General features: G+C 40.9%; 1 protein-coding gene across 2 annotated transcripts; it reads left to right on the plus strand.

Moving 5' to 3' along the window:
* Positions 1–6,639: 6,639 nt before the first annotated feature.
* Ido2 (indoleamine 2,3-dioxygenase 2) lies at positions 6,640–59,256 on the plus strand. 2 transcript variants are annotated; one of them, XM_042679461.1, is made up of 10 exons: positions 6,640–6,783; positions 20,533–20,628; positions 31,069–31,188; positions 31,632–31,750; positions 33,882–33,896; positions 35,793–35,892; positions 37,486–37,603; positions 48,336–48,387; positions 57,498–57,646; positions 58,857–59,256. In XM_042679461.1, the coding sequence occupies exons 1-10, from the start codon at positions 6,685–6,687 to the stop codon at positions 59,228–59,230; spliced, it is 1,242 nt and encodes a 413-aa protein (XP_042535395.1). In that variant the 5' UTR covers positions 6,640–6,684; the 3' UTR covers positions 59,231–59,256. The 2 variants fall into 2 exon arrangements, with proteins under 2 accessions (XP_042535395.1, XP_042535396.1); XM_042679462.1 differs by lacking the exon at positions 20,533–20,628.
* The last annotated feature ends 12,833 nt before the right edge of the window (positions 59,257–72,089 follow it).

The following is a 72,089-nucleotide window of genomic DNA, read 5'->3' on the forward strand; positions in this document are numbered from 1 at the left end:
GTATAATGATTTTATCTCATGCCCACAGAATATGTTGATTTTTTAAAAATCTCAGTACAGGGAGAAGTTGGAGAAAAGCTATAACATAGATTTAGTTCACAGAGGGAAGACACAGGAGATTGAACAAAAAAAGAGTTGCTCATCTCATGCTCTGGAGATTCATGGGTTACCTCTGGCCCAGAAACCCTGGATTGGACTAAATATTTTCTCTCTGGATTTTGAATGCATCAGGGAGGGCTCTACCACTGGGATTAAGCAATATTGTTTGAAAAAGGAGTAGACTTCAGGACATTGGGATCTCAGGAATCCATTGTCTGACAGATACTATTTTCATTAGAGGTGCTCCAGACAGTTCTCTATCCATTCCTTGAAACTTTCATAGTCAATGTTTCCTTCCTAAAAGAACACATTTGATTTAGGTTATAGAGGGGTAGGGATTGGACAAGCAAGCCTGTCACCCATGTCTTTAAGACCAGTAGTCACACTATTTACACTCAACTGCATCAAGTCCTTTGTGTCTATGGCCTCAAAGACTGAGTCCACAGACACCAAGTGAAAAAATATCAAAGATTCATTGAAGAAGATCAGCAAAGTTCCTGCTGGATGAGAGAGGTGCCAAGAGAAAGCACAACCTGGGGGATACTGTGTAGGGGTTAATAAGGTGTCTCTAGGTGAGAGCTATGTGACTCTCTAGATCTTTGTACAGCCTGTGTGCAGTATCAGTCCCTAGACCCAATCAACCCACACGAGCTCTTCATGAATTGTTTAGCCCTTGTGACTAAGTGCCCATTTCACAGCACACTTTTGAGGTCCATCAGTCCATTATTCACTTGCAAGTCTTCCCAAGGCAATGGGCCATGAAGTGATACCCAGAGGCCCACATGTACAACTGCCCAAGGCTTTGGTGAGGGAGTGGAGAACTTTGGTGGGACCTGATTGTCTGGTCAGGCTATTTTTCTGCTGTCAGTATCATATCCCAACAGTGAATGGCAAAAGATATAAAGCATAATGGAGGATTGGCTGGCTCTTTCAGGCAGAAGTTTTGCTTTACGCTCTTCTGTGCCTTAAAATTCTTATAATGTTGCAGAAGGGTGCTTACATTTTATATTTTTATTGTCTTTAGTGGTACAATCATCATCAAGCTCCTCCTATGATATTCCTAGTTTCGTTTAGTTTTGGTGCCTCTATCTTGAAGCCCAAGACAAGTATTTTGTTTAAAATAGACCACTTACCCCCAATCCTCCTTCCAGCTGTTACCCAAATAGGACACTATCTGGATCCACAACTAACAGAAGTAGTTTCTGCACCCTAATACCTCTCCTGATACTTCCTACTAACCCACTGGAAATGTCATCAGTTTATAAGTGGGAGTGGAGTTCCAGTTTCTGCTGAAGACTTCTTTCTACAGATTTGTTCCTGAAAACCTGTGCTGGTGTTGAGTCATGTCTTAGCCAAATTTCCTTTGAATCTAATAGTTCTGAGAGATATCAGTCACTACTAGATAGAATAAAAGGAAAATGAGGTTTATTCTTGCTTTGTGAGTAAGTGATTGTGAGTTTAGATCTCTCAATAGGCCATGGGCCTTCTGCTCAAGACTTTCAACTAGCCATAGCTACTAAATGTAGATTGAATATATTTGCCCTGCCTTACTGGAAGGCACCTAGTAAATGTTTTATGTGCTAAGATATTGTATATGCAACTTCTACAGAACATCCAAATGAAGATACCAAGCAGAGGGCAGGTCTGGCATTCAGAATGAAGTAAGAAGACTGGTTCTAAGCAATATGACTTGTCAATATAGCCCTTCTGGTACCTTGTTGGGTGGAGAGGGCTTTCCACTTAGCTCTGAAAAGCTTAGAGGTAAGAAAAACCATTCACTGAATTGCAGATGTCATGCTGTTTAGCTGTAGGAAATCTTTGCTATAGAGAATGTGCTGATTCTGCCTTGATTATCTCCCTAAATGGTTTTGAGGTATATACCCCTATATGGAAAGTTTAAGCTGATATTTGAGATACTTCCTTAGATGGAAAGTTCTGCTTGCACATGAGTATTCCCATATAAAGTTTGTTTTTGGTAAGGCTTGGTCTCCACCCCAAGCATGTGTTTTTTGTCTTTAAAAGCTCTGTTCAAACTCAATTCTGGGCTCCAGGTCTTTGAGACAGGAGTCCACCTCCAGTTGCTGGCTCTCCAATAAAGATTCCCAATTCAACCTCTCAAAATGTGGCTTCTCTGTTTTCTTACAACGGAATTCCCATACAACAAGAAAATACCTGACATTGTCAGTTACCAGCCAAGAGAAGGCTGCAGTCTTTGGATGAGACCATCCAGGCAGAGGGAATATCAGGAGAAAAGAGAAGAATATAAGATGACCAATAAAAAAACTAAAACTAGAAAAGTAGAGAATAACCAAGAAAGGAAAGCCTTTTCTCTACTCCAGTGGTTGAGAATTATAGTTTTAAATCAGATTTTGTGTATTGCAATAAGCTTTTATGACTTATGAGCAGCATGATAATGACATTTGGCTTTAATGTCATTGTTCTGAGCTGCAGGGTCATTGCCTGAATTACTGGAATAACATAGTGCACGCAGGCCTATGGTGAAAGAAAACTGTGGTCCTCCGAACATAGTAGGTACTTACTTAGGGCTCAACAGAAGAAACTCAGTTGTTGTTAGCTATAATTCTCACCACTGCAATTATTTTTGCAACTCAAAAATTTCCTGTTATACTTTTCATGAGTATAGATTTTATTATATTTAATTTTATTATCATTATATCATATCGTTATCTTTATATCATTTTCTCTTTATATCTTCTTATGTTGCATTATCTTTAAATAGTTGTACAAACTGCTATTTTTAAGTGCACTAAAATGAGGGGCAATAAATGTCAAGGAGAGGTTAAGAAAACAAAACAGAAACAAAACCATAGGCAGATGTCTAAACAGCAGATCAAGGAGAGATAAGGAAGTCTCCATTACCAAAGGAACAAAGATGCAATTAAGAAGATGGCAAGAACTCTCAGTACTGTTTGGCTGTTGGCTTTTGGCCATTTAAATTGAATAATCATCAATTTAGAAACTGAAACCATACATATTTGATGTTATCAGCAAACATATGAATAATGTCCTAAAATTTCTAATTGTCTTCATTTTGTAAATACTCAGTCCATTTGCAAAAGGTCAAGATAGTCAGTCTAAAAGAATGAAACCCTTGTGTACTGGCACTACTCTGATTCATGGGAAAGCTGATTATGGAAAGCCAGGACTAAAACTCCCAGTCCTGAGGTCAGGAGGGAAGTGTGTGAGTATAGCTATTCAACTCAGTTTCTCTTGGTAAACAAGAAGTGTTCTAGCCACAGGGTGTGGTCCTATGTTCCCCACTGCAGGGTAACTTTCTGGGGCTGTCTACAAAGTTAGATCATAGTCTATTACAAAGTTCTACCTAATATCAAGACCCTACTTATAAAAACATAAGTTTCACACTATGACTGAGACATAGTTCATTCAACAAGTATTTCTTGGGCTTGAGGCTGAAGCAAAATATAAACCTTGATAGATATAGTTCTTCCTTTAAAGAATTTCTGATCTGAAGGAACAAATGAAGTGAAAACAATAATAACTAAACTAGATAGAATTGACATAGGAGATGAAAAAGAAACAACTGGCTATAGAATTTTCCAATAATTTGGCAAAATGTTCACAAAAGTATTATTTGAAAGGTTATTATCTTGAAAGGTTAGTGGCATTCAGAGATGGAGACAGAAAGTTTTGGGGAACCTGGAGATACTGTGAGTAATGAGACAGAGGAGGGTAGCCAAGCACTGTTTATTTCAGGGAAAGCAAATGCGTTTTGACAGCATAACACTTAGATCTGTGCGCAGCTAGAATGGTATTAGGGAGAAAGAAACTGTATATTGGGGTATCCTTGAATACTAGGTCTAGAAATTTTGAAGGTATCTCAAGAAGGTATCTCTGGACCTGAGATAGTCATAGACTTCCAAGTAACACTGGTTTGGATTTTGGGAGAAGGTCAAGACAAAACGTGTGGGAGGAAAGAAGAGGATATTTTTTATGGAAATGTATTAGAACATTAAGGTAGAGAAAGGTTTATAAAGATGCAAATCGGGCTGGGAAGGTGGCTCAGTGGAAGAGTGCTTGCCTTGCATGCATGAGGCCCTTGGTTCGATTCCTCAGCACAACATAAGCAGAAAAAGCCAGAAGTGGCACTATGGTTCTAGTGATAGAGAGCTAGCCTTGAGCTGAAGAGCTGAGGGACAGCGCTCAGGCCCAGAGTTCAGGCCCCACGACCAACCAAAAAAAAAAAGATGCAAATATCTTTATGTTCAGAATGCAAATACAAAAGTCTATTAATAACTAAGACAGCACAATAAGGGAGAAACCAGAAATAATACAATATTATTAATATTTACAGTACAAAGTATGAGCAGTATAACATTGACTATTTTCTGTTAGGACTTTCATATATGGTTTCTCATTTATTCATAACCCAATGTCTCTGGGATAAACATTGCTATTTGTCTATATGTAAACACAAAGGTTTACAATCATATGGCACTTTTTAAAATGCCACACAGACAAAAGCTAGGACAGAGGTGACTGCTCAGACATTTTGCCTGACCCTAGGAAGATTGTAAGTCATGAGGCAGCAAGTCAGGAATATACCGAAATTCTGATGTCAGCAACCTGGATAACAGTTGATATATCAGGTTCCATAAATCCAAATTATTTCTCATAAATCATGAGCTACTCCTATATTTATTAAACCATGCCCCTTATATTATCATGTCCTTTATATTTTTCATATTTTATGAATTTATTGTTTTATAGTAAATTCTTGACTGGGTACAGACAGAATGATGAAGATAACATGACTAGCATAAAAAGATAATGGGATTATCTTTTCTTTTCTGGGTTTTTTTTTTTTTTTGGCCGTGGCACTTGAACTCTGGGATTGGGCGTTGTCCTTGAGCTCTTCAGCTCTCATAGAGGTTCACAGAGGTGTGCTCTGACTCTCTTGTGCTGGAATTCCAAAACTTGTTATTGACAAATAGTCACCTTGTCTATGTGCTGTCATGTATGTGTGTGTGTGTGAGAGAGAGAGAGGAAAGAAGGGGGCAGGGATAGAGAGACAGACAGAGAGAGAGAGAGAGAAGAGAGAGTGTGTACACAGTTGGAATTATCTTTTCATCTGAGATCAAAGGGGAAGTCAAGAGGATAACTAAGATGACTGAGAAAGGAAGATTGAGAAACTGCATTTAGAAGGCCTGAGAAACTGAACTTGGAAGTGGCTTGGGTATTCGATTGAGAGTTGCTGGATAGTTGAGAAAGGCTCATAATGAGACATAAATATCTCAGACTGCTTCTGGTGCATAGCCTCCAGGACAGAAATCTCCATGGGTATTATTAAATACATTATCATAGCACTCTCTTCTTAGATTCCATTTCAATTTAGAGAAAAGGAAGACGAGAGAGGTGAGTGGGTAAATTAGCTTCCAAAGTTTATAAGTTAAGAGTCAATTTGTCCTGGGGAAATAAGGTGAAGGTCAATCTTTCAGGAAGTACATGAAGGAATATCTCCTGTATTTGCTTTCAGCTTACCAGTCCTCATTTTTCCCTAGCCTATCCAGCTTCAAAAGGAGTAGCCCTGAGCAACCAAAAAAAGGATAACTTGCTCTGGCCCCCTTCCCATTCTTCTACACACTTTTACTTTGTAATAAACTTCTCTTTTAGTTGTTCTTTAATTTTATGTTATTGTAAAGATACTGTACAGAGGGGTTACAGTTATATGAGTAAGGTAAGGAGTACATTTTTTGTTGAGCATTGTTACCGCCTCCTTTGTTTTTCTCCTACTATCCCTTCCCTCCCCCAAGTTTTTTTTAATTGCTGATTCTGGCCTTATTTCTATCCTGTCCAGAGACCAAGAGCCCATCATACTTGTGTATCATGACCACTCTTTATCCAGCACCAGTGTAACTTCTACTTTTAAGGTTTTACCTATTTTGAGCTGGGTGTGGCCCATGCTTGTAATCCTAGCATTTCAGAAGCGACACAGGAGAGTGTCAAGTTCAAAGACAGCCTGGGCTGCACAATAAGCTCTGTCACTTTTATGCCTGTCATGTTATTTTTTCCATTCTCTCTGTATCCACTCAAGAATGTTACTGCAACACTGTCAAACCATAAAAATTATGAAATTATAAAATTAAATTTTAAAAGACAGTGGCAGAATATTTATGAGCAAGACTTCTAGTCCCATCCCTAGTACTAAAAAAATACATTTACTCCTTTGTAGTAATTTTGATCCCGTTGTCCAAATTTATCATGGACCAGATTTCTGCCATATGGGTTTGATCAGCTAGAAGCAAAAACTTGGTTCTCTTTTCCCTTTTCTAAAGCTGTACATACTTGTCTTTGAGTTTAAAACCCACACTTAGAAAATGGCATGAGTGAGAGAAGAAAGGAGGTATTTTCTTGGAGTGGATTGTGTTTGCCTGTTTGTTTTAACCAGCTGTGCTCAACTGTTTACTCAGTCTTGTCTCCAATAAGTTTGGAGCAGTGTGGAATTCAACCACAGGGCAAGGGTCTCTTCTGCCTCTGAGATACCTCGCAACCAAACAGGTTTGAAATTCCCATAACCAGGATCTTCAGTTCCTGTGGAATCAAATTATGGAGCCTCAAAGACAGAATCCAAAGACCACACTACAATTTTCTTTAGGAAGATACCACATTTCTGAAGAATATGGCTTTCTTCTTCCAAATCCACTGGTAAGGATAGAACCTTGGGCTAGGTCAAAAATGGTGTGTTGAGGTTCTGGTTTGTGGGTTTGTTCTGTAGATTTATGTGGTTAATGAGAGAGCTATAATACAAACAAACAGTCATCAGCCAGATGAAGATGTTACTAAAAACATAGTGAGATCACAAACAAGGAATGTCAGCTTCAGCCGAGAGTGGTTCCAATAGAACAAACATCCCTGCTGCTGTTTTGTTAAGCATGCCGAAGTAAATCTGGGAAATTATAAGCAAGTCTGTAGTCGGCAAGAAAAAGGCCAAGATAAACATATGGCACTCAGGAATAAGGTACCTTCTACCATCTGATGCAAGGTTTCCAGGAACAGAGAATAAATGGAATTTCTACACTACACATTTGCTCACTGGATCTGTGTGTGTGTGTGTGTGTGTGTGTGTGTGTGTGTGTGTGTGTGTGTGTGTGTTTAGTAAGCCTTTCTGGGAGAGCTTATTCCTAAACAGCTCCTGGTCACTACTGCTGACATGTTAACGGAAACTGGTTTAACTTACTTGTTAGAGGAAGAAAAGAGAACAAGAGGGACTTTAGGTGCTTTTGGGGCTGGTTAAAGAGATTAATTTGATGGCTTTGGGAACTTTTGAGAAAAGGAAGGGACTTTTGGAAACAAACAGCATCTGTTTCACAATTCCATTTAGCAAGCAACCTGCAATGCAATTCTGTTTTTCCCACTGAGCTCGTGTTAGACTGTAGTTCTTATTACATGTAGTCAGATTCATAAAATACTAAACTTAGGGGCCCCTAAAAACCACCCTAAACTAAATCTAGGGATCCCTAGAAACTACCCATTTCCAACCTCTTTTTTCTGCTGTGGCTGGCTGAAGAACAGAGAATGTGACAACAAAAGTCTTACTAGTGGCAAACTAATGCTTAAGACTCTTGACATCCCTTTGTTATGACATCATAAACACCAAAGCCACTCAGTTAAAAATGTAGGCATCTGACATTGCAGATGCCTACTTTTTTTTTTTTTTGTCGGTCATGGGGCTTGAACTCGGGGCCTGGGTGCTGGTTGTCCCTGAGCAATTTTTACTCAAGTCCATGAGATTCTTATCTTCAATTAACCACCAGAAATCTGGAAGTGGCACTGTGGTTCAAAGAGGTAGGGTTCTAGCCTTGAGTAAAAAGAGCTCATGATCTTCAGATTTCAGCCTCCTGAATAGATAGTATTACAAGCATGAGCCACCAGTACCCAGTTCATTGTAATTATTTATTAGAACAAATACCCCACCCCAGCCTAATTTGCCACCTGATTAAGAAATGAATTGAATACCTATGCTGGCTTTTATTTTGTTATGGTTAGATGGGTCTCTTGCTATATATCTCTTGCTGACCCAGAACTTATTACTTAGCACAGGCTAGAAATGAATTCATGATCTTCCTGCCTCAGCCTCCTGAGGAAGGAAGGGCTTAATTGAAGATAATTCTCGAGGCTGGGAAGGTGGCTCAGTGCTTGCCCTGGGTTCGATTCCTCAGCACCACGTAAACAGAAAAAGCAGGAAATGGCACTGTGGCTCAAGTGGTAGAGCATTAGCCTTGAGTTGAAGAGCTGAGGGACAGTGCCCAGACCCAGAGTTCAAGCCTTATGACCTCCACCACCACCCCTACCACCACCACCAACAACAAAAGAATTAGGTTTTCTCACAGCCCTCAGCTGTGAGAACAGCTTACAGATCTGTCAATTGCTTTGATATTGGCAACAGTGGTGTAGGGAGGTTGTGAGGTAGAGTGGGGATATGGTCCTGTGTCTTGGACCATATCTTCTGTCACTGGATAACCAGTGTTGCCAATTGCTATGTGCTGACCTAAGAGCAGCACTTTCAGTGCATCCAGATGAATGCGAGGAACCAGCCATCCTGACGTCACTTGGCAGCTCCTGTGACCTTGAGTGAGCCACCAACAGAGCCTTACTCTCAGTTTTCACATCAATGGATGAAGGTGTGGTGCCTTGTCTACAGCTGCTAGGAATATAGAGGTGAATGCCTGATAAGAAGGTAAAACCAGTCTTCTTGACCCTTAATCCAGTGCTCAATTAGAAATTCTATTCTGGAGACTGTAAAAAGTCCTTCTCTTATTTCTGCTGATGTTTTCACCACTCTGTTATTAGGATGATTATTATGTCTAACAGTTATCTCCAGTAGATATTTTTTCTAGATATGAACTTACGTGTTTTAATACAAGATCTGGATGTGATAACTGCTCTCCTTGGCCTGTTCTTTATGACTTTCACTTTCTAGAGGCACAGGTGAGAATGACAATCGCACATGCTTAGCTGGTCCACAACCTTTCCGTGCACCCCTGCCAGTCTTAAACATCCAGTCTGAAGTTCATGGGACCCCCTTAACTCTTCCTCTGTCTACCAAGTTCTAAGGATGTGATACTTGGCATGCCAACCAGTTTCCTCACAGCTCATATCATGGCGGTGCCAGGAGGCTCCGAGTAAACACTAGGACAATTGAATTCCACTAGGCTTGGTCAGGAGGAGTCTTTCATCTGTTTGGGGATGACAGGTATAGCTGGCTTCCTTCTGACCAGAGTGCAGCACAATGCTGAAGCCAAGGATCTTCTGGCTTGTTTGTAAAAGTCACTCAGGAAACCGATCCCTTCAGAGTGCCCTTTCATTCCAGTGTCACTGCAGATCTGCAGCTCATGGAGCTTGTTCACATTTAAAACTGGCAGTTCCCATGAAGGGGTCCTGTTGTTTACTTGGCCTTTTGCTTCATTAACACGTAGGAAGAAAAAATCTGAGACGATTCTGGACCAAAAAGGTGAGGTTGTCTAAAAAGAAATCCAGGGTCTTGATACTTTAATGAGATCCACAACAATAAACACAGATTAAGACAACATTCCCAGCTGCCCAATATGTTTTGTGAACTTGAAGTTCTGGTGTTTTTTACATGATTTTTTATTGTTAATATAAGGATGGTATACAGAGGGGTTACAGTTACACAAGTCAGATAATGAGTACATTTCTCTTGGACAATGTCACCCCACCTTGCGGTCTACACCCCCCCACCCCACTGTAGCCAATTTTTTAAGAGACAGGAGAGCGCATTACCTTTTCTGGCCAGATGGCCTTGAATTCGAATTTTCCTAATCTCAGCCTCCCAAGTGCTAGGATTACAGAAGTGAGCTACTGACACCCACCTGGGAAAATTGTTTTGATTAATTAATTAATTAATTTTGTCGGTCGTGGGGCCTGAACTCTGGGCCTGGGCACTGTCCCTCAGCTCTTCAGCTCAAGACTAGTGCTCTACCACTTGAGCCACAGAGCCACTTCAAGCTTTTTCTGCTTATGTGGTGCTGAGGAATCAAACCCAGGACCTCATGCATGCAAGGCAAGCACTGTACCACTGAGCCACCTTCCTAGCCCTGATTAAATTTTCAAAGAATGTTTTTGGTCCTTTAAGCATAATTGTTTTAACTGGCATGGAGAAACTATAGTTCCATATTTAGTCCAAAACACAATGCTTGATAAGAAATGTACTCATTACCTCAGTCATGTAACTGTAACCCCTCCTCTGTACAGCATTTTCACAATAAAAAACTTATTTTTAAAAAAGTTAAAAAAAAAGAAAAAAAGAAATTCTATTCTGGGAGTGTTAAAAGAATAAGCAGTTGAGAGCCAGCGACTCACACCTGCAATCCTACTCAGGGGGTGGAAATCTGAAGATCACAGTTTGAAGCCAGTCTGGGAAGGAAAGTCTATGAGACTCTTATATTCAATTAACCTCTAAAAATCTGGAAGTGGAACTGTGGCTCAAATGGTGGGATACCTTAAAGCTAAGGGACAGTGCCCAGGCCCTGAGTTCAAGCTCCAGTACTGGCATAAAAGCCAACTACTCCTACTCCATAACTTGGCTCAGGAGTCTTCCATCCTCTCTAGTTCACAGGGAAGAAATGACAAGGAAGCCATGCTCTTATTGACATTAGACATGTACACTGAACAGAGGCAAAGCAATATTATGAAGTAGATAAGTACTGGGCTGGGTCACAATTATGGAGTATCCTTTGTTTCCTTTTTTAAAAAAATGAAGCAGAAGTAGATGAGAGGCCAGAAGAATGGTTTGGTTGATGAATAGCTTGTAGAAGAAATTCCTAGTCCTGAGCTGATAAAAATAAATATAAACTCTGATTCACTTTATAGTCATATTTTCCAGATCTCATAAATATAATTCTTTCAGTTTCAATTTTCTTTCATGGATGTGAGGACTTTTACACATCTTTCTAGGAAGAGGAGAAAGAAGGAACTTATCATCAGAATGTCCCCCAAATTCTCAACCAAATCAGGGAGACTCAGTCACCAGCCTTACAGACAACATTACAGGAACCCATCTCTGAGCAAGAGACAACCACCAGCTCAGAGCCTCACCTGCCCCCCCCCCCCCCCCAGGAGCACAGCCAGGCTTCGCTCTCCTTCAGCTCAAACACACATGTTAGGGGCTCTGTCCCTTCTGTTAATTGGCCTCAGAGGTGGTCTGTTATCACCTCTTCCAGATAGCCTTTGGGTTTCTTACTATAAACACTTCATAATCTTCCTGAAGAAAACATGATCAAGATAATGAATAAGACAATGTTCCAGTTTGGAGGCATGCTACTGGGGTGAAGGAAAAGAACTGATATAAATAGCCATGACAATGTTGGAGTTTTATTGTGTTTTAGCAACCGGTCAGGAAAAATAAACACATACATATTCTCCTGCAGAAAGGCAAAGCACTTGATAGAAACATTGGCATCTAGTTGTCTCGACTAAAGGGAAGAAATTAATTGCCACAGTAGGCTATAATTTTCAGATCAGAGACCCAGACAGGAAGACTTCAAGTCCTTCACTGAAAACCAATTGCATCTTCAGTATGGTTGATGGTATCTCTGATGGTGCTGGATGGGAAGAGAGATAATCATGGTACCATAGGAGAGACAGATCAAGAGGTCCGATTGCACAATAGTATAGATCAAACCTCCAAGTGCTTTTCGGGAGAATGTAATGGATGAAGTATGGCTTTTTTGGTGTCACTATTAAGGAACCAAAGTGTGCAGAGAAAAGGCAAAGAGGCAGATGACATAAGAAAGTGGGTCAGGGCTGGCTAAGACAAATCTCCAGAATTCTTAAACAATGAAGAAACTTAAACTTTTCTCACCTCATAAAATATCTAAGCTGGAGAGGCTAGAGACCAACAAGAGAAGGGGTGACCTGATTCTAGGAATCAGGATGAAGATGTCAGGCACAGGATAATACAAATGCCAGACTTACAGTATATATTGGTTTCTAGGGCAACTGTAGCTAATTACAACCATAATGACTTAAAAACAACAGAAACTTGTTCTTGAAGAATTCTGGAGATCAGATGTCACAAATCAAGCTGTCCCAGGAGCATAATTCCTGCAAAGACTCTAGAGGGGGTCTTTTCTCACCTTCTTAGAGTCTGGCCACCTGAGTGGCTTCTTGGCGCATGGCAGCTATCTTCCTTTCTTCCACTACCTCTATGGTCCCTTCTCTTCCTCTGCCTTTCTACCTCTCCTCTTGTCTGCCTCTCTTCTGTCTTTCTCCTCCTCTTGTCTCTCTTTTCCTGTCTCAATTCCTCTCTGTCTTTCTCCTCTCCCTATTCTGTCTCTCCTCTCTCTTGTTTCTGTCCTGTATTTCTCTTGTCCTTCCTAGTCTATCTTCTCTCCTCTCTTTCCTCTCTCCATCTAGCTCTCCTTTTTCCTGTCTCTTTATCTCATCTCTTCTCTTTTCCTGTCTAACATTTCTTCTCCTTTTTGTCTCTCTTCTCTCCTGTCTCTTTCACTTCTGTCTCTCTGTATCTCTTCCTTTCCTGTCTACATTTTTGTTTTTAAGGACATTACTGGATTTAAGATACGAACTAATCCAAGGCAACGTCATCCTTTTCTAAATAAGTTCTCATTACATTTTCTAAGTGAGTGTATCTTTTCTTATAAAGGGGAAGTGAGAGTTAGGCACCATTCCACTTGTTACAGGAAGTTGGGAGGGAAGTGAAAAGGTGAGAAGAATGGAGCAGCCTCATTAATAACCAAAAGTACTTGTGCTGATTCCCAGACCTAACCTCACAGGCAGGAGTGAGAGAAAAAGACGATGAAAAGTGAGAATGCAAAGTATCAAGGTGGGGCTGAGTGTGTGTCTCAGTGGTAGAGCACTTGCCTAGCATGTGTGAAGCTTGGCTTATAGGTGTGGACCACCAGTGCCCAGTTTGAGGACTGACATTAAAATGGAAACCAACCCCTGACCTTCTGCTCTAAAGCTTTACAAATGGAAATGCTTTATTACCCCTCCTGCTGCTTTCTCTCTCTTCCTAAGAGCCTGGCTCTTTCATCCAGTACTTTGCTGGGGTGCCAGGCCATGCCCTCTCGATTACCCAGGTTTCCTGTTTGAACTTTGTGTGGTTTGTTTTGGCTTAGACTTATTTTTAACCTTCCCTATGCTGTTCTTAGCTTGAGTTTTAGGCAAGCTAAGCAAATGTCAGTCTAGTTTCTTTAAGACATGTTAAACATTTAGATTATAAATCTGTTAAGAAAAATTCCTCCAAATAAAACAAAAGGATGGCTCTATATCTGTCACTGGATGCAGGTGAGGGGTTGTGACATTTTACTCTAAAAGTAAGGACGTTTTACTTAGGATCCTTGACTTTGAGTGCAGAATAAAAATTTCTAGACAAGTCATAATGGAAAGAGAACTTGGCAAAACTAACTTTATTGAGTAAGTAAACAGGCAGGCAAGCAAGACAGACAAAAAGTAGACAGACAACCAGAAAGGCAGAGGCACACTCAGACTCTGCATGCTCTCAAAGGGAGAAAGCAGAGCTGTTTGGCATCAGGGATATTTATTCGATAAAGGCAGAGTCTGACTTAAGCAATGTGAAGATATGTATGTATCTTTGCTTTCAATCACTGTTGGTGTTGTTACACTTTCTAAGTTTCTGACTCTTGGTTACCATTCTGGTTATGTTTTGGGTCCACCATTTAATTGGGCGGGGGGCATTTCTCTCAGAAAGAGATGCATCTTGCCACTGAACAGTGCTACTTCTTGAGATAAGGAACTCATCGCATCCTGTTGTTTCTTTTAGAAGGAAAGATATCTTGTAGTTCATTTTGATTAGCATCATTTTATATGATCATATGTACATAGCTATTGAGCTATTGTGATCCTCTGCTAGAACTATCCTAGATATATACTAATTATTACAAATGAGGGAAACCAGGAAGCCTATGTTTCTTTGGGTCTGGCTTACTTCACTTAATACGATTTTTTCCGAGTCTCTCCAATGGGCACTATATCATTCTTTCTGATGGAAGCATCAGTGTACTGTATGCAGTTACTGTTTTTCCCCCCTTTGGTTTACCTCCTGTTCTCATTGCTTTCGATATTAGTACCTTTTGATTTTTATGTAAGTTCTCAAATTTGGGGAATGGAAGGGGAATCACAGAAATGGTGAGGCAAAGGGCAAAGGATGAACAAATGCAACAACAATACTCACAAGACATTATGTTGGAAATGAACTTTCCATCTGCGGGGGGGAGTCGGGGAGAAGGATAGTGGGAGGAAATGAGGGAGGGGTAACAATGTTCAACAAGAATTGTACTCATTTCCTTATGTGACTGTAACCCCTCTGTACATCACCTTTACTATAAAAAAAATAATTAAAAAAAAGAAATATAGTGCTTCTATGCTTCTGAATACCTTGTTTCTGAGTTGCCTTCACCAGGCCTCATTTTCCCTAATTCATTCTATCTCATTTCCCCCTAAAATAACCTTGGTCCCTTAATCTTAAGGGAAGTAGAAGGATAGGTATTTCTATTTGTTTTAAGCTTGCATTTTTTATTTTTTATAATTCCTGGCAACTGTTTGCTGTGCTCGATTTTTCACCCCTTCCCTTCCCTTCCAGTTTTACCCTCCCGTCCCCACCAACATTTTGTAAAGTTCATTTTCTACGTAGTGTCCACTGAGTATCACTGCTGCATTTGTTGTTGTTTTATTTTGAAATAAGAAAAGGAATGTTAGGCTGTTAGTAGTAGCATACAGTTTTTATCCTAGCATTGGGCAGGCAAGGCAAGATCACAACTTCCAGGTCAGCCTGGGCTACATAGAAAGACTGTCTCAGGGGGAAAAAGTGGGGGAGGGGAGTTATTTAATGCTTTTTAGGATTTCCTATCTTCTTTCAACAACCTTCTATGCTTCATCCCCAAGCTGCTCTGGGTAGTTTCCTGAAGAACTATTGTATAGGGCACTAAACTTAGAGTCATAAGAGGCTTGACCTGCCGTGAACCAGAGTTATCTAAACTTGCTGGGCTTTAACTTCCTCTATTTCAGTATGGAACCAATAAAACAGAATATCTTAAATTACAACATATAAAACTCAAAGGCAGATGGATTAAATATTTAAATATCAACAGTAAAATGGAAAAGGAACAGGGTTGGCATGAGATGAACTTTGTAAGCATGATTAAAAACGCAACAGAATGAATGAAATACTGGTTCATCTGACCATTCCATTAGGAATAGTTTTCTTCCTTCCTTCCTTCCTTCCTTCCCTCCTTTCTTCCTTCTTTAATCTCTCTCTTTCTCTCTCTCTTTCTCTCTTCCTCTCTTTCTTTCTTTCTCTCCTTCCTTCCTTCCTTCCTTCCTTCCTTCCTTCCTTCCTTCCTTCCTTCCTTCCTTCCTTCCTTCCTTCCTTCCTTCCTTCCTTCCTTCCTTCCTTCCTTCCTTCCTTCCTTCCGTCTATGCTGGTAGTGGGGCTTGAACTCAATAGCTGTAAACTTCTGGTGAGACAACTTCAGAGACAGCTGAACGCAAGCTGCAGTTCTCCACTCAGTTGTAAAGCTCAGTGTCTTGGTGAATATGTGTGGCTGGCATTTTCTCCTGAGGTGCTGACCCTACTGGACAGGGTGCCACACCTGGAGAGTCCCTGGTAGTCTTTTATGTTGTTGCTTTACATAGGAGTTCCCACATCAGACTTTGGACAGGGAGAGGATGAAAAGGAGGAGGAAGGCCCATATCCTTTTAAGGATCCACTATGAAAGAAAAAGTAGATTTAGAGTACAGTACCAATTTTTGACAGATGAATTGAGAATTACCATAAAAACCAGGAACTCCAAATTCAGGAGGCTTCAGAACTTGATTTGTGAGCCAGACACTAAAGAGGAGAAAGTTAAATGATACTTTCTTTTTCTGGGGGAGTGCAGTCTTAATTCACAGCCTAGGCTGGCCTTGAACTCTTTGTCCAGCCTGCTCAGTGCTGGAATTACTAAACCTGACTGCTTCTTTTCTGAATTCTCACTTTGAGGGGCCTCCTGAATCCTGGGACTCTGTGCCTTTGACTTTGTGTTACTTTCGGATGCGCAACTCCATTGTCCCTGTCATTACCCTTAAGTTTCGTTTGTAAGCATATACATCAGAAAGATAAGCTGAAAATTAATTGGCTAGTTCAGTTAACATATCAAAAATATCCTTTTTTCATTGTTTTTCTCTTTTGGAGGAGTGCTACTGGTGATGTGCTAGATGAGAACTCTACCACAAGCTACACCTCCAGCCTCTGCCTTTATGTTTGCTGGCATTCTCAGCTATACTACTCTGTATATGGCCAAACCTGTATACAGTCAATAGCTTTCTCTGATTCTGTACCAACAGCTATGTTGAGTTTACCTAGGTCATTATTAATTAGGAGCTTAGACTCAGGGCTACCTTAGATTTGGAGGGATATAGATTCCCCCAACCAGTGATGCATGGGTAACTTGTAATCTCCTCCCCAAATGTCTAGTTTGAACTTTCCTGGCTCCTCAAGTCACCTCCTATATTACCACACTGATGGTTTATGTTTGTCTCCTAGTCCTCCTGACTCCCTCTCTCTGCAGTACTGGGGTTTGAACTCAGGATCTTGTGCTTGCTTGCTTGCTTGCTCTGCTGGCTCTGTACCAGTTTAGCCATGTTTCCAGCCCTCTCCTTAATTTTTAACTTAATGCCTGCCCCTCTCCTCAAATCACACATCCAGATTTTCCTTTGGCTGTGCTGAAAAATTGAATCTACAGGAAGTGAACTTCAGACTCCATATTGTCCCCTTCTACAAGTCCAAGGCCAGATTCTACTCAGGCTCTAGTTCTCTTTCTTTTCCTCTGTGACCTTCTACCTTTACTATATGACCCTCTCTGCTTTCCCTCCTATCTCTTCCCCTGGCAGACTATAAAATGCCCACCTATCTAACCTCCTTTTAGGAAGGAGCTCTCTCTTTTTTTTATTGTGAGAATACTGTACAGAGGAGTTACAATTACACGGGCAAGATAACGAGTACATTTCTTATCAAGCATTGTTGCCTCCTCATTGTTTCCCCTTCCTATCCTTTCCCATACTCCTCTCCTCCCCCACCCGATCCTCCCCCGACCCCCGACCAAAGTTATTAAGTTCGTTTTTCAACACAAGGACTTGTACATCTCATTGTTGCAATGGGTCCACCTGTAGGAGCTCTCTCTTAAACACAGATTTCTCCTTTGCTGACATTTCTTCTACAAAAAAATAGCTGTATTTTCTCTATTCCTCACTTCATCAATACATTCACATTTGAGTCCTGACCTTGATTCCTACACCACATAACTGGAGAAACGAATAGGTGCTTCCTTGTTCTGTTTTATTTTTCATAGCGTACCAATCTTACTTGAACTTTCTAAGGACCCATTGGATCTATAATTATTGTGTACTTCTATAAAATCTTCTACCCTCTTGACTTCAATGTGGTCTGCCCCTTAATTAATGTCTAGAATATTCTTTCTGATTTGAATCAATGGATTCAATTCCTCTTTCTGTCTTGTGTATATTCCCCAATGTGGTAACTAGACCATCTTCTCCTTTTCATTTGCAAAATCTCCAGTAAAACTTTGCATGCTTTTGTGGTCTTAACCACAACGTGAAGGGTTTATTGCAATTCTATTTCTAATATCACTTTTCTCCTTAATTTCAAACTTCTCAGGACAGTTCTGTCTTTTCCACAGATATTCTAAATTTAATAAATGTAAAATAGCCTGGTACTAGTGGCCCATACCTACAATCCTAGCTACTTAAGAGGCTTTGAGATCTGAGAATTGCTGTTCAAGGCCAGCCTAGGCAGAAAAGTTTGTGAGACTCTTCTCTATAATTGACTACTAAAGAAAGCTGGAAATGGAGCTGTGGCTCAAGTTACAGTGCCAGCCTTGAACAAAACAGTTAAGGGACAGTTCTCATGCCCAAAGTTTAAGCTCCAGGACTGGCACAAAAATAAAAATAAATATATTCCCTATTTTTATGCCCACTCTTTGATCAACTACATTTTTATCTCAATTTGTGCCCCCCATCCCCATTCATATGGATTCTTGATTTACAGACACATAATTCACCTCCATTTGGGTTTATAGGATGTTGATTGAGGAGATTAGGGGTTGGATACTGGCTCAGGGGCTAAATAATCCTTTAACGCTACAAATCAGGTTATTTTTCTTGTAATTATTTAACTCTCCTCTCCTCCACTCTTCTCAAAAGCAGCCATGAACAAGCCACAATAGTTGAGTTCCAACATGACACTATGGTTGGAAATGAACTTTATAATTTCAGGAGGGGGAGGAAGTGAAGGAGATAGGGGAGGGAAGGAATAGTTGGAGAAAACAAGGGAGGGAGTAACAATGCTTAACAAGAGGGCTGGGAAGGTGGCTCAGTGATAGAGCGCTTGCCTTGCATGCTTGAGGCCCTGGGTTCGATTCCTCAGCAACATATAAGCAAAAAGAAAAAAGCCAGAAGTGGCGCTGTGGCTCAAGTGGTAGAGTGCTAGCCTTGAGCTGAAGAGCTGAGGGACAGCGCCCAGGCCCAGAGTTCAAGCCCCAGAGTTCAAGCCCCACGACCGAACCCCCCAAAAAAACACAAAACAACAAAACCAAACAAAAAACAATGCTTAACAAGAAATGTACTCATTGCCTTACTCATGTAGCTGTAGCCCCTCTGTACAGCATCTTTACAATAAAATAAAATTTTAAAAATTGATTCACAGAAAAGGTGTGATGAACAGAGAACTGGTGGCTCACGCCTGTAATCCCAGCTACTCAGGAGGCTGAGATCAGATGACCTCAATCCGAAGCCAGCCCATGGCAGGAAAGTTTAAGGGACTCTTAACTCCTATTAACAACAACAAAAAGCTAGAAGTAGAAATATGATTCAAGTGGTAGAGCACCAGCCTTGATCAAAAAAGCTAAGGGAGCGTGCTGAAGCCCTGAGCTCAAGCCTTAGTACCAGAAAAAAAAAGGAAAAAAGAAAAAAAAGTTAGCTATCTGCTGGGTTAGAGTTGGGGTCATGAAGTCCAGGCTCTGTTCTTCTTGGTAAAGCATGGTCTGAGTGTCATGTCACGGTCATGGTGCATGGACATGGTGCCGTTGGGCTTGCAATCTTCTTGCCTTCAGCCTCTACTCTCCAAATGTAAACATCACATTACTTTAATGTGATATGTCTAGTAGACCTGGTCTTTGCTCTCTAGAGATAGTCCTTCCTTTCCAAATCCACTTCCATTGCTTAAGCAATGAGTATTGAAGAGTATTTCAAAGGCTTCCTAATCTAACTCCACATGATAAGAATCCTACAAACAAAACTGTCTTTCTAAAATTCAAACCAAATTGTAATATCCACTTGTATAAAGGACACACTCTTGTATTGTCTACATATAACATATTAATCTAACTTTTTAGGTCATCTTCCATTAATCCTGTCTCTTTAACTTTGTACTTTAGCATTATTGAGTAGTTTGTGATCCCTCAAATCACAGATATCTGTTTATCTGCTCTTCCTTCTGCCTTTATTAATTTCCTTTATTCAAATTTATACCTAGAAATGCCACCTACCTACACCCTCCAAAAACAGGCTCAACACTTGTGTTTCTGTGAACAATTCTCTTTCATTCCCCCAAGCAGTTAACAGAATTAACTATGTCTACTTCCTTACAGTATGCTGCATTTGAAACTGAGTTTATAGTTCCCAGGCCCAAAATTCACTAGACCCAACTTAGGTGCAGCTACTTACTCCTATATAAAAAAACATGGTGAAAGACAGAGAAAGAAGATTTATTACATGGCAGCCATGGGAAGACCACAGTACATCTTCAGCCCAGCCATCTTCCCATGTACAAACACTGGTTTCAAGTTTAACAGGGAGAGGAGATGAGAAAGGTCTACATAATTATAAACAGTCCCAAATCCTAAGTGTGGCCATGGTCAATGTTGGCTCAGCCTTCCTTCTGGGAGTTCTGGAGAATTGTTACTTTATTACTAAGAAGTGATCTCCTGAGTTTGCCTTCCTCTCAAGAGGATTATCCAGTGAATCTTTTTGTTCTTGGGTCCCAAGGTGATTGATTGCATAGGGACAATAGCAGAGAATAATTGAGGCAGAAGGCACAGATGCAAAGTTAGTTAATTCACAGGGCCCTGCAAAAGCATTTTTAAAGTTGCCTCATACACATTAGAAGCTCTCTGAGCACATTGTTTTCTCCCTGACTGGATCCTGTATGTATAAGAACTGCATTCCTATCACTTAGGGATCTGCACTAATGGAAGGTCTAATGTACTTGATTTCATTTCTCAGTGTTTGGTGAACTGAATTGATTGAATTCACTTGAAAACTGGAATATGAAAGGAATTACTTCCTTAGGTACTTCCCAGACAGGTCTAAAATCCTGAGATGTTTCTCTATTTAATGCAGAAAGAGCTTCCGGATCATTACAGGCCTTGGATGGAAATTGCCAGCAACCTCCCTCATTTGATTCAGAGTCATCAGCTTCGTGCTCATGTGAACAAGGTATATCCTTTCTACTCTTTGGGATCTTCTCTTTGTTTATCACCATCTGGTTTTCATGTGACACTCCCATCATAGCTACTGGGCTTGTCAACACTTTTCTCTCATCCTTCCTAAAGGAAGAAATGACTCTTTCCTGATCCTGAAATCAGAGATTTTAGCCAGATGTTGCTGGCACTTGCCCATAAGACAAACTAGAGACTAGGATCTGAGAATCACATATGAAACAAGCCTGGGCAGGAAAGACTGTGAGACTCTTATCTCCAATTAACCACCAAAAAGCTACAAGTGGAGCTATGGCTCAAGTGGTAGAGCCCTGGACTTCAGCACTAAAGCTTAGGGATAGAACCCAAACCCTAGTTCAAGCCCCAGGACTGGCATATACAGACAAAAATGGAGGGTTTGTTCAAATGGAGTTCCTTACTGTACAGCCTTGATATCAATCATTTATTTTTCACATCGATCTTTTAAAAGTTGACTAGGTTCTAAAGGCTCTCCCTGGAGTCTATGTCCATGTAGAGTTAACAAAATTTATTTTATTAGGAAACCGGTTGTTTGCAGATCTAATCGAGTTAAGATGAGGTCATGGTACTCTCTAAATCCGATTTGACTGGTGTCTTTATAAAATAGAGAAATGTGGACATAGTGCCATTTGTAACTAGGAGAGATGCTATGCGAACATAGAAGCAGACACTGGAGTGGTGCATCTCCATTCTAATATATTCTGACAACCACCAGATGCTGGAATAGATGCTTGGGGTGGGGTCTCCCTCTGTGCCAGAAGAAATTAGCTCATCTGATAGTCTATGTTTGGACTATTTTCTATAACTGAGAAAGTCACTCATTAATAATACGTAAATTTCACTATCTCCTCAATTTTCTTAGAAAATACCCAACTAAATAGCACTACTTATCTTTTTTTGATGTTAGTAGTGGGGCTTGAACTTGGTGCTGTCCCTTAACTTTTCTTTTCTTTTTTTTTTGAAAAGATGGATGTGGCCAACAGGGACTTCAGAGGCTATGGCCTCCAGGAAGTAAATAAGGACAAGTTAGTCCTTCTAAAATATTAGTTTCCATTATCTTGTGTTCACAAGTTGAACAAAAGGTCATATGCAAAAGGAGCTATTAGAAATCCAAAAAATAACACAAAACACTATAAGCCCATAAATTCATATATGTAAAAATGTCATAACATACAAATCACAAAATCAAAGAAATAAAAACTATTAGGAAAGTGAATACAAAAAATAGAAATAGAGATATTCTTGGTTCATGTAACAGAAATCCCACAAGAAAGTTAACACAAGTGGAGGAAAAGTGAAATTTCTTTTTTTTTTTTTTTAAATTAATTTTATTTGAGAATATACTGTACAGAGGGGTTACAATTACATGGGCAGGATAATGCATACATATCTTACCAAGCATTGCAGCCTCCTCCTTTGTTTACCCTTCACCTCCCTTCCCAGCCTCCCCCCTCCCCCCCACCTAATCCTTCCCCCCTCCCCCCCCCACCGACATTGTAAAGCTCGTTTTTGACATGACATTTTGTACTTCTCATTGTTGCAACAGGTCCACCTGTATCCTTAAACGACTTGTTTGTCCCCATCTCCTCCACAAGTTATACCGACATCAAATATAGTGAAAGCGGGGGTTACACTGTGGGGGAGGGACATACAAAGCAACAAAGAAATAATCTTATAAATGCGTTAGAAACACATGCATGAAAGAAAAAAAAATTAAAATACATATTTGAGGTTTCGTTTTCCTAACATCACATAATCTGACCTTTTCCTCTTGACTCATACATATACTAGATATTACAAATAAGGGAAACCATGGGACCTATGTTTCTTTGGGCCTGGCTTACTTCACTTAATATAATTTTTTCCAAGCCTTTCCGTTTCCTAACAAATGGGGAAATGTCATTCTTTCTGATGGAGGCATAGAATTCAATTGTGTATATATACCACATTTTCTTGATCCATTCATCTACTGAGGGGCATCTGGGTTGGTTCCATATCTTAGCTATGGTGAATAATGCTGCAATAAACATAGTTGTGCTGGTAGCTTTAGTGTGGTCTTGTTTGTAAACATTTTGGTAAATGCCCAAAAGTGGGATTGCTGGGTCGTAGGGGAGTTCTATGTGTAGTCTTTTGAGGAACCTCCATACTGCTTTCCAAAGTGGTTGAAGAAATTTCTAACAGCTAAAAAAATGAAAATTTCAAGTCTTAAGAAACATTTGATTTTTTTTTATTGTGAGAATACGTACAGAGGAGTTACAATTACATGGGCAAGATAACAAGTACGTTTCTTATCAAGCATTGTTGCCTCCTCTTTGTTTCCCCTTCCCATTCCTTCTCATACTCCCCCTCCCCCCGACCTGATCCCTCCCCCCCACTAAAGTTGTAAAGTTCGTTTTTCGACATAACAACTTGTACATCTCATTGTTGCAATGAGTCCACCTGTATCCCTAGTTAAACGATTTGTTTTTTCCCTTCCCTCCACAAATTATACAAACATCAAATACAGTGATAGCATGGGTTATACCGTGGGGGAGGGACATACAAAGCAGCATAGAAATCATCTCATAAATATGTTAGAAACAATTGCATGAAAGGAAAAAAAAACATTTGAATACTTATCTTGGGGCTCATTCTCCTAACATCCACATATCTGACCTTTTCTGGTTGACTCAGACATATACTAGTTATTGCAAATAAGGGAAACCATGGGACCTATGTTTCTTTGGGCCTGGCTTACTTCACTTAATATAATTTTTTTCCAAGTGAAACATTTGATAGAGAAAATTTGGAAGTTGGTGAGAGATATATAATAATAAATTGGTAAAATTTCAAACCTCTTATCATAGTAAGAAAATTTTACAAATTATAGACAAGAAACAACAAAAATGAAAACTAATTTAGTAACTGAAAAACCACATAGAACTCTCTATATAATGCTAAATATCAAAGGAGAATTTAGTAGCTACTTGAATGGCTGTATATACCCTGAATCCCAGCACTCAGGAAACTGAGGCAGGAAAAGCATTAGTTCAGGGTCAGCCTTGTCTAAACAGTGAGATTCTGCGCCAAACAAAATAAAAGAGAAACAAAAACTTCTGGACAGGATATGTGACAATGGAAATTTTTATAGTCATAGCTGATAAGAATGTTAAGGGAAGATCAGGAGCTGTTGGCTCATGTCTGTAATCCAAGCTACTCAGGAGGCTGAGATCTGAGGATTAAGGTTCAAAGCTAGCCCCAGCAGTACAGAAAAGTCTGTGAGACTCTTATCTCCAATTAACCACTCAAAAATGTGAAGTGGGGCTATACCTGAAATTGGTAGAGCACTAGCTTCGAGCAAAAGAAGCTCAGGGACAGTGTCCAGGCCCTAAGATCAAGCTCTACTAACCTGCTTAAAAGAAAAATAAAAAGGGGGCTGGGAAGTTGGCTCAGTGGTAGAGCGCTTGCCTTGCATGCATGACGCCCTGGGTTCGATTCCTCAGCACTACATAAGCAGAAAAAAGCAGGAAGTGGTGGTGTGGCTCAAGTGGTAAGGCACTAGCCTTGAGCTGAAGAGGTGAGGGACAGTGCCCAGCCACAGAATTCAGCCCCCACAACTGAGTAAATAAATAAATAAATTTAAATAAAAGAATGCAAAGATAAGAGCCACTTAGGAAGATAGCTTGGCAAATTTTTGTGAAGTGAAACATAGACAGCGCAGTTCTATCACTTAGTGATAAAAATTCACACACACACACATATATGTATATATAAAAAATACACACACACACACACACACACACACACACACACATATATATATATCCAGGAAAATTAAAACTTTATGCTCACAGAAAATCCTATATGTGAACTTTATTAGAGCTTTATTTAGAAGCATACAAACACAAAAGATCTGAAGCAACCAAGGTTTTTCTCAACAGAATGAATAAACTGAGTTAAAGTCATCTTGTATAATAGAATGTATAATGGAATATTATACAGTGGTAAAAGTAAATGAGTTATTTTCTGAGTTATGTAACAGAATGACTAAACATATATTTAGGATTTAAATGAAATATGCCAGATCCCCAATGCTATATACTGTATAATTCTACACATGACATTCTGGAAAAGACAAAAATACCAATAAGCACAGAAAACAGATTAGCAGTTGGCAAGATTGGCCAGGACAGGGGGTTTGCTACTAAGAGATTTAAAGAGATATATCAGGGCTGAAAACTCTGTGTGTGTGTGTGTGTGTGTGTGTGTGTGTGTGTGTGTGTTCCTTAGAGGGTCAGTATATGACTCTAATGAAAGCCTATAGAATTATATTTCATAAAGTATGAATTTTCATGTATATAATTAAAAAATGACAATTTGAGGAGATCCCTGGATGGAATGTGGACTATGTCAAATGAGTCTCAGAGAATGAGAGATGGGTGGTAAATTCTCAGTGAAGACAACAGGGAAATGGGAGTTGACCTTGGCCATTTTGGAAAATAGCATTTGACTGAAAAGCCAAAGGCAAAAGAAAAAATGAACTACATACCATTACTGTCCTCTAGTGGGCAGATTTTGTCTTTCATGAAGTACAGGCTAACAATTGTAAATTTGCTTTTCCTGTATACTTTGGGTGAAGAAATAGGTAAATGGATTGTGGATGGTGTTTCATCATAAGAGAGGGAAGTTACAGATTAACAAGGAGGGAAGGAAGCTGGACTTAACCTGTGGTACTGAATTAGTTAGTAGCCTGGGAATGAAGGATTGCCTAATACACATATAACTAGGGGTTTTAAAGTAAACTTGTTATCAGTAAAGTAGAACCTCTGTTTATTAAAATCAGATAAAAGAGCATGAAAAACAAGCCAGGAATAGAAGATGTTATATATGTAAGTGAAAAAATATTATTTGTAGCCTAGAAATCAACAAGAAAGAAAATCAAGGCTGAGTGTTTAGCTCAGTGGTAGATACTTGTCCATACTGTGTAAGGTCTTGGGTTCTAGAAACACACACACACACACACACACACACACACACACACACACACACACACACACACACACACAGCAGTGTTCAATTAGCCATTAACAGAATTTGGGAGGATAGGAAACATAAATGACTAAAAGATATATGAAAGATACTTCTGAACTAGCCAAATGAAAATTAAATCTACACAGGAGTAACATTTTGAAACCACACAATTAGGAAATGTTTGAAATTTTACCTTACTAGGCATTAGGGTAAAATAGGTACCTGACTATCTTATGCCTCACAAGTGGGTCCACTCCTTCCAGTAACTATTTTACTATTATCTAGAAATTCTGAAGATATATTTCCCTTTGTTTATGAGCATACCTTGAGAGATGTAACATATTATTAATCACAGTAAGAAAAAAAAAAGCTCCATGGAAGAACTGTGAAAATGTATGACTTGTATCTGTATGCAATTATACAGAGGAATTTCAAAATCAAAATGTTAAATAAGAAGAGCAAATCATAGAATTTATTCAGTATGATTCTATTAAGTTCAAAGACATTCCAACTAGATGATCATATGTATTTTGTATAATATACGAGCAGCTAGGAAATAACAAGAATATTCGGCAGATAAGCATTCTTCATGAGCATATAGGTCAATGCTACAAGTAAGAGGCAGGTAGAGGGCTGGGGTGGTGTCAGCCAAACTCTACTTCTTAAGCAGGGTTTAAGTTATTTCTCTGTATCTATTCCTATAGTGATTATGTATTTTTACTTTACATGTATGTGATATAAATGATACTTTGGGGGAGGTGGATCTGGGGCTTCAACTCAGGGCTTGTGCTTTCTCTTTGCTTTCATGGTCACAACTGATAGTACCACTTGAGCCTTGCCTCAGGCCCAACTTTTCTCTAGTTAAGTGAAGATGGAGTCTTGTGGACTTTTGGTCCACATGCTGGCTTTGAACCTCCATCTTCTAGGTGTCAGCCTCCTGAGTAGCTAGGATTACAAGTGTGTGGCACTGGGTAGACATTATAAAATATTTCTATTATGGAAAAAACTATGAGATTCCCTTCAAAATGGTCAGTGGGAAGGTATGGTATAGCCAAGTTCCCCTGAGTTAAGCTGCAGATTCTAAAGAAATCTTTCCACTATTTCTCGAAAACTCCTTGCACAGTGTTTTAGCTCTATCAGGGAAAACTACATGTGTTGGGGCAAGTTAAGTTGCTGTCAGATTAACTGATCATCAATCAAAGAAACTACTGCTTTGATTGGTAGACCAATCAGTATTTCAGATTTTAGTAGACTCTCATTTGCACTAATTAATCAGTTTTCAGTGCACTGTCACAGGGAAGAATAAATATGTGCTTATGTTCCCAGAGTTATGAACAATTCACAACAAACTAGCTTAAGAATAAACAAAATAGGATTAATATTTTTATTCCACGTGGAAAATAAGTGTTAGTAATAACACTATAGCCAATTGCTGGTGGCTCATGCCTGTAATCCTAGCTGATCTCAGGAGGCTGAGATCTGAGAATCATGGCTTGAACACAGTCTAGGCAGACAAAAAAGACTCTTATCTCCAATTAGCCAACCGTAAGCTGGAAGTAGAGGTGTGGCTCAAGTGGTACAGCACTAGTTTTGAGCAAAAAAGACAAGCTTGAGTTCAATCCCCTTAACTGGTGCCTACACAAAAAATACATGTTTAAGGTACCATTCTACAGAAGCTCAATGTAATCGAAGAGTCAGTTCTGCTCATGGAAAAGGCAAATAATAGTCCTCCCTAAATGCATTATGGTTAGCGCCTAAAACAGAGCTGGTGAGTAAAAGAAGCAGTCAGGCACTGGTGGCGCACACCTGTAATCCTAGCTACTCAGGAGGCTGGTATGTGAAGATCTGGATGGCAATTAGAAAGCACTCTGGGTGGAAAAGTCTGTGAGGCTCTTAACTCCAACCACCATACAAGCAGAATGGAGGTGTGGCTCACGCAATAGCTTGCTAGCTGTGAGAGAAAAAAGCTACAGGTGTTGAAGAACAAGACCTAGAGGCATCTCAGATCCCTTACTACCTTTCTGCCCTATTTCCTCGAACATGACAAACAACACAGCAGACACCACAAAAACAAGACAGAGACAATTGCAGACCCAGCGGCTCCCTCTCCTCAGCAGAAAATTAAGCCCAAGAACAAACAAGATGTAATCCTGCTGGTGGGGCCTTGGGGGACTCTAACCCCCTTGGTCTCCTGATGGACTTGGGGACTCGAACCCCTTCCTGGCGACCTGCAGATGGAGGGATGGGACGTCTCTGCATCCACTCCAGCCCTGGGGAGCAATACTGCGTCCAGTTTCTTCCCAGTGGGCCTCCCCTGGAGCTCCACAAACGCAGAAACAGTAGGGGGGACTCGAACCCCCTCCTACCTCCAGAGGTTTTTCTCAGAAATTCTGATGCTGGCTCAGTCCTCGTCGTTTGATACTGGATGAGCCCCCAAGATATTAGGGTGCCCCCTCCAATATTGGGGTCCGTGATCAAAGGATCAAGATTGAAACAAAGCGAAAGTCAGACGAAGCTATATTTTGTGCCAAGCATCTAGAAACAGACTGAGCGGTCAGCGCCGCCTGGGCAGAGAGCGAACCCCGCCCAGCTGCACAGGCTTTTATAGGGAACAGGCCATGCAGTTTAGCCAAGAGCGTTGCAACAGTCGCACAAAATTGTACGGTTAGGTGGAGCCACACCCAGGTGACCAAGGAGGTTACAACTTGTCCCTAAGCAGTTGCTTAAACCAGCCTTCCACTTTGGCCAGTTTTGGCATGCGGGTTTGGGGTGCAAAAGGAGGGTTTGCATTCCATGGGGGGGGGGTGGTTACATATGTGCTCTTTACTGATTGGATGTGTCCACCTTGCCTCTTGTCTTTTGTTCTCTAGGCTCTGTTATCAGAGCCTAGAGAACATTTTTCCTAGGCTTGTAAACAACAAAATGGCTGTTTAACCAGTGTGGAGTCACGTATGCTCACTGGGTCCTAACATTAAACTGGGGTCCCAACAACAGGTAATGCCCAGGCCTTGAGTTCCAGACCAGATACTGGCACAAGCTCACTTTCTCCCCATTCCCCGCCCGCCCCCCACACACACTAAATAAAGAAGCATCCATCCATAAGCAAATGCTGGCCAAGAGGAGTAAAGCATGCCCTTGCTCCAGCCTTGCAGTAAAGGCCCTTCATCGGGCCTACCATCCTATCAGCATGGAAAGAATACAACACACACTGACACAATTGAAACTACCTCAGTTCACTGTTGTGAGAAGAACAGAATGACAATTACGAGCGAAATCAAGCTAACCTATTTCTGGGAAGCACAGAGTTTCCATTTATAATGAAATAAAAATATGATTCAAGTAAAAACCTTTGAATTCTCATTCTCTCCCCAACCACTTCCCCTTGTTTTTGTATGAGGGAACAAAAGGCTTCAATTTAGACATCCACTCCTCTTCCCCTGCCCTTCTCCCCCTCCTCTCCTGCTGCTTCTCTCTCCTTCTTTCTTTCCTTCTCTCCTCCCTCTCCATCTCTCTTCTCTCTTAACACCTGCTTCGTCTCTCTTTTGCTCTATTCTCTTCCCTTCTGACCTCATCCCTTTAACCTCCACCCTACCCCTATCTCTCTAGCTGTTATTGAATTTTATAATTGTATATTGTTTGTGGGGGCAGTCAGGGCTCTGGAATGTGCCCCATTTCCTTATAACAGCCAGAATAGATCACCTTGGATTTTATTCCTTCACCCTGGCTCCCTTGGGATAACTAAATCCTAGCTTGCTTAGCATTGGACACTTGGCTGGGGCAAAATAAAGTACATCATGAAAATGAATATCATTTCCTTCCTTCCTTCCTTCCTTCCTTCCTTCCTTCCTTCCTTCCTTCCTTCCTTCCTTCCTTCCTTCCTTCCTTCCTTCCCTCCTCCCTTCCTTCCCTCTTCCTTCCCTTTGTTCCCTCCCTCCCTGTCTTCCTTCCCTCTCTCCCTCCCTTCTTTTCCTCTCTTCAATCTTTTCCTCCATCCCTTCATTCTTTTCCTCCCTCCCTCCCTCCTTTCCTTTCTTCCTTCCTTCCTTCTTTCCTTCCTTCCAACCCTCCTTCCTCCCTTCCTTCCCTCCTCCCTCCCTTTGTTCCCTTCCTGGCTGCCTTCCCTCCCTCCCTTCTTTTCATCTCTTCAATCTTTTCCTCCCTTCCTTCATTTTTTCCCTCCCTCCCTCCCTCCCTCCCTCCCTTCCTTCCTTCCTTCCTTCCTTCCTTCCTTCCTTCCTTCCTTCCTTCCTTCCCTCCCTCCCTTCCTTTCCTCCCTTCAATCTTTTCCTCCCTTATTTCATTCTTTTCCTCCCTCTCTCCCTCCCTCTCTCCCTCTCTCCCTTCCTTCCCTTCCTTCCTTCCTTCCTTCCTATCTTTCTTTCTTTCTTTCTTTCTTTCTTTCTTTCTTTCTTTCTTTCTTTCTTTCTTTCTTTCTTTCTTTCTTTCTTTCTTTCTTTCTTTCTTCCTTCCTTCCTTCCTTCCTTTCTTCCCTCCCTCCATCCCTCCCTCCTTCCCTCCATTCCCTCCCTCCCTTTCCTCCCTCCATTTCCTTCCTCCCTTCCTTTCCTTCCCTCCCTCTCCTCCCTCCCTTCCTTCCCTCCCTCCCTTTTCTTCTCTTTTCTTTTCTTTTGTTTTCTTTTCCTTCCTTTTTTTCTTTCTTTGAAAATATGACTCAAAAAAGCAGGACTCCTGACACAGAGCCCAACAAGACACTATTCCTTAACCTCCAAAGAAACCCAAACCACCCCAGCCCCTTCTGTGGTGGGGCTCAGGGCAGGGACTCAGGACTCCTGAGATCAGGCAGTGGTGTCTGGGGCCTGGGAAGGAAGGGCAGGGGAGCTCACCACAGGCACAGGACGCATGGTGGCATTTGTTTTGGCAGGGCTGTCACCAATGCCTAACTTCAGGACAGGATGCTGCTTTCAAAGCTGACACTACATGTTAGTGTCACAGTGATGCCTTGAGGAAAGGGGAGGGCAGGAAGATCCCGCTACAGTTCCTGGGAGTTTTCAAACAAGGAATGAAGAACCATTTGGCTCAGCGTAGCTATTTCTCTGTGGCAAGTGCAGTCAGATTTCTAACTCCATTGGAACTACATTCAAGGATGATTTAGGGTTGGATGATACTAAGCAAGCAGGAAGCTTTGATAAACAGGGAGACTTTATGAACTAAATTGTCTCCCTGGGAGCTAATTGATTCTCAACACTTTAACCCAACCGTAGTTTCTATGTTGGGGACAAGTGCTTGACAGGATTGTACTATGTCACTACAGTGCCCCAGGATCTGGGGATGCATGACACATGCATTGAATTATAACTAGCTCCTTACACCCGAAAGCTCCTTCAAGTCACACACCCTTGGTCGCAGTAGCATCCGTTGAGGTGCTAATGTTGACGGTTCTCTTCTACAGATGCCCCTCCTAGATGTTCAGTTCCTAAAGGGCTACAAGGAACTACGCTTGGCCCACTTTGTTCTTAGTGCCATCACCATGGGGTATGTCTGGCAGGAAGGAGAGACTCAGCCCAAAGAGGTAAGGGGCACCGGGACCTGTCCTGTAACCTCCCAGTTTTGCTGTTTCTGGAACACCACACCCTGCTCAGTGCTAGGCTGTTGAATAGGTGCTGCCTTGTTTTCCTTCCCATCTGTTAGTTGAAGGGGAGGTGAAAAGCTCACTGAAACGAAGGGATTCCCCCCACCCCCCACACCCCACACACACTAATTTTCTTTTAGACTGATGGCCATTTCACTCTTTGATCAGTTTTGAAACTATTGATGTGCACACATCCAGCTACGTAATTTCCATGTATATTGCTGTGTGTTCCATGGACTGTTGTTCACAAAAAACTGTGTGAAGTGTATAGATTTGAGTGATTCATACTTATTCCCCAGGGTGGGTCTCTATCACAGCTGAAGTAATTTCCTGGGTCATGTCCAATCTCAAATATGCTAATCATCTGGATTCCTATGTAAAAGGTTCTGCCAAGAAATCTTGCCCTTCCATTTGTGGAAGTCTCCAGGACTTTGGGGCTGCCTCCTATCCTGGTCCATGCTGATTTAGTGCTGACGAACTGGACCAAAAGGAACTCAGAAGGGTAAGGAAGAGGGGAAATGCTTCAAATTTTAACAGATTGGAATTCAGTATGGCAGTCTTGTGATCCTGGCTCTTCCAACCAGAGAAGTAATTAGGAAAGTTCATACGTATCACACGGCTTATGATTCTGCAGGAATGGTGAAGTAGATCATGCATCCAGCATTCTTGGTCGCAGAGTACCTTCTCCATCCATTCAGCATACATGGGGTTGGATCACTGTTGCTTGCTGCTTCCGCATCCCACTGGATTCCTCCACTGAACCATCAAGCTCCACTGTAGTCATATCTCATTTATTCTTTCTCATCCATTCAAGTCCAGTTAGGACTCAGTGGATGGTTATGATTTGTGAGTGGGAGTTCAAGTATGCTGGATTGAGAATTTGACTAACAATATGATTGTTCCCACTTGGCTTCCAGTACTTTTTGATAATGGTGCTGGTTGTAAAAGCATTGTCTATTGAAATGACATGGGATTGTTTTGTTTTCATGGGTTTTGTTGTTGTTTTGTTTTGTCTTATTTTGTAAGAATGTGGCTTGAGCTCAGGGCCTTGCAACTGCTTGGTTGGTGCTCTACCACTTGAACCCAACTTTCTGCTGGTTATTTCAGAGATGGAGTTTCATCAATTTTTTTCCCCAAACTGGCTTTGAACCTTGTTGATCCAGATCTTAGTCTCTTAGGTAGCTAGGGTTACAGATATGAGCCACTGGCACCTGGCTTAGCGTGAGGTATTTAAAAAAAAAGTAAATGTTTAGTTTAACTTTTTATCAAGTAGTTTTATAAGGGGATTTTGTTTTTAACAAGTCCAATTATGAGTACAGTACTTCTTGATTATAATCACGCTTCTACCATGAGTTTTTAACCATCAAGAAATCCGGTCATCAGAATGATGTGGAAGAATTGCAAGTATTACATTTTTTTTGAACTTCATATTCACAGCAAAATTCCCAACTGTAGATATGGCATTTTTCTTTCAGCAATTAAAACATCATCGAGGTATTGAGGTTGGATTTGAAAGAGAACTTTCTCTGAGGAATGGCTGTGGGTAGCCAGGGGTTGCTGAGTAGATTATTGGAAACTATTACAAAGGAATTTCAAATAAGTATAGCTTAGCTTTTGGGGCTAACTTCTATACCTCTGGGAGAGAATGCAATATTGCATAAGCCTTGGGATTTGATGTGTTCTATAGTTATTAATCATGCACCTTGACCAATTTATGCTTCAATAAAAATATCAAATATTGACAGCTATTACATGTGGCTTAGCATTTGGGTGGGATCAAATAATAAGCTTACATGCATGAATTTTTGTGGTCAGTGCATTGAATGTTTAGTATATAACTCACAGGAATAGGGAGAACGTGGGAAAGTTGGAGGGAAAGTGGCTGGGATGGGCAAGGAAAAGTTGGAAAATACAATAGCAATCCAGTGTTTTAGGACATGGGAGTTGAGAGTTTGCAGCCTAAGGCGCAGATTCAGTCCTGGGCCCCCAGTCCTTCTGGGTAATCAGTTCTTGGAATCTGAAGATGCCTACCACTTAGAGTAAGTGCTATGAAAAACAAAAGACCCTCATTACTCAAGAGGCTGAGATCTGAGGATCATGTTTCAAAGCCAGCCTGTTCTGGAAAGTCCTGGAGACTCTTATTTGCAATTAACCACCCAAAAAGCCAGAAATGGAGCTGTGGCTCAAATGGTAGAGCAGTAACCTTGAACAAAAAAGCTTAGGAACAACACCCAGGCCCTGAGTTCATACCTCAAGACTGGAACAAATAAAACAAAAAGAAAAGAAATGGAAGCAAAGCCCTCCCACCATGTTGAAATATTCACCCAAACATCAATGAGTAGAGAAAACAGTAGGTTCTTGGTAAATATTGAAGAATGAGAGGAACAAAATCACTTATACAGAGAGACCATGTGCTCTGGGCTGAGCAGTGAGTGGGATTTGATTTGCTGATTCTTTATCTCCCAGTGGCCCAGTCATACCCTGTGACTGCTAAAATGCATGTGCATGTCTGTGTCTATATGTGCATTGCACAATAGTGTGCAAATGTGTGGCCCCAGAAGGTATATTTGTTTTACAAACCAAACTTCTCATTTTCTTCTCTTTGTGGTTGCCAATAACTGAACATTGAGAAGACCCATGGAAATCGGGTAAGTTGTTAGAAATGAAATGTTTACTCTTTTTTAAAACCCATGCTAACTTTAAAAAGTTACAGAAAGACCAAAAGAAGGAGTACTAAGTTGCATGTATAGTATGTACCTACACAAATATAGTATGTACCTACACAAATATCATGAAAAAAAAACAAGAAGGAAATCAGTTCCACATTGAACAGGCTAATAGTTACACTCCCTTGGGAGATGAGGGGCTATTTAAAATTTTCTTTACTGCATTTTCCAATCTGTATATAATGAAGCACAGTGTAATACAAGGACCCAACATGTTCCCTCGATGTCTGGGCTCTGTGAAAAAGATTTCTCATTTCTCTGTAGTAGGCATGAAAGAGCAGGTTGTGTTTCAGACCCACAGCATGTTGTATTGATGTGGAAGTTGTACGGTGCAACGCTGGTCCAGGCATTCTTAGGCTCTGCCTTCCTTGGACAGAAGATGGCCTCTAAGTCACCATTGTTTCTCCTGACACCAAATCTCAGGCTGCACTGAAGGGGTCCAGTGTCAAAGCCAAGGCTCGGAAGTTGGGCAGGTAGAAGGGGAAAACTTCACTTCCCAGGCTAAATGACTTGTGTGGGAAGCAATGGAATCCATGACTTAGTTCTTGCCTTGTTCTCTTTGAGCTTATTTCTCCATTTTTTCTTAGGCTTAAGATGAGAAAAGAACTGCCGGGTTCACTTTTTATGTTTGGTAGACTGGATCTGTATCTGAGATATTCAAATCCATTTAAAGAGCAGCAGGGCATTAAAAAAACATTGCCTTTCATAATAATCTTCCACTCTTTATAATAATCTTCTTGCACTCCACTAGACCGTATTTCATCTCAGAATAAATGGGGGAGGCAGGTGCTGATGGCTTACATCGCTAATCCTAGCTGCTCAGCAGGCTGAAACATGGAGGATTGTGGGTTGAGTCCAAGCTGAGTAGAAAAGTCTATGAAATTCCTTCCCCAAAATAATTAGCAGAAAGCTAGGCTGGACCCCTGGTTCAAGTGGTAGTGTAGTCACAAGCAAACTGAGTAAGTGTGAGGCCTTGAATTTAAGCCTCAGTAGCAGAAGAAAAAAAGAAAGGAAGGAAAGAAAGAAAGAGAGGAAGAAAGGGAAGGAAAGGAAAGGAAAGGAAAGGAAAGGAAAGGAAAGAAAGGAAGTATTGGCTAGGTGTGGTGGTTCATATCTGTTATTCCAGCACTCAGTTGGCCAAGGCAGGAGAGTTCCAGACCAGCTAGGGCTAAGTAGCTATGTGACCTCAAACAGACTGTTTAGCTGCTCTGAGCTATACTTCAATGTCTTTGAAAGAAATACATTACTTAGGCTTCATTGCTCCAGCTCTGTGGCTTGTGACTCTGGACAAGAACGAAGGGATCTTGAAGAATCCACACTGCCTCTTGCTAACCATTGCCCACCATGTTTCAGGTGGTCCTCACCCCAGGGTGCTGCTGGAGGGCCTTCAGGGCTGAGCTAGACTCTCAGTCCTCAGCTTAGGTGAACTTGGACATGAATCAGTGTATTCTCTCTGCTCCTGAGTGCTGCTGGAGGCCAGCTTCTGGACGTCTCCTGAACAGGAAATTGCCCCTGACTGGACCTGCACTTCTTTAAACAGGCAGCTAAACAGCCTGTTTGGGGTCACACAGCTACTTAGTCACAGGACCAGCTCAGGAGTAGTTATCCAACTAAAGCCAATACTGCTTTGTTTATTTTGTTTTGTTTAGAGACAGAGTCTGGTTATGTAGCCCTAGCTGGTCTGGAACTCTCTATCTTCTGCCTCAGCCCACTGAGTGCTGGAATAACAGACATGAACCACCATACCTAGCCAATGGGCAGTGAGTGCTCACAGCCTAGTCTCTACACCTCTAACCATGTGACCTCCTCCTTCCCAAGTAATCTGGAGACCATCATCTCATTTCCGGGGGGCCAGAGCCTGAAGGGCTTCGTCCTGGTGACAGTTTTGGTGGAGAAGGCTGCAGCGCCTGGAATTAAGGTCTCTTCTCATTTCATGACCTTCTTTTTCTCTTAAGTAAAATGTCATTATGACCTGCCTTCCCCTCCTTTTCCCTCTCCTCCCCTCCCCTCCTCTCCCTTCCCTGCTTCAGCATAGGTGAATGCAGGCCTGGTGCTACTTTGTTCAAATCTGAGGGGAAAACTCTGAATTCCAGCCCGCAATGTTAGCTCCATTTTTCTCAACTGGCTATAAGACTAGGGGCAAACTCTGGCTTCATCAGCAACACAGGCACTGTTCTAGGAACAGAAATCAGTGTGCACAAGGCAGAAACAATCCCAGCCTTAGCAGCGCATGAGCAAATGCAGGAAGATGGATAAAGACAGGGAGCAAAGGAGGAACATTCAGGGGTTCATGAAAAGATAGACTTGAAGGGTCAGACAAAATGTCCCCAGGGAAATGACAACTCAGAGAAGAGATGAGCGAAGCACAGGAGGTGGGAAAGAAAAGGCTTTAACTAGGAGAAGCATTAACGATGACCTGACCTGTTCCTGGAGTTTGCACACTTGAATTTTTTCAGGGGTCAGACAGGTACAGGAAAAGCTCCATGTGAGACACACAGAGCTGTTTTTGCATTGTCTGGATGTAAGGTTTAGTTAGATTTATCCCTTCTTGCAAAACTTCCTTGGTGAGCAGATACAGAATGTCTGCCATGTTCTCAGCAGAGAGCAACCCTGGTGTCATTAATACAGCCCCTTGGTCCACTGTCAGAAGTCAGGGGAGGCCAGATGCTGGCGAAGGCCCAACTGTAGCTCACACCTGTAATTTTAGCTATTCAGGAGGCTGTGATCTGATGGTTGTAGTTCAAAGCCAGTTTGGGCAGGAAGGTCCATAACATTCCATCTCCAATTAGTCAGTAAAGAAAGCTGGACAAGAAGTGTGTCTCAGATAGAGTACCAGAAGGAGGACTGTGTGGGACCCCAAATACAAGCCCCAATATTGGCACACATGCACACATATCTGGAGGTACAGCTCTGAACTAGAGCACATGCTCAGCATGTGTATGGCTATGGGTTAATTTCTAAGGAAGCAAACAACAAAACATGAAAAATGGTTAATCATGTTGCCACTTTAGTTCTCATGTGTTGGAAAATCAGAATTTTATCTTCCCCTACATAGTCTCATTGCTTCTTAAGGAACCAATGTAAGACAAGGCAGGATTTGTGACAGAGATCTTGTGAAGCAGGGGCATCTTTAGGATCTATCTGATGCTGTGTGAGACAGAGCTTGGAAGACCTGGGCATGGCTCAGACATACAGTAAGAGCCAGGCTCTGGATTCTGATCACAGTACCAATAAAATGAGTTTGGGAACAAGTGAGTATACCAAAGTTGAAGATGCAGAAATAGAAATTACAATATACAATAACCTAGGAAAAGAAGGAAGAAAATTGAGAGTTCAGGCCCTTCAGAGGTAGAACAAGTAGCAGTCAGTAGAAGGATCCAGAACATCTGGGCACCATGCTGTCTGGATAGCACCAGGAAGGTACAGGCCCTTAGAGAGACGTAAGTTTCAGTTTATTGGTGCTTGAGGGCCTCAGCTCAGCAGTCAACTGGGAAAATGACTCTTGTTCCAGGCCCTTGCCCAGGCAGTGAATGCCCTCCAACAGTCCAACCAAGATGCCCTGATCCATGCCTTGCAGCAACTGAGACTATCCATTCTGGACATCACCCGAACTTTGGGACAAATGCATGGTAAGAGGGAGGATGGCTGGAGTGAAAGTCAAGGACACTGCATGAAGAAAAGAGCCTGCGGCTTGGGGGACATCCTAAATGGATTATGATGCATTTCTGCATGTGTCCACAAGATGGTGCTAATGTATTTTCTTGGTTTTCATGTAAAATTTGCTGTTTGAACCTTTAGAGAATATCATTTTTCAGTTTGTAAAGCTTACATAATATATATGTATATGTACCCATACAATATTTAATATATAATATATTTTCAGTTTGTAGGCATTATATATATGTGTGTATGTATGTTACATAAATTATATATGCATATATATGTGTGTGTATATATATATATATATATTCCTTGTTTATTTTTTTCTTGAGATTGAGGCAGTGTTCTTGATTGAGGCAGTGTTCATTTTTCATGGGTTAGATATATCTCTGATATACTGAAATCTTGTTGAAGTTTAGGAGGAGGGATCGGCCAACCCTGTGATAGTGGTCTCAACCCTGCTGGGTAAGGCTTCTGCCTGCTAGGCTGTGATGGTAGAATTTATCTTCTCCTTCCCTCACACCCCTTTTATTCTTTCTCTCTGACATGGATTTAGAGTTATGTGGCCAGTGCAGGCAGGAGTTGCCAAAGGTATGGGCAAGCTAAATGGCTCACCCTTCCTGGATGGGTTGGCATCTTGTTCTGGCTGCTACATTCAGTGTCCAATGTCTGGCAAGCTCTTCAAGTTCCACTAACAGAGAAATTAAAAATCCTGCCTGGTGAGTGTTTAAGAAAGGTTTAGAAGAGGTATGTATCTGTCTTTCTAGCAAGAGAAAAGCAGAATTATCAATTTCTTTGAATTCATCTATGTGCCAGTCTGTAATTTATTAGCTACTCAGGAGGCTGAGATCAGGGCTAGAGGAGTGACTCAAAAAGTAGAGCACACACATAGGAAGCAAACCACACGAGCTCAAAGCCCTGAGTTTAAATCTCAGAACCAATAAAAGAAAAAGAAAGGAAGGCAGGCAGGCAGGAAGGCAGGAAGGCAGGCAGGCAGGCAGGCAGGCAGGAAGAAAGGAAGGCAGGAAGGAAGGCAGGAAGGGAGGCAGGAAGGCAGGAAGGCAGGAAGGCAGGAAGGAAGGAAGGAAGGAAGGAAGGAAGGAAGGAAGGAAGGAAGGAAGGAAAGAAGGAAGGAAGGAAGGAAGGCAGGCAGGCAGGCAGGCAGGAAGGAAGGCAGGAAGGAAGGAAGGAAGGAAGGAAGGAAGGAAGGAAGGAAGGAAGGAAGGAAGGAAGAAAGGAAGGAAGGCAGGCAGGCAGGCAGGCAGGCAGGAAGGAAGGAAGGAAGGAAGGAAGGAAGGAAGGACCTGAGAAAATATGTGTTCACAGCATAGAATAGGGAGAAGAGCTTTGTCATCTTGTTATTGAATAAATCCCCTGATTATTCCACACGCTACACTTGCAGCAATCCACCTATAGTCATGGGATTCTGTATTATTTCCACTTAACTTTCTTGTTCTACACGGTGTACCTGCATTGAATTAAATTTAGCTAAATTTTCTAGGCTCCTGCCAAACAAACTCCCCTAGCTAGTGAGATGCATTTTAGCTTCCCAAAGACTGACTCTCTGAGTTCATGACCATGACTTAGCAAAAGCCTATTAGAGGAACAACACAGGTGTTTTCCTGTTCCACAGCATTACAGTGGCCTTTAGTTAGATCATGAGACATTTCTACCATGTCACATGCAGTGTTGGGTGCACTGAGGTGCATACCTGGTGTCTGGCTAACACAGGCTTTCCTGGTGCTAACTTTCAAAGTCACTTAATAAGCTTAGAACACCCCTCTGTATTGTCTTCATCTGTGATGGGGTCTGATGATCTGAAAGTCCAAGGGATCCCTCCCTTGCCTCCTCTAGAGGAAGATTTCCCATACAATTAGACTTAGTAATAGACTGTACTACTCAGCCCAACTCACCTATGTGATGAGTTCTTATCTTGTCCCTGCTTGTGATAGGCTGGTAACCAATAGGATGCAGTAATGGGAACCTCACATGACTTGCAAAGCAAAGCTAGAAAGGTTGAGGAGGCCACCAACTGCAAGTGACAAAGGCCAGCCAACCAGGTTGGTGCTCAAGTTGGCATCTGGAAATGACCTCAGACCTCTAGGCTCCAATATCCAGTTACCTTCAGCATTTAGGTCCTCCTCCCTGAGGCCTAGAAACAGGGAGCGTGGATTCCTTACCATTGAAATGGCTTACTTTGCTTAATATAATTTTTATTAAGTAAGTAAAGTAAGCCAGACACAAAGAAACATAGGTTGCATGGTTTGCCTCATTTGTGGTAGCTAGAATGTGCCTATAAATCTACAAGTAAACACACTGGATGGTTAAAAATATATACTGGGACATGATAAATGATACAGGTTTCTAGGCATTCACACAGAGTGAGACCAAAGGAAGATAGTCTTAGGAGTGGATCACAAAAGCACGATGCCTCTGTGCCTTTGATCATATAAAATGATATTTATTGAAATAAACCCAGGAAATGGAAACAAGAGGTTTGTTTGTTACGGTTTTTGTTCTCTTTTCCTTTTGTCTTGTTTGTTTATTTGTCTTTGGGAGGGCAAGGGGAGGTCACAGAAATAGTGGGACTAAGTGTAAACAAATGCAGCAGTGGCACTCACTACATACTATGTTGAAAATGTACATACAACTTGTGGGTGAGGACAGGAGGGAAATGCTGGGAGAGAGCAAGGGAAGGGGTGACATTGTTCAAAAAGAATCTGATTTATATAACTGTAACCCCTCTGTACATCACCTTTATAGTAACAAAAATGCATGAAGAAATAAAACATTATCAATTAACACTAAGAGAAAAATAAACAGAAACGTAATGGCACTCTGGGTGCTGGTGGGACTCACTCCTGTAATCCTAGCTACTTAGGAGGCTGAGAGCTAGGGATTCCAGTTTGAAGCTAACCCAGGTAGAAAAGTCTGTGAGACTCTTATCTCCAATTAACCACTGGAAGTGAAACTGTGATTTAAGTGATAGAGTGCTATTAGTCCTTGAGCACAAAAGCTAGGGACAGCACCCAGGCCTGAATTCAAGCTCCAGGACTGGCACAGAAAACAAAAACAAACAAACAAAAAAGAAGAAGAGAGAGAGAAAAAAGTAATGGCACAAAGAAAGAGTGGTTGGTTATGCTACAAGAGTAAGCACAAAACCGAAGCTCTAAAAGTAAAAATCAATACTAGAAGAAGCTGCAAGGTTAAGGAATCACAGAGAATTTCTAAGCATTGTCTCTGGCTTATAGTTGCTAACTCTTTTTCCTGCTTGATAAATGGAGCTTGGCAATTCCCGAAACAGATTTCAGCATGCGATTGCATCTTGCAGAGTCTGCCCTTATAAACATGTGCCCTTCTGCCTTCCTTCTCAAATACATCTTTCTCTAGCACATAACTCTGCTCACCCTCAATGCAGAGGAGAAATACCTTTGTGGACCGCAGTTGGCATGGCAGAGAACCACCAAGCTGCCCCAAAACTTCCTTGGCCTTTGCTCGACTCCACCCTGCCCAGCTTTCCACAGTTGTACACAGTGCTCTCTACCGGCTGCAGAAGAAACCCACACCACTTTGTTTTCATAATCTGACTACCATAAATCTATTTTCAGCCTGTCATTGTACTAAAAATATCAAACACATCCATCTCTGAATGTCATTGGTAGTGGAGTGTCAGCATGCCAGCTCTATCTTCAAAGTTTTCATCTAACATTCTTTTCCCCCAAGTTGGTGATTTACTTCTCTATCCATCAGGTCTGAGACTTGTGATTCATTGGAAAGCTAAAATACGCTCATATATTTAGAGACCTAATTTTAGCATGTTTATTGACCTAAGAGATAATTTTTTCCTTAAGAAGGTTAAGGTCTGTTTGTCTCTTTCAAAAAGCCAGGCAGGGTTCTGACTTTATTTCCTTCTGAGTCAACAGAACTTCTGGCTTCTACTTGACCCATTGGCAGCTTTTAGTCATTTTTCTTTTCATAAGTGCAGAGGAGTCAAAAACGGTTCCTTCTAATAATTTGATATATTTGTTTAAATTAGATTTTCTAAGGAATACATTGGGGCTAGCCTGTCGTGTGAACTGCTGAAACCATTCTCTTCTGAGTGATTCGCTTAATATTGTTAGAGGAATTTTCCATTTTAGCTTGTGACCTCATTCTATCTAAAGTCAACGGGAAAATAATTAATACTGAAACTCTTCTCTGTTAAAATCCATACAAGAATAAGGCCACATTAATATTTCCGGTGTCTTCACACAAGAGTTAGTTACTACATCAAAGCCATCTGAACATGTCTCAGCCACTTAAGCCACCATGTTAAATCTGATAGCCACCTATCTTAAACCCAATGTTGTCATGTTTACCCATCACATCTAAAAACATTCACCTGCATGCACACACAAAGTCAAGTCTCTCAGCAATGAAGGTTTCTTGTAAATCTTCACTGAAGTCCTCTTAGGGACACAAGATGGACTTTAAATTACAAATCATAAATACAACAAAACTACCTAAAAATCATGATTCAGGTTTTAAGTGGTTGAGGTTAACTTTTGATTTGCTTATACACGTACAACTTCCCTATTCTTCACTCTTTTGTATGTCTTTCTTTTGCTTGGAGTGCATGAGGATGTCTAGTAGTGCATGTCTGTAGCAACATCTGTCATCTAAAATTTATCATATCATCCATGCACCATGGTTGTAATCTTAGCTACTCAGGAGACTTGAGATTTGGATGATCACAATCCAAAGCTATCCCAAGACTCCCTATCCAATTAGCCCACAAATGGAAGGCTGGAAGCATAGCTCAAGTGCTAGAGTGCCAACAGAGGAGGCAAGCTGAATGAGGGGATGAGGCTCTGAGATTCAGCCTTGTTAGCATCTAACGAATGAACGAAGTACCAGAATAAACAAGGTCTGGAGGCATACCTCAAGTGGCAGTGTGCTTGCCTAGCAAGTGCAGTGCCTTGAGTTGAAACCTCAGCACTGCCTATGAAAAACAGAATACACTTGAGAATCATATCATATTTCTACTGAATAGTGTGAGTCCCCAATAGTTTCCATCTTAATTTCACTTCATTTGACACCCTGTTTCTCTTCTATCGTTCTTTCTGCTTTCAGTTCCTGTAAAGAACCGTATTTCTTCCACTGCAAGGCTTGTGTACTTGCTGTTTCCTCTGAGCTGTCATTCTTACCCTAGTTCTTTCCCACTTGTGTATTATCCCAAAATGTGTTCTCCCCTGGAAGAGCCACGGGACTGAGAGCAGCTTCGATTCTGCTACCGAGCCTGGCACCAGGGAAATAAATGAACAGTGAGAAAGGTAGAGAAAAAGAGAACAGAGAGGTTGAGAGAGGGGCATCCAGCAGGAGTCAAAAGCAGGATAATGAAAAAAACTGACATTTTTGGCAAAGATCTATGTGAATGTGATAATGTATCTCTGCAGGTATAATCAAGGGCATTTTTTTTTTCAGATCAGGGCTTGAACTCTGGGCCTGTGCACTGTCCCTGAGCCTCTTTTGTGCTCAAGGCTAGTGCTTTACCACATGAATCACTTCTAGATTTTTTGGAGTAGTTTATTGGAGAGAAGAGTCAGACTTTTCTGCCCTGGCTGGCTTGGAACTATGATCCTCAGGTCTCAGCCTCTTGAGTAGTTGGGATTACAGGCATGAGCCACGAGGGCTTGGCTAGTTGGTTGGGTTTTAAACAAAGCAAAAAGGGAATATAGAAAGAAGGATGCTAAATTCACTTGGAGACTTCTTGTACTTGACAAATGACAGATTTAAAACATTGGTTGCTGCTGGTAGGATATTCATACTTTTGACACTGGGTAAAACAGTAAAACAAGAGGAGTCAAAAATGTCAAAACCCAGCCAGATACGTGCCAATGGACTGATTGCTTCAGAAACTAAAGATGTTTTTCTACCTCAAGAGGTTGACAAGAGATGAAGCAAATGTTAGCTCTGGAAGTTTAGTCTGGTGGAGACTTCCATACAAGATAGTCTACAGAGGAGGCCAGGCAAGTGGATGGAGGGAGCAGGTGTTTCAGAGCAGGAGCAAGAAAGAAGCAGAGCTTTCCTTATCAACCTTAGTATACTTCAGTTTTGTACAAAGTGCATGTAGAACAATCTCAGTTATTAAATAATTAATGCTGATGTTTAGGTAGTTGTTTGAAAGCGTTCACTTCCATAAGTCAAGTTAGACTATGAGTATAACATATCTTGATCAATGTTATCCCTTCCATTGTTCTGTCAAGCTCCCTGGTTCCATTTTCACACATGTACATTGAATATTATGACTATTCTCCTATCTTGCCTCTCTCGATTCATCTGCTCTCCCTCCCTTGATTTCCCCCGACTCCCAACAGCATGTTTCAGCTTCCTGATCTTTATTTTTGTTAGTAGTTATTTGAAGGAGTTACATCAGTACAATCTTCCTCGATGTATATCATATGTGAGTCAGAGTTTGTGCATTGCACACAAACCCATGTATGTTTTCATACATGTTGATAATTTAGATCTAACTTCCAGACATGAGAGAAAACAGGTATCCTTCGTCCCTCTGAGTTTGGATTACTTCACTTAATATAATTTTTCCAGGTCTATCAATTTCCTTGCAAATGACATTATTCTTCTTGAGGGATGACTAAAATTTCATTGTCAGTCAGTCAGTCAGTCTGTCTGTCTGTCAGTCTGTCACATGTATTTTCATGAGTCACTCATCCATTGTAGGGCATCTAGGCTATTCCTGTAATTTGGCTATAGTGAGAAGTGTCACAATAAACATAGTGCCTTTACTGTATCCTGACTTGCAATCCAGTATTGCTGGATTATAGGGTTTAGATTTTTGAGCCATTTCCAAGCTGCCTTTCACAGTGGTTCACTAGTTTCATTCCTGCCAACAGTGGGTTTGCTGAGACCCTGGAACTGTATTCAGGACATTTCTGCTTATGCCAATAAATTCTAATGTTTCTCCTACTCCTTTCTGTAGTAATTTCAAGATTTCAGGGCTTATCTTAAGGTCTTTGATTTATTTTGAATAGATATTAGCAGAAAGTGACAGGTAGGGATCCAGTTCCAGTTGTATGCATGTGGAAATCCAGTTTTCCAATACTATTTGTTGAAGAGGTTATCTTTTTTCCCAGCGTATATTTTTTGCTTCCTTGCCAAAGATCAAAAGGCTGTAGGCATATAGGTTCATTTCTGGGTCTTCTAGTCTGTGCCATTAATCTTCAGGTCTATTTATTGTGCCAGTATGAACGCAGGGGTACCTACATAGTTCTTAGCTTTAACTAGCAGTGAGTTGGCAAAGAAATTATCTACTTGCTGTTTTTGGGTCAGTGATCTGAGTAGCTTCCAGATGAATTCTCTATAGTTTGCTTAACTATCTCCCAGACAAATCAATTGGAGGTAATGGAAGGAAAATCAGATTCAGAATTATCTCTCAACCTATAATATCCATATAACCATACTGCAATGGAATCTAGATTCTCTTCTTTATAAATAAAATACTTAGGGCTGGGGATGTAGCTTACTACGGTCTAGCAGAATGTTCTAGTTTCCATTTACAGAACCACAAAAAATAAAACAATATAAAGAAAGATATATAATATGTAAACAGTATAGCATAATAATCGAATAAGCACCCCCAGGCCAGCTTCCAAATTAGGGAACAAATTATTACTAAAAGCTTTGAAGACTTTTTTTCTGATATATGAACAGCTGCATGCATTGACTGACTGATTATAACACTGGTCAAGTCTTTGTTTCTTAATCTGCAAGTGGCTGTACAAGGTGGTTACAATTTAACATGTCCAATTTCTGTTCCCACTGCTTCTTAATCAGAGTCATCACCTCTATCATTTCCCTGGGTCATATCAAGTTTTCCATTTCCTTTATCACATGTTTACATTGAGTGTTATGACTGTATTTGTCCCTGTTCCCTGCTCTGTTCATCTATCTCTTCCCGCTAGATCCCCTGCTACGGTTCTTTCATTTCGTTTTTGCCAAAATATATTTTAAATTATCACCATTTTGATTGCTATATTAACTCCTTTAACTTTGGTAAAATGTTTAGCATACCATTTTTTAACAATATTACTTTGTAATATCTATCTATATCGATCTATCTATTGATCTATCAATCTATCTATTGATCTGTCTATCTATCTATCTATCTATCTATCTATCTATCTATCTATCTATCTATCTATCTATCTATCTATCTATCTAGAGTGGTGTGCCTGTACCGAACTTAGGGTCTGGGAGATGTCCTTGAGCTTTTGTACTTAAGGCTAGCCCTCTACCATTTGAACCACAGCCCAACTACCTTTTTGCTGATTAATTGGAGATAAATGTCTCACAGACTTTCTTACCCAAGCCGGCTTTGAACCACCATCCTCAAAATCCCACCCTCCTGACTAGCTAGAAAAGCAGGCATGAACCACTAGCATCTGACTTGTTTTGTAAATTTTTGAACCTTACACAAAGAAAATAAAAAGGCCTTTTGTCAGTCTGCAAGCTGTCAATTTGACCAAAGATCTTCTATCCAGGTTTACAGCTACTGCATGTTTTTCATGGCATGCAGTATTTGTTTGTATTAATAGATTCTTATTTATTTTCTTAATTTCTTTTTCCTTTTCTTTGGATCTTCATTTATTTTTCTGCAATGCCAGTATTATTATTTATGTTCATAATTCCTAATATCTATGCTTAAGAATTTCTCTAGGATAGATGTTATATAATTGACTTGCTCAGTGCAAAGGTGGGTTCACTTTCACTTTACTGTCTAGCATGAAATCATACCCCAAGTGCACTAAGCCCGAATCTCACCCTACCAATATTTAGTATCAACTTTACTCATTTATTAGTTCATTCATTCATTTATTCAATCACTTATCCATGTGCTAATTGCCAAGTCTGTGGATGTAAAATACTGTTTCTTCCTGGTTTTACTTTTCATTTTCTCCATGCCTGATAATTTATATATGTCTGCTAAGAAAAGCTAAGTCTGATATGCTAACAATCTCTTTCTCTGTATACATGCATATGTGGAAGTGTGTGTGTATGTGTGTGTGTGTATGTGTGTGTGTGAGTGAGTGAGTGTATTTACACATATGCCCATCACTCTTGTCGGCTGCTGTTGCTCTGTTTGTTTTACAGCAGTGTATATTGAATTCAGAGTCATGTACTTAGGCTTTCTACCAGTTGACCCACTCCCCAACTCCTGTAATTTTAGCTTGTTTTACATGGGGTATCATAGTAACTTTGCCTAGTTGGCCCAGAACTGTGATCCTACTATCCCTACCTCTTGAATATCTGGAACCACAAATGTGCAATTACCATGCCCAGTTCTCCTCATTTTTGTATTTAGCATCTACCTTACAGATTTCATCATGTCTGGAGTGCTAAGATTACAGGTATTACCTCATACCTGGCATACATCCATATATGCATACATCTGTATATCTATATATCTATATACATATATGTATGTATATTTGGGAGGTATTTTAATGCATGACAATCTTCATTTACAACGTCTTTGGTAAAAAAAAGTAAAATCATTTAAGCTTTGCCCAATTTCTTTCAGTGAAAAGGACTTACTTCTGCTTTATTCATAGTTATTTGTTACTTTTGTTGTAATAAATATGTATCTTTGTATTTAACTGTTCATTTCTTATTTATAGACTGAAATTGGTATTTGAATATTAACCTTTCAGCAGAAAGTTATATATATGACTTAGCAATTTTGCTGGGAATGGACCCCAAATGGGGATGACCCAGAAGTAAGGACCAGAGAAAAATAGAGCACACAAGGCAGGATCACATATGAGAAAAGGGAAGGTGACACTGGAATCTTTGATACTGACAGCCTATGGGAGTTACTTGGCCTAGAGAGCTTCAAAGGAGCTAGAGAAAGGAAGAAGAGACAGTGTGGTGGTAGGAGAGGGACTTTGGCCATAGAGAGTTGTTATTAATTAGGCTTCATTTGACAGATGTTTCTCTTTCTCATAGAGAAGAATTTGATAAGCATAGAAACCTAAACAAGAATCTGGCTAAGTCAAACCTATACCAGGTCACAGGATTCAGAGGGTTCCCTATGAAAACCTTAATAAGTTGATGAAAAGAAATGTAGTACAAATATAACCCTCTATCCAGGTTACTAAGTGGTGGAATCAGTTTTCTGTAGGTATTGACTTTCAGAAGTGGTGGCACATATTAATGAGCATAGCTAAGAGCTAACTAGAGCTGTTGTGGCCGTTTCTAAACAAGACACATCCACTCCTGGTCCTTGCTGCCTACAGGTTTTTCACTTGAGCTTTGATGGACTTGGTTTTCCTCTCGGAGCAGCCACGAGGGGTAATTCTCTCTGCTTCTCTTCTTTCCTTTTCCCACATTCTCTAACATTTTGTGTCTGTTTAAAATATTGTTTTTTTTGAAAGTGGCCTTGATCTCTTCTTTGTTGTTGTGATTAAGTACCGAGAAAGGAAGTATCATAAATAGAAAAGGCCAGCATATGGAATAGTTTAAGAGTTCTGTAAGGGCCAATGAGTGAGCAGCCACAGAAGGGAATATTCCAGCTGCCTCTTGCTGCTGCTTCTATTCTGATTCCCTGTAGATCAGATAGAGGAGAGCAGCAGGGCATGGCCATATGCAACCATTTGCTTTTTTCTTGCCTGTAGTAAAGTTCACATTTGATTGCTTTTCCAGATTATGTAGATCCAGACATATTTTATGCAGTCATCCGGATCTTTCTCTCTGGGTAAGTATAGTTCACTTGTTTTCCTCCATGTGGCTTCTGTAGTATTTCCCAGATGTAGGAGAAGACAAGCAGAACCTTTCTGAATAAGAAGCATACAAAGTAAGCCTTGCTGGCAGAACTCTCATTAGGATCCACTTTTGGATAAAAGAAGGGGCACCATCTGCATGACAAATGACATTAAGAGCTGGATATTTAAGTACAGAGGGATTGTCATCAAAGCATTAAATTATATCCATTTGTATGTGTTCTTAGAATCCTACCTTGACAGCTGGGGAATAAGGATGGCATGCCACCCACAGAGCTCTATCTGGGCAGATGGAGGGGTAGGCAGCAGCTTAAGTGTTTTAAAAGTTTTCAGAGAAGCCTACATCTTTTTCAAAATCCTTATGTTAAAATTTTACCACCTAGGTGATAGTATCGGAAGGAGGAGCCCCTCCCTTGTGAAAGGTGTTGATGTTCTCATTAAAGGGCTGGAAAAGGCTGAGAATATGGCTCAGAGGTAGAATATGAGACTCTGGGTTGAAAAAAACCCAAAGCTGTCTGGAGATTGAGGTGGGGTGGGCCAGATGAGTAGAAGGAGGAAAGGTTTACACTGTGTAAAAGTTGAAATACATAACTTGAGGACATGGCTAGGATTGGGAAAGATGGGGAAGAAAGATGGAAGAGGTAACATTGATCAAGATGCATTGTACTCATAATCTCTCTTGTGTAATTGAAATGCCTTTGTATAACTATTTTAAAAAAACAAAACTAGAGAAAAATAGCTGTCCCTTCCTCTTTTAAATTTGTTCATTTGCCTTCTATCCACTGTAAGGACATGGCCTCAGGGATCCATCTGGAAGCAAAGACTATGTTCTTCCCAGACTCAGCCTTTGATCTTGTTGCTCATAGACTCCAGAACCATGGGAGATAAGTTTCTATCATTTGTAAACTATAGGGTTTAAGGTGTGTGGCCTTTTAGCAGTGAGATCAGACAGAGACAATATTCCAGACCATTTTTTTAATCATGTTTCTAAATACTCTTCTTTTGTCGCATAGGTAGAAATTTCTTCAGAAACATTTCTGCTCTTAAATAACTTAGCCATCCCTATATAGATGTGTTTTAATCAGATTACCTTCCATCATTAACTGTGAGCATTAAGGGTGTTTTTTGTTTGTTTTTTTGGTTTTTGTTTTTGTTTTGCTGGTTATGGGGCTTGAATTTGGGGCCTAGGCACTGTCCCTGAGCTTTTTTGTTCAAGATTAACACTCTACCACTTGAACCACACCTCTATTGCCAGCTCTATGGTAATTAATTGGAGATAAGAATCTCTTTTGGACACAGGTGGGCTTCAAACTGTGATCCTAAGATCTCAGCCTCCTGAGTAGATACTATTGCAGACTTGAGCCACTGACTCCTGCTCTATTCCTTCCTTTCACTCTTTAAATATGCAAAGTGAAAGGTGGTGGCAGTGAATGGATGAGGTGAAAAATGTGCAGTAAATGTCAGCTAGTGATGATATTGTGTTAACTTTGTTTTGTGCCGTGTTATTAGAGAGAGAATCTAGAGATCGCAAGGAAAATGCCAAGTCCCAAGAGTCTACTATCTACTTCAGTGGTATGAAAATGAGGCAAGAAGTGTTTTCTCCAGATGGTGTGGGATGAGACACAGGTTGAGGGAGTCCCATTTGTGGGATAAACCTCACTGAAGGAACAGAGAAAAACCTGAGAGTGATGAACACCTGACAGGGACGAAGAGAGGGGATGCTAGGGTTTGGACCAAAGGCTACATGTTGAAGGCCAGGCTGCCAGCCTGGACTATTGGGAAGTGGTGGAGCTTTTAGGAGATGCGGCCCAATGCAGGAAGTTAGGTCACTGGGAGTATGCCCTTGAGGTGGATATTGGTGCACTGGTCCCAGCCACCAGAAGGTGAGCAGCTCTACTTCATGTTCTCGCCAAGGGTGATGGGTCCTAGTAGACATGGCCTAAAGCATTTGAAATCATAGCCCAAAATAAGTCTTTTCTCCTTGTAAGTTGATTATCTCAGATATTTAGTCACAAAGGTGGAAAGCTGGCTAACACGGGGAGAACAGTATACAAATGGAACTAGGGGTATGTCCAGTTACTCTGTATAACATTTTGTAGAATTATGTATGAGAAAAAATTAAGTTTATACAACTGTATAGCAAGCTTATATTACATGTAGAAGCGAACTGGGACTTAAAAAGCAAATGATCTTAGAAAGTCACTTTGTGCTTCACTTTGCCCTATAAATTTATGTTAGCTTTCCATGGCTACATAAGCAGCTAACACAGCCTTAACCAGCCTTAACCAACGTATTTATTATCTTCTGGTTCTGTAGAGTTGAGGCAAGCTCAGCTAGATTCTCTGCTTAGGGCTTCAAAATGCTAAGGCTAGTGTGTCTGCAGAGCTGAGTTTGTGTGTGTGTGTGTGTGTGTGTGTGTGTGTGTGTGAGAGAGAGAGAGAGAGAGAGAGAGAGAGAGAGAGAGAGAGAATCTTTGCAAGAACATCCTTAGACACATCCCTAAATAATGTTTTATCAGCAGTCTGGACATCCATTATCTGAAATTATCTGACACTTAAGCATCATAGATAGTTTAAAAATACTATTTAAAATAATTTTAGTTTGCCAAGGAGAAATAGTTCTTAAATCTAAGTTAGAGATAATGATTGGGACTGGGCATGGTAGCTCACACCTATAATCCTAGCTCCTCTGAAGACTGAGACCTGGGAGTGGGGTGGGGAATCCATACTGCAAGACTTCATTTCCAACTAACCAGATAAAAGGTAGGCTGGAGGTGTGCCACAAATGGTAGAGTACCAGCTATGTGCAAGAACTGACCAAGAGGCCCTGAATTTAAGCCTTGGTTTGTCCAGATTGTTGGTGAAACATTTTGGGATGTATCTGAGAATGTTCTTGCATTAAAAACAAAACAGACCATTGTCTTAGGAAGAAAAAATTTAAAAAAATGAAATAAAAAATCATAGCATAAAGAATTGGAGTCAGCATGGAAAAGTCAATAAAACCTATCCAGTGCATACACACACATACATACAAAATGACAAAAGAGGTCGCAGGAAACTTAGAGTGGTATGGTCACCCAAAGGAGAGGGTGGGGACAGACGTCATGGGCACTGTTATCGAGAAGGCCTTCAGAGATCAGCAGGTACGAACTCCTAGTGCTTCGCTACCCTTGCTACTACGCTTCCCCTTGGTGCTCACTGCAACCCTGCTGGAAGAGGAGCATCCTTCCACTCCACCTTTCCTGCTCATTCCCTGGATACTGAACTCTGCTCATCCAAATCCCCCCTTAACTGAAGCGTGGCTTGCCTTTGGGAGACTTCTTGTATAGCCTTTCATAGTTTATGTGAATGTTAGATCTCATAAAGTCCTTCTTTCAGATCTTTAAAACTCCCTTCCTCAAAGACCAAATCAAAGGTACAGAAAATAGATTTGTGGTTCAGTGGCCAGGACTGCTGGTAGATGACCTAACTACAAAGGAAGCACAGGAATACTTTCAAAGATATGAAATTTAGGGGTTATTTTTTATCCGTTTTAAAATTATCTTTAGTTGTACAAAGGAGTTGCTATTTAACAAACCAGTTTATGAATATAATATATCTTAATCAATGTCACTCCTTTAAATTCTTACCCTTCCCTCCCCTACCCACTCCTTCCCTTACTTGTCTTGATTTTGTAAGATATACATTGGATTTTCGTCTGCATTTCCCCTCCCCTCCTCTTCTCCTCTTCATTTGTCTATCCCTTTCCCCTTGACTTTACTCCATCCCTTTGAGTACCCACTTCCTGGTGTTTTTTATTTTTATTTTTTTTTTGGTGAACTTTTAACTTTGCCATTTTAAGGAATTATACTATATGAATTCTCCCTTGAATCTACTGTATATTAGTTAATACATTTGTATACACTTGCCTACCACCCAATGTATTTACTTGTAAGTTTATAAACTACATCTAGCTTCCAGATATAAGTGACAACATGCATCTTTGTCAGTCTGGGCCTGACTTCACTTAACATAATTTTTATTTAATGAAAAGAAAGGCGATACAGGGTCTTGCTATGTGTACTAGGCTGGCCTGCAGCTTGAAGTTCTGTTGCTTTGGCATCCTGAGTCAGGAATTATAGGGATCACATTATACATTTGGTTGGGCTATTAACTGGAGATATGAGGGAAACTTTTTGTCCAAACTCATTTAGAATGCTGCCAGCATCCAGCTTGTGTGAGTGTGTTTCTAGAAATGAGATCTTTATAAGTGCAGCTTCCAGACAGGCGTTACTGTTAGCTTGCAGTGACCTCCTGTACTGCTTACATGGCTCTATAATTCCTCAGGAATTGCACTTCTAACCTTCCTAGTATAATGCTGTGAATCTCCCCGATCTCCTTCACACCAGCCAGAGCAAACCATCTGCCTTGAAAGGTCTCACATAATTAGATTTGGCTCACCTGGATGACTCAGGGAAATTCCTTGCGTGAAGTTCATATGACCAGCAACCTTAATCACAAAAATAATTAATTTGCCTCAATATATGACATGTTGTACCAACAGGAATGTCTCATAATACGAACAGTCACAGGAATTAGAATGGGAGTCTTGGGGAATCCTTTTTAGAATTCTTCCTACAACAGTGTTTTTCCAATGAATAAATAAATTCTACTTCTTTATGTCAGAGGCATCTGGTAAGAATGACTGACATATGGTATAATCTCTCTGATTAGATAGATACCAGAGGGTGACTTTGTTCTCATTAAAATAAGTTCAGAGTCAGTGAAGTATGTCATCTGTGATCTACACAAATGCCTTCCCAGTATTCCTAATCATCAAGGCTTGTCATCTGTGATCTATACAAATGCCTGCCCTGTGTTCCTAAGCTTGAAGGCTTGTCTTCTGTAATCTATACAAATGCCTGCCCTATGTTTCTTTCATTTTTATTTCTTTTATTTATTTATTTTTTGCCTGTCATGGAGCTTGAACTCTGGGCCTGGGCACTGTCCTTCAGTTCTTCAGATCAAGGCTGGCACTCTACCACTTGAGCCAAGTGCCACTTCTGGCTTTTTCTGCTTATGTGGTGCTGAGGAATGGAACCTAGGGCCTCATGTATGCAAGGCAAGCCACCTTCCCAGCCCCTGCCCTATGTTTCTAATATTCAAAGTGTTCCCTATGAGGCTAAGTGGGAAGTGACATAACCTAAATGTGAGAATAACTAGATAGTCAGCACATGTGGATGGTTGAGAACTCCCAGGAGTTATCTTGAAAATTTTTTTCAGGGCTGGGAAGGTGGCTCAGTGTTAGAATACTTGTCTTGCATGCATGAGGTCCTGGGTTTGATTCAAAAACTTTTTATCCCTTCTGTCTTTGACTTGTTTTGTGCTTGGACTATCATTTCTTATTTATTACTTTATTATTATTATTATTATTATTGTCAGTCATGGGGTTTGAACATTCAGGGCTTAGCACTGTCCCTGAGCTTTTCTACTCAAGGCTACTCTACCATTTTGAGCCATAGTGCCACTTCCGGTTTTCTGGTGATTAATTGGAGCTAAGAGTCTCACGGACTTTCCTGCCCGGGCTGGCTTTAAATGGTGATCCTCAGATCTCAGCCTCCTGAGTAGCTTGGACACCGGACGTAAGCCACCAGCTCCTGGCTTCATTTACTACTTTAAAAACATTTTCATATAAAGGAGAATCAAGAGATTTTTTTGTCCATGGATGAAACACATTCTCTTTAGTTCTTAATGTATGTTAAATTTCTCAGGGAAATTATTAGCCCTTGAGGTAAGCAAATGCCATCTCATTATTTTTCTGGTTAAATGTCTCCACTCCTTGGAGTGGCTAGAAATGTGCTATGAGAAAGGCTTAAAATCATATGACTACAGAGATTTGGAAAGAAAAGAGCACTTACAGCATGGGAGGGCCTACATGTGGCTCTTAGGCTGCTGTGAGAAAGCCAGTTTTCATTTCTCAGCTCAGTTTTTCCTGAGTAGCTGTATGGCTTATACCTTTTGGACTTCCATACTGGTGATCCTCCATTGCCTTCAGTGTAGCTCTGGCACTTCCCCTCCAGCTTGGATGCTGCAGGAATCTGACTTGTTCATGTGTCTTGACCATCTCACATATCTGACGATAGTTAAGAGAGTTCCTTGAAACAGGCCAGATCCCTTCAAAAATACATGTGGGTTTCTGAGACCATGGAGATAGAAAACCAATTTCCAAAATGCTATTTTTCATCAGCTATTGAAGAGAACTCTGAAGCAAAACATTGGAGCATGTATGTTAAAGATGGAGGATGGGTGATGAATATATAAATAAATGACCCTAATAAAAGCAAGCTTGTCCAACATGCATTACAACAACAGGGGATTATGGGAAGTGTAAAGTAGAACACAGGGCTCTTGGGCAGAGCATTGGTTGCCATAGCTGAAGGCTTTTGTCTATTCAGTGTAATCTGGGAAAGGTATGTCACAAGTCCATCTGGGAAGGTGCCTTAGGGTAGCAAACCACCCAGCCTCCTCTTGTTCTAAGCTGAAGGAACATAGATCACAAAGAGCCAGAGGTGGGAGTGGTGTGTCATAATGGAAGCACAGCCAGGATGGGGTATGGAGAAGAAAAAGAAAGATGGACATCTCAGTGGAGATCAGCTCCCATAGGGATGTGCTGGCTCCTTTCCAAGTATGGGCAGGCTTTGACAGGAATGATGGCATGATTTGTTTTTAGTTCCAAATTGTCACTGTAACTGCACAGTGGAAAATGGCTGGGTTCAGAGCAAGGGTAAAAACAGGGAAGTATTTAAGAAACTATCATTTATCTAAGAGCCTGACATGTAGATTTCTATTTTCACTGAAAAGAATCTCTGGTCTGATGGCTGGGAACAAGTTACCTTCCCTGTGGTTATTGTGTAAATTATACTTTGCTTTCTCTTATACTGCTAGAAGTTACAAAATAATGAAAGAAGAGGCAGGAATTCCAGTTCAGTAAGAATAATATGCTAAAAAACAATATATTATAGAAATATAATAATAAAAATATGCCTACTATTTATTGAATGCTTAACATGTCCCAGGCACTGGGCATGTGCTATTTTAATTAATTCTTACATAATCTGTTGATGACTAATATTACTAATATTAGATACTAATATTGCTTCATGAGGAAACTGAGGATCAGATAGGTTGTTAGCTAATCCAAAGGGCACAGTGTACGAACAGCAGTGCTTGGAAGAGACTCCTTACAACCTGTTGTGATCTTCCAGCGAAAACCTCTCCATGTAGAACCCTCTTTCAGGGCTTCATCTATTTCCAGAGGGATAGCACCCTTATTTTAAAGGCCAAGCTGCTGTTTCTTCAGGAAAAAAAAAACCCTGAAACAGGCAACCTCAGACAGAGCCCTGAGAGAACAATACACTCTTCCTTAGAGCATTTCCAAATGCAGGCATCTTGGAGAAAGGTCATGAATGCAGGCAGACTAGCTTGGATGTGTTTGTGTGTGTTTATTGAAGTAAGGAGGTCAGGTCTGGCTGGCGCCATATTGGCCACATGTGGGATTGTAGCGTAGCGTCTGGCATCTTGTCTTCATGCCAGGGGAGGAAACCCTGCCCATCACCCGCCTCCTGGAGGAAGGGGCAGGCACGAGGCTGATAGGTTACTGAATCTGTCAGTCTAGTGCCCGGGACTGGGGATTTCCTGAGGATCTGACCTCTGTGCTGACCTATTTAGGCCAGACAGCCTAGCTGCTATTATACCATGTCAAGTGTGTCTCAGTGATCCTGTCCTGTGTCCTGTCTCCTGACTCATCTCTGGTCATAATGGAGTCCCAATTCAGCTCTCCATTGAAGCTAAATTGGCTTGTTGGTATTGTTTTTGTTATTTCTTTCCTCTTTAGCATGTTTCCTACTTGTGTTATATGTATTTGGGGGCTGCAGGCCTCTGTAATAACTGGCTGCCTGCAGACTGCTATTTGTGCAATAAAGACTCCAATATTCTATATTCGCTTCTGGGATGATTCACCTTACAACATTATAATCCTTCTCTAGAGAGAAAAAATTATTTTTAGAATTACAGGAAGATGATGCATCACCACTAGGAAGGTAGCTTGTTACTAAATCATGAAAGAATCAAATTCAAGTTTTGGTTCCAGGGTTCTTTAACAATGTGACTGGAAATTTAACTTCTTTAAGTCTTCTGTGATCTATAAAGTGAGACAAAACAGCTCATCTGATCTCCAAAGAGGTTGAATGGGAAAGTACATGAGCAGCTGCTCTATAGAAGGTAATGCTGGGAAGGAACCAATAGAATGAGCTCCCATTATTACCGCTCTGTCTCAGCTACACTTGTGACCCTTCAAGAAAAGTCAAGTGAACTAGATGAAGTCGGGAGGAGGAGGACCAGAAAAAGTGAGACAGAGGAGACAAGAAAAGAGTGGAGAGGAGAGGGAGAAAGGAGGGAAGAGAGGAGAGCTACAAGAGGACAGGAAAGAGAGAGCAGAGAGGAAAGCTATAAAGGAGAGGAGAAAAGAACTGCCTAGCTAGAATGTCATCACTCCTAGCCCCAGCCTTCCAGGCTCCTGCCAGAGCCCCGAGGAAGCCGTAGGGAGTTATGTACTCTGCATTGTCCTCAACCCCCCTCATTTTCACTACCTCATGCCTACAGAGCATTTGATGAAGGCATTTTTCACAAAGGCAGACAGTATCTAGGACCCAGAGTTTAGTGTGGTCATCATTAGTTACTGTCATCATTGCTGGGGGAAGAGCAATTTGTGTGTGTGTACATATTTGTGTATATATGTGTACATTTGCAAAGCCACACCTGTGGAGAGGCAGGTATAAGATTGCTGGGGTTGAGATGAGCAGAAGTGAAGATTCATCCAGAGTCATTATATTGTCTTGTTGATCAGAACTGATGGTGTCTTTATCACTGAGCAGTTTCGATGAGTACTTTGTAGGACAAACACCAGATTCCTCACTAATAGCCATACTCCTCACAAAACATCCTTCCCGTAGGGAAAGGAAGTGGTGAGCACACCACTGTGGAGATTCATAGACCCTTGGCTCAAACCCACTGCTGACAGCATGGTCACTTTTTTTTTGTCCTATTAGGTGGCAAGATAACCCAGCCATGCCCTCGGGACTCATATACGAAGGAATCTCCACCAAACCTCTGAAGTACTCTGGAGGAAGTGCAGCTCAGAGCTCGGTGCTCCATGCATTGGACGAATTCTTGGGCATTCGTCATAGCAAGGAAAGCGGTAATTCAGATGTTTTCTATTTTCCTTTTCATGCCTTTCTCAAGAAGAGAGCAAGCAAGAATAGGGAAATTTTTTAAATCAATCGATCACTCCAAGCACAAAGTCAATTGTCAGGAAATTTTGTGCACTTCCCTAAATCAACCAGGGAACCAACCGTGTACCTGCTTCATGTTATTGTGTCGTCAATTTATATCAGAAAAATCAAGTCTCAGCAGGATTGTGAGCTGCATTTCCCCATTGGAAAGCATTGCCAGAATTCCAGCTGTTCCCTGTAATTTTAATTTGGATCCTTAGGCTGTAGCTTTCTGTTTCTACAACAGGAGGGAGATGGGGAATTTGAGGGTTATGGCATTCTGTGTCTGAGACTGGAGACAGCGGGTAGCAGATGTGATCACCCCTACTAGAGCTCATACGATGCTACAATTTCTGGTCAAATCTATGTGGCACCCCAGGATGTGGAGAGTACTATTTTGGAAGCTTGAAATTGCCCTTTCCTTTACCTGTCAGCATTAGAATTGTGCTTCACTGTTTAAAAAGGGCACTTCATACTGTAAAGGTTTCCATTTGGATAGGTAAAAAACAATTAGAACTTTGTGCCTTGGAATTTGGGCCCACTCGAATCATAGGTCTTCTAGACCTATGATTAATTTTCATGGATTTTTGCATTTGTTACTATTAAGCATTGATTTACACACGTTGTATTAAACACATAATGAATTTCCAATAAACACTTATCGATTTGATTTTAAACAAATTTGCTTCAAGAAGCTTTTTCTAAGAGTGGCTCATTCTTTACGGTCCTATTTTGGTATATTCTATAACTTTTATCTTTTTCTGTATTCCCTTCAAAAATAAAAGGACATAGGAAACAAAATTCCTTTTCAGTTTAAGGATATGTGTCCTATTTTTGTTCATATCTCTCACAAAGTAGCTTCAGTTAGCAACTAAATGCTCTGTGGTACATGATATTTATACCTTAACCAGGAGATCCAATTCCACTTCAGTTATCTAGGGTGCACTGGCTTCTTTTCTCTCCCATCTGCCAACAGTCAGAAACACTGAAAATCTGGCTTGTATGAGCAGCAGAGCCAGCAAGTAGGTTGAGTTAGAGTACCATCAACTGTTTTCGTACCTTGGTGTGTGGAACAACAGGAAAACTGTTTTGCATTTCCATACAGAGCTGAGATATCACTCTGGTTGTTTCTTTCAGCTGCCTTTCTGCATAGGATGAGGGACTACATGCCTCCTTCCCACAAGGCCTTCATAGAAAAAATCCACTCTGTCTCTTCCCTAAGGGAGCACGTCATGTCCTCCGGCCTTGGTCAGTGTCTGACATCTTATAACCAGTGTCTGAAGGCCCTGGCAGAGCTGCGGAGCTACCACATTGCCATGGTGACCAAATACCTCATCATAACTGCAAGCAAAGCAAGGAGCAAGAGGCCAGCCCACCTCCCAGGACCACCTCAGGCTTTAGAAGGCAGGGGCACAGGAGGCACTGCTGTCCTGAGCTTCCTGAAGAGTGTCAGGGATAAGACCTTGGAGGCCATGCTGCACCCAAGTGGTACAATGCAGAGTCCACCCTAGAGGGTACGAGGGGGGATGGAGAAGAGGGTCAGAGCCCTGGATAGAATAATACAAAAGGGACCACAGCCCTCTGTAGAGTTTTGCTCAAAAGAACACTGAATTCTTCACTGTTGGAAAGCTGAGTTCCCATGCTGCCTTAGTGCTCACTCACTGTCTCGCAGCAAACCACAGTGGACACTTCCTTCTTCAGATCCCCATTGGCTGTTCCAAGTAAGAGTGAGCAATGTAAATTTCAAAAACCAAATAAAAAATACCATTGCAACGGACAGATTATCTTACTCTTTTTTTCTTTTCCTGTATCACTAATGAGGCTTGAACTCAGGGGCTTGGGGCTCTTCCTTACTTTGTCACTCAGGCTTAGCAGTCTATCAGAGCTATAGCTCTGCTTTCCAGTGTTTTGCTGGTTAATTAGAGGTCAGAGTCTCTTATAGTGGTCTGTTCAGATCAGCTTCCTTAGTAGATAGGATTATAGGTATGAACCACTAGCTTGTTTGCTTGCTTGCTTGCTTGCTTGATTTCTTTCTTTCTTTCCTTCCTTCCTTCCTTTCTCCCTTCCCTTCCCTTTCCTTCCTTTCCCCTTTCCTTCTCCCTTTCCTTTTTTCTTTCTCTTTCTCTGTCTTTCTCTTTCCCTCTTTTCTCTTTCCTTCTCTTCTCTTTCATTTGTCTCTTTCTCTCTTTCTGAGACTAGTGGCTCAGGCTAGCCTTGAACTTGAGATCCTCCTCCGTGCTGAGATTCAGGGTATATGTCACCATATCCAGCCTGTGGAGTCCTTTAAGAGAATGAATTGACTTATTTCACTAAATTTCTACTAAGCTCTTGCTCAGGGATTAGACATTGGCTGGCCCTCCTTTCCTTGTATGTGTTGAGTCTGGTGTCTGGAGGCTGGATGTTCCAGTGGGATACATAAGCAAGAGGATGTTGATAAAAACTAGGAAGTCATTAGTGTGAAAATGAATAGTTAATGACATGGGAACTGATGTTCCATGTCTGTTCCACATGGTACATAGATTTGTAAATTCTGTTTTGATTCTCTTCTTTATTTTTAGAAGATGTTTTTTGTTCTCTTGACACTAGAAGCCTTTACTTGTAAAATGAATTAAGTGACCCTTTGAACATAAAAAAGCCCAAGAGGAATAACTAGAGGCCCAGATGTTGAGTGTTGGAATTAATGTAGCTGTTTATACTCTCTTAGTTTCTGTCTCAAAAAACTCACTCCACTTGATGGGAGAAAACCAGAAAGCTTTTCATTAATTTAAGTTTGCTTCTACTTTTGTACATGTATGTGCACACATGCATGTGCACACACGCACACACACACACACACACACACACCTGAGATAGAATACACCATAGCTCTTAAACAACCCCTCCAGATGTTGACTTGATCTGTTCTAACTGGAAGTGTGTGCAATCCTGTCCTAAGTCTTAAAAGTCTGATTATGTCAACTCCTTCCCATGTTTTCTGGGAGTGTTTAGAGACTCCACAGCCAGCTCAGCATCCCCACCCAGCACCACAGCAACCAACTCCACTCTCCATTGCCTGGGGAAGTGTGTCTTGGGTTCTGTGGGCCTTGGACTAGATGGATAGTAAGAAACAGATCTTGCACCAGTGTTCTGGAGAGCTCTTCCTGTCCCCTTTTCTCTGGCCTTGGTGTGGTGAAGATGTGAGAGTACGCATGACAGTGCCAGAAGCTTGTCAGAGATGCTCAGCCATGCCCTCTACTACTGCTCCTTTTCTTCCTGGTTGTGTGGGCAAAGGAAACACTAGTCTAACACAATTCTTTTTGCCTATGGTACAGGTCAGAGCCTCAGCTCAAAGATTCAAAATCATGTTTCACTCCACACATTGTGCTTGTGTTTTTGAAAGATGTATTCTGAGCCTCAAAAGCATGAGCCTTTTTGATTTGCTGTGGAAGCAACAGGTCTAGACAGTGGCCCATGTTCCTGAGCCATGGAAGTGTCCTCGCCTCTGTGAAGAGACGGAGAGAGATACAGAGTTTAGGAGCTACATGATGTTTCTACCTCTCTGTCATTCTCAAGTATATCTGAGCACAATTTGGATGCTGATTTTCCCATTTTTAAAAAATCTGGTTTTTACTCAATTTCCAAAAGTCATTCATTCTCAGTTTTCCATTTCTTATAAAATGAGGACAGCCTGTTCTCCCAGTGGATATAATCACAGAAGAGGTAGCCTGGCACAAACATATTAATAAAAGATTCGTGGCTCACAGTGTGGTGTAGATGTCAGTTTGAGTGGAAACACTATTCCTGTAGTGTCTGGGATCTACAAATTGGGTGGCAATAGGATGCCTCTTTATTGTTTAGGGGTGCTGGAAAACAGATCGTGACAAAGCATGGGCCAAAAGGCTGGAAAGCCATCTCTACCACCACATTTTACTCACAGACACACTGTTTAACTTCTCAGGGGCGTTTATGCCATCCATGCTCATTCCAAATGTCATCTATTAGGCTATCAATGTCAACTAGAGGAGTTTCCCAATAGCTGTGTGCAGCTGAGACAGACTTCTTTTACTTCTGATAAGGTTATGATGGTAAATGCATCGTAAGTTGAAATATGCTGAATACACCTAGCCTATAACACAGCCCAGTGTAGAAATAGTGCATTGTAGATTTGTTGTTGAGGGCTGACTTGGCTCTACAGTTCACCAGAGCTGACTGGCATGGGACAGAGGATCACATTGCACATTGGTAGGTGAGGAGAAGAGCAACGTTTGAAGTTTGTTTTCTGCTGAAGTTCTGCTGTTTTCCATACCATTATAAAAGCAAAAAAAAAAAAAAAAAACCCCAAACCCCCAAAACTCATTGGGCACTGGTGGCTCATACCTGTAATCCTAGCTAGTAAGGTGGATTATAGTTTGAAGCCATCCTAGGCAGAAAAGTTCTGGAGACTCCAGCTCCAAGATAACCAGCAAAAAGCCAGCTGTGACAGTGGCTCAAGTGTAGTGTAGAGGATCAGTTAAATCAACAAGCAAGCTGATTTCAAGTCCAAATATGTGCATAAATGCAAAAAAAACCCCTAGAGTTCAAAGCCCTGTGTTCAAGCCCAAGTCTAAGTAGGGAAGAAAACAGCAACTAATTCTAAGTTGGGGACCACTGCAGATGACAGAAATAGCTAAGATGTGATTATGGTGATGTAGCTTTCATCTGTGCTAGAGAGAACTTTGCTGTTCCCTGAGAGCCAGAGATAAGAAAGAACTGGGCAACGAATCTCTTACACAATGAAGAAAAGGAATAACATGACCTCAAAACAAGAAACAAGGGGCTGGGAAGGTGGCTCAGTGGTACAGTGCTTGCCTTGCATGCATGACGCCCTGGGTTCAATTCCTTAGCACCACATAAGCAGAAAAGGCCGGAAGTGGCGCTGTGATTCAAGTGGTAGAGCACTAGCCTTGAGCTAAAGAGCTGAGGGACAGTGCCCAGGCTCAGAGTTCATGCCCCACGACTAACCAAAACCCAAAACAAACAAAAAAGAAACAAAGTGAATCAGAATCAGTATGTCTCTGGAGGTCATGTATAGTGAGCAGTGAGGGGGATCTTTGGCTGGGAAGGAATGTCAACTGTCATAGCCACTTCAGGCTCTCAGTCTAGGCCTTCAGTCTAGGCCTATCCAGCTCCACATGGTGATTAAGATGAACGAGAACCACTGTAGATAGGTAGCCGGTGGTAGGTCCAAGTCCAGTAAAAAAGGCTGCAGGGCTTGACACTGATGTTGAAATCTCTGAAAACTTGGATGGAGGAAATGGGGTGGAAAGAGGATATGCCAAATAGCATCTTCAAAGCTCTTGGAATTTTTTTTTTGCTGACATTGATATGCAAGGATGAGACCAATGCAAACACAGATCCTTATTTTCTTTGCTAGTGAGCAGCAGTGGGTTATGGATTGAGGTCATATGTCATGGGGATGGAATACCATTTTCAGCTTTATGATATAATAGTGCAAGAAAAGTTTCTAGTCTAGATGTAACCACACACTTTTCAAGACTTTTAGCAACAAAATGCAAACGCATCTGTGAAATGTGTCACCTAATGGTAGAAATGGTGGTGCGGATGAGGATGATGGTGGTGGTGATGCCGATGGAGATGCTGGTGGGCCTGAGTAGCTGGATGGGCCTGCAGGTGTGAGGAAATGACCACGTGGGGATAGAAGCCCTAGCATGGCTAGTGTAGAGACTTTCCTACAGTACAATCTGTTTCCTGGCTTAATACTGAGAGGGGCAAAAGGACAAAGATTGGGTAGAGGAGAGATAGCGGTGGCATGGAGATAATGTCTCCTTCTCGTCCGAGAGACTCTGGGAACCAGAGACAGGCTCTGGAGGTAACAGCTCCTCCTCTTCCCGAAGACCCTGGAAAACTGAGATAAATCCTGGCAAAAGCAACACCCCTGACAACTCTGGAGTAGGTCTGCTCAGGGGACTAGGGACCTTTCCCTTGGGGAGAAGTGGGAAGGACCCAGCCATGTGTCAGAAGAGCTGAAACTCACTCCAAAGGGCTATAAGATAGGTACCCTACCAATTTCTATTTTTTTTTTTGGGTCCAGGCCTGAACTCTGGGCCTGGGTGCTGTCCCTCAGCTCTTCAGCTCAAGGCTAGCGCTCTACCACTTGAGCCACAGCGCCACTTCTAGCTTTTTTCTTATGTGGTGCTAAGGAATCGAACCCAGGGCCTCGAGCATGCAAGGCAAGTGCTCTACCACTGAGCCACCTTCCCAGCCCCTGCCTTACCAATTTCTTGGCCCCACTTCTTACTCACTTTCACCTAGAAATCTGTACCCGCCTTGTCCCCCTCCTCTCACCCAGGAAACAGGTGGACACACACTCACATGGCACAGGCAGGAGAGGCTTTCCTTAGATTCCCCGGCACCTTATTCTCACTTTCACACCAATTTTTCCTCTACTTCCACCTCTGCTGCTTCAAAATTCTTTCTTTATGGCAAGAAAGGACCTAAGACTCCTAGATGGCATCCATAGTTCTGTCATAGTAATTATATATGCAAATGATGTTAACAGTGAACACAAATAAAGTTAAAGTATTTGTGAGCTAGATGGCACCTGAGTAAATGGGTGCTTCCATAATAATGATAATGTGAGCTCTTGAATCCTCTGTTGATCTGGACAAGAAAACAAGTCTGGGGGAAAGAAGCAGCAAAGGCAGTGGGAGGGCTGTGCTGTCTCCTTCCCATCCTGAGAGAACTGAGAAACCGTGGGCAGGTCCGGGGGATCTGCATCGAGGAATACTGCAGAAACCATTTTTCTTATAGTTCAGAAACCATTTTTCTTATAGTTCGGTGTGCCTAAAGTTTGGGCAAGTTCAGTTGTTTGCCCTGCTTAGAGTCTCAAAAGGCTGAAATTGGGATATCTGTAGGGTTGTATTTTTGTATGTTCATGCATATATGCTCATGGATGTGTGTGTGTGTGTGTGTGTGTGTGTGTGTGTGTGTACATATGTGTAAGAAGTAGAATTACTGCTGGGTGCTGGTGGCTCATGCCTGTAATCCTAGTTACTCAGATGGCTGATAACTGAGGATCTCTGTTTGAAGACAGCCTAGGCAGACAAATCTGAAAGACTTTTATCTTCAATTAGCTAGCCAAAAACTAATAGTGGTAGGGTACCAACTTTGAATGGAAAAAAGCCAAGTGTGAGTGTGAAGCCCTGAATTCAAGCCCTGGTATGCATGCATACACACACACACACACACACACACACACACACACACACACACACATGAAGAAGCAGAATTATGACACAGAGCAAGTGATGTCAATTCAGTCCCAGTTCAGACCCCAGGGCAGACATGATATTGGAGAATTTTCAAGGTTTATCTCTGTGATAAGAAGGATGCCCTCATGAGATTTTACTTTTAAATCCATACAGATCTAATCAAAAGTCATGTCTAATTCAGCACAGTTTCTCTATAACTCAGAATCAATCAATACTGAGACTGAGTGGAATGCACAGAAGGTCCAAAAATTCTTTCCTTCAGAAAATATTATCTTTACAATACCTGGTCTTATTTCTGGGGACTCATTGGAGATGAAAAGAATCATTTTTTTCTTCCTGTTTTAGGGAACTTGTATCTTGGATTAGTTCAGAAGATTAGTCTACAACTAGTCAGAATAGAAATTCCCTGTGTGTGTGAATTGAAAGTTCACAAATATATGCTCGGATAGAGATATCATCTGCAATGGTCATGTGCCTATTGAGATTTCTTAATTAGAGCCTGTTATCTATTAGTTAGAGGCTTTTAGAAACAATAGGATAGTGAAAGAGAGAAAGAGAGGGGGAGTGGATCTTCAAGGTCACTGACTGCAAGGTAGCCTGGAAAGCTGGAGACTAAGGAAAGAGCTGATGTTTCAGTTCAGTTTGAAGGCCTTCTGCTGACAGAATTTCTAGTTCTTTCTTGCTTCCAGGAGGTCAGTCTTTGTCCTATTAAGACCTTCCACCAAATGGATGAAACTCTTCCACACCATTGAGGGCAATCTGCTTTATCTCAAGCCCATTAGTTTAAATGCCAATCCCATAAAAACAATAATCCACAAGCACAGACAATTACAGAGCAAAGTTGGACTAAATAGCTGACCGCTGTGGCCTAGCAAAATTAGCACAAAATCAAGAAGAACTGGAATCAGGATGAGTTAATATTCTGGTACCTGCTCTCCTTACAGTTCTTATTAGAGTCGAGTTCTCCTTACATGGTGATGGAAAGGCTGTATGACCTATGGGAAGAGGTAGCTACTCCCAAGAGATCCCAGGCTATAGCCAGAGATTGGATGAAAACTTAGGAGGCAAAAGGAGAACATATCTAGGCAAATGTGACTTCATTCACTACCAAAGACATTCTAAGCCAGCCCGGGCAGGAAAGATTGTGAGATTCTTATCTCCAATAAACCACCAGAAAACTGGATGTGGCACTGTGCATCAAGTGGTAGAGTGCTCGCCTTGAGCTGAATTGCTGAGGGATAGCACCTAGGCCCAGAGTTCAAGCCCCATGACCAACAAAAAAAAGCACAAAAATCAATACGCACGAATAAAGAAGAGGGAGACAGAGAAGGAAGGAAAGGAGGAAGAAGGGAAGGATGTAGAGAAGAAGGAAGGGAGGAGAGGAAGGAAAGAAGAAAGCAAAGAAGGAAGAAAAGAAGCCAGGATAATTACTTTCTTTTTCTTTTCTTTTTCGCTTTTCTTTTATTTTTTTCTCTTCTTTTGTGACAGTTCTGGGACTTGAACTCAGGGTCCTGGGTGCTGTCCCTGAGCTTTTGTCCTCAAGACTAGTATTCTCTCTCTTGAGTCACAGCCCATTTCTGGTTTTTTGGAGGTTAATTGGATAGAAGAGTTTCAGACTTTCTTGTCCAAGCCAGCTTTTCAGATCTTAGCCTAGTGAGTAGGTTGGATTATTATAGACATGAACCATTTGTGTCTAGCTAGGCTAATTTAAGAAATTTCTTAAATATCATGTGATCCTACCTCATTTAAGATCTGGAATGTAAAACTGTCTTTACCTTTAAGTCAATTATTCCTCCTATGACAGTGATTTTCAGTCATCAAATTTTGCCTTGAATTTTCTCATGCACAGATGTTCTATTTGCTTTGCTAATGGAAGAAATCTTCTTCTTTCTCTTTGCTCACTTAACACTAAACTTAATAAAGAAGTTGAATATTATTGCTTTCTGAGAGGCAATTGCTAGTTAATTTTTTGCAGTTTAGCATCTGCTTCCCAATTACATTAAAAACAGTTCTTGAACATAAACATCATCAAAAAATAAATAAATTTTCTTCTGCAAAGTCATTTTCTTTATAAACTCACAAATCTATGGAACCACATGCTTTGGTGGCAGCTGTATACTGATACCAAACCCAACTCTATTGTGCATTGACCTTTACTTGTCCTTCAAGAGCTTTGTTTTCTCTTAAAGGAACCACTCAGAGATCTTACCTGCACTGTGTGTGGGAAATGATTTGGAGTAGGCCCTGAGATGCAGTAGGCACTTCATTGGTTCACACAAGGAAATAATTCTGGGAGTAAGAGACTTTCTCTCAGGAATATCAATATTTTAGAAAACCAATAGGAGACACAATTATACCAGGCAAAACTTAAAAATACTAGTAATAAAATTATGTGCATCCATGATGTTATTTTATCATTAAAGTATGTAAAATAGTATCTGTTTGAAATTGCATTACTTGTTCTGCATTTCTTTTGTAATACAAAAAGGCTTTTACTTAAATTGAATAATTTGACTCTTAACTGTCAATTAGTAATAATCAATGGTGGCACTATTTAAACACATTGTATGTAATTGGGTTTTTTTATTGTGAAAATACTGTACAGAGGTGTTACAATTACATGGGCAAGATAATGAGTACATTTCTTTTTTTCATTGTGAAAATACTGTACAGAGGGGTTACAATTACATGGGCAAGATAGTGAGTACATTTCTTATCAAGCATTGTAGCCTCCTCCTTTGTTTACCCTTCCCATCCCTTCCCATCCTCCCTCTCCCCCCCACCCAATTCTCTCCCCCCCACCAAGTTGTAAAGTTCGTTTTTGACATGATAACTTGTACTTCTTATTGTTGCAACAGGTCCACCTGTATCCTTATTTAAAAGACTTGTTTTTCCCTTCCCCTCCACAAATTATACCCACATCAAATACAGCGAAAGCAGGGGTTATACTGTGGGGGATGGACATACAAAGCAACAAAGAAATAATCTTACAATTGCATTAGAAACAAATACATGAAAGAAAAAAAACATTTAAAATACATAACTTAGGGTTCATTTTTCCTAACTTCACCTTATCTGACCTTTTCTGCTTGACTCATACATATACTAGATATTGCAAATAAGGGAAATCATGGGACCTATGTTTCTTTGAGCTTGGCTTACTTCACTTAATATAATTTTTTACAAGTCTTTCCGTTTCCTAACAAATGGGGCAATGTCATTCTTTCTGATGGAGGCATAGAATTCCATTGTGTATATATACCACAAGATAATGAGTACATTTCTTATCAAGCATTGTAGCCTCCTCCTTTGTTTCCCCTTCCCATCCCTTCCCATCCTCTCCCCTCCCCCCCATCTCCCACCCAATCCTCCCTCCCTCCCCCCGTACCAAAGTTGTTAAGTTCGTTTTAGACATAATGAATTGTACTTCTCATTGCTGCAATGGGTCCACCTGTATCCCTATTTAAACGATTTGCTTTTCCCCTTCCCCTCCACAAATTATACCAACATCAAATACAGTGAAAGCAGGGGTTATACTGTGGGGAAGGGACATATAAAGCAACAAAGAAATAATCTTATAATTGTGTTAGAAACAAATTCATGAAAGAAAAAAACATTTAAAATACATAACTTAGGGTTCATTTTCCTAACATCACCTTATCTGACCTTTTCTGCTTGACTCATACATATACTAGATATTGCAAATAAGGGAAACCATGGGACCTATGTTTCTTTGGGCCTGGCTTACTTCACTTAATATAATTTTTTCCAAGCCTTTCCATTTCCTAACAAATGGGGCAATGTCATTCTTTCTGATGGAGGCATAGAATTCCATTGTGTATATATACCACATTTTCTTGATCCATTCATCTACTGAGGGGCATCTGGGTTGGTTCCATATCTTAGCTATGGTAAATAATGCTGCAATAAATATAGTCGTGCTGGTAGCTTTAGTGTGGTCTTGTTTGTAAACATTTGGGTAAATGCCCAAAAGTGGGATTGCTGGGTCATAGGGGAGCTCTATGTGGAGTCTTTTGAGGAACCTCCATACTGCTTTCCAAAGTGGTTGAACAAGTTTACACTCCCAAAAACAATGCAGTAAGGTTCCCTTCTGTCCACATCCCCTCCAGCATCTGTTGTTATTAGAGTTCTTGATTTTAGCCATTCTAACTGGAGTGAGGTGGTATCTCAATGTTGTTTTGATTTGCATTTCTTTTATGGCTAGGAGGTGGAGCTTTTCTTCATGTGTCTATTGGCCATCCTTCTTTCCTCTTCAGAGAAGTTTCTCTTTAAGTCTTTAGCCCACTTGTTTATTGGTCAGTTGTTTCTTTGAGGATTTGTTGTTGGGGGATTTAATTTTTTGAGTTCCAAGTATATTTTAGATATGAGACCCTTGTCTGTTGTATGGCTAGTGAAGATCTTCTCCCAATCCGTGGGCTTTCTATTGAACTTGCTAGCTATGTCCTTTGCCATGCAGAAGCTCTGCAAATTGTATGTAATTGTAATCACTTAAAATTATTTAAACTTATGGAAAGAATTTGAAACTGATCACAGCTGGGTATGGGTGGCTCATGAGATCTGAAGATCTCAATTCAAAGCCAGCCTGATCAATAAAGTCCTTGAGAGTCTTATCTCCAATTAAGCAGCAAAAAGCTGCATGTGGAGCTGGGCTCAAATGGTAGAGTGGAGCCCTGTGCAAAAATGTGAAGAGACAGCATCCAGGCCCTGCATTCAAGTCTATTATCTGCATGAAAGGAAGGAAGGAGGGAAGGAGGGAAAGAAGTATGGAAGGAAGGAAGGAAGGAAGGAAGGAAGAGAGGGAGGGAGAGGGGGAGGGAGGGAGGGAGGGAAAGAGGTAGGGAGGGAGGGAGAGGAAGGAAGGGAGGAAGGAACAAAGGAAGGAAGGCAGGAAGAAAGAAAGAAAGAGAGAAAGAGAAAGAAATAAGGAAAGTAAAAAACAGAAAAAGAAGGAAAGGAAGAGAACATGATCATAATGTTTAAAATTAAATTTATGTCAATACGGATGAAGTTAATTCTCAAAAAAAATCAAGAGCAGATCACTTCTGCTGGTGATTACCAGGTAAGTAAGTGACACATTTCAACCATGGTGCTGGGTAAACAGTGGTGGAGCATATTGGAAACCACAAAGCTGGCCTGCAATCAGAGGGTGAAAACAGAGACAGTGAGCTCAGAATATGCTGCATTCACTTGGTGCTAGAAATGGTCACTTGTAGGCCCTATTTGTGGGGGCTGCCTTATAGAGTTTGCATTTTCTTTAATCTTCTGCTATAAGATTAAAAACTGGGGCTTCACATTCTGAGAAAGGCTCTCTGAGAGCATGTGATGTTTAGTGCTGAAACCAGCCAGACAAACGTTGAAGAACAAGCACCAATCTCTATGTCTACCACCTTCATTCTTCTCTAGCTACCCACTACCTCAATTTGTATAGCAAGAGTGATCTCAAAAAAGTTTCTAGGCTTTCAGTTTTCCTCCATGGGTTAGATGTTGCCCTTGTATTGTGAATATGGGAGGAATCAAAGCACCTCTTTGTGAGGCATAAAGGATTTCAGCCTGGGACTACAGCATCTTCATCCAGAGCAGAGCAAAACAGAGCAAAACAGAGCAGTTCAACAGTCCCTGGAACTATGCAGCAGGACAAAGTCTGCGTGAAACTGAGCCATAACCAGCTTTCCCTGTGTTTCCATACTGGATGAGGTTCTATAGAGTCTGAGAATTTTACTTATACATTTATTTTGTTGTTTTGGGGATCTGCACCTGGGCTTCATATAATTTAATAAGAACTTTAGTAGCTGAACTACAACCCCAGCCTATTGTCTGAGAATTTTTTTTTGTTGGTTGTGGGGCTTGAACTCTGGACTTGGGCGCTGTCCCTGAGCTCTTCAGCTCAAGGCTAGCACTCTACTGCTTGAGCTACAATGCCACTTCTGGGTTTCTAGTGGTTTATTGGAGGTAAGAGTCTCACGTACTTTCCTGCCTGGGCTGGCTTTGAACCATTATCCTCAGATCTCAGACTTCTGAATAGCTAGGATTACAGGCATGAACCACCGGCGCCCGGCTGTCTGAGAATTTATATTTGAATGTACGCTTTACAGGTTATGAGGTAAGTATATGTCATTGAGTCGTTTTTTAAAATTATCTGTAATAGTTAAACATATAAATATATGCTTATATGTTTATATAATATATTTATATAATTTATATAATAAAAATATATAATATATGATATATATTATATATATAAACACATATTTAAAGAAGGAGGCAATGTTAATTTGTACTTTGACCCCAGGACTCACAAATTTTAGGGAGTGAGTAATGTTTTTGTTTTTGTTCCAGTTTTATTTTTTGTTCACAACTAGTCTTTTCTTGTAGATCTGTTCAATGACCATCAGAGGGCAGTAGCAACCAGCAATCCTAAACACTGAACTCCTAGAAAGCTATAGATTACTGACTCATCTCTCCAGACAGATAATCATATTTTAAAGAAATACATTTCTCCATAGGAATTCTGGGAAGATCTTGTGAAGTCAATACACCTAGCTCCTGTTTTCATGGAGAACCATATTAAATTAGTTCAAATGGACTAAAGGCAGTGGGTCCAAAGGCAAATGATACTTGATTGATTTGGAAAGTTAATAGAACTACAGATTATATATATACATACATATAAATATATATATATATACATATATATATGTATTTGCTATTTTTCCTTATTAATAAAGAAATGTAGTGGTTCTATTTTATTTATTGGAGAGGACTTATGCATTCTATCTCTAGGACCAGTGCTATTTGGAGATAAATACTGCCAAACAAGCTCAAATGGAGACAAATTGTGAAGCCTAGTAACACTGAAAAGCTTAGAAGCATTGAAAAGACAGATCAGGTAAATAGTCAAAATAGGAAAAGCCAAATTATTGCCTTGTGCTTTGAGAGAGATGAGCTGGGTTTTGTCTACCAGAAAAGACAAATATTATCATTAAAATTAAATGTCTTTCTCCGCCTAGTCCCTACCTATCTTCAGCAGTGGCATACTGAGCAATATGTGACCTGCATGGAAAGCCAACTATGCAGGAGGCCAGGACGTACCAGCATGATC

This window comes from Dipodomys spectabilis, unplaced genomic scaffold (genome assembly GCF_019054845.1).
Source record: "Dipodomys spectabilis isolate Male_0828 unplaced genomic scaffold, ASM1905484v1 ptg000052l, whole genome shotgun sequence".
NCBI classification, from domain to species: domain Eukaryota; kingdom Metazoa; phylum Chordata; class Mammalia; order Rodentia; family Heteromyidae; genus Dipodomys; species Dipodomys spectabilis.

Excerpts from the sequence above, each read along its gene's own strand:
- Ido2 (XM_042679461.1), top strand. The coding sequence starts at position 6,685 with ATGGAGCCTCAAAGACAGAATCCAAAGACCACACTACAATTTTCTTTA. Across the intron at positions 35,893-37,485 it reads CTGCAGCGCCTGGAATTAAG|GCCCTTGCCCAGGCAGTGAA; the intron begins GTCTCTTCTCAT and ends CTCTTGTTCCAG. Across the intron at positions 48,388-57,497 it reads ATCCGGATCTTTCTCTCTGG|GTGGCAAGATAACCCAGCCA; the intron begins GTAAGTATAGTT and ends TTGTCCTATTAG.